General features: G+C 37.2%; 5 protein-coding genes, 1 long non-coding RNA gene and 1 other non-coding gene across 7 annotated transcripts in view; 4 read left to right on the top strand and 3 right to left on the bottom strand.

The window, feature by feature from the left end:
• Positions 1-1,791: 1,791 nt before the first annotated feature.
• LOC140942704 (ATP-binding cassette sub-family B member 10, mitochondrial-like) lies at positions 1,792-10,236 on the top strand. Its single transcript, XM_073391669.1, has 13 exons — positions 1,792-2,364; positions 2,973-3,179; positions 3,334-3,536; positions 4,211-4,345; positions 4,912-4,982; positions 5,177-5,252; positions 5,596-5,731; positions 6,444-6,539; positions 7,355-7,644; positions 8,139-8,319; positions 8,848-8,891; positions 9,303-9,337; positions 9,886-10,236. Exons 1-13 carry the CDS (start codon positions 1,983-1,985, stop codon positions 10,115-10,117), a joined length of 2,088 nt encoding a protein of 695 aa, XP_073247770.1. The 5' UTR covers positions 1,792-1,982; the 3' UTR covers positions 10,118-10,236.
• A 3,144-nt stretch (positions 10,237-13,380) lies between these two features.
• On the bottom strand, positions 13,381-14,313 carry LOC140942711 (uncharacterized). The gene is made up of 2 exons (XR_012166564.1): positions 14,094-14,313; positions 13,381-13,699 (listed from the first exon to the last, which is right to left on the bottom strand). It is a non-coding gene; the product is annotated as an uncharacterized lncRNA (long non-coding RNA).
• Positions 14,314-14,452: 139 nt separating this feature from the next.
• Positions 14,453-14,524, top strand: Trnaa-cgc (transfer RNA alanine (anticodon CGC)). Its single transcript has one exon. It is a non-coding gene; the product is annotated as a tRNA-Ala (tRNA).
• A 193-nt stretch (positions 14,525-14,717) lies between these two features.
• Positions 14,718-18,647, top strand: LOC140942706 (uncharacterized). Its single transcript, XM_073391675.1, has 4 exons — positions 14,718-15,025; positions 15,566-15,781; positions 17,048-17,254; positions 17,948-18,647. The coding sequence occupies exons 1-4, from the start codon at positions 14,777-14,779 to the stop codon at positions 18,137-18,139; spliced, it is 864 nt and encodes a 287-aa protein (XP_073247776.1). The 5' UTR covers positions 14,718-14,776; the 3' UTR covers positions 18,140-18,647.
• Positions 18,648-19,022: 375 nt separating this feature from the next.
• Positions 19,023-21,019, bottom strand: LOC140942709 (uncharacterized). The gene is made up of 3 exons (XM_073391677.1): positions 20,876-21,019; positions 20,339-20,573; positions 19,023-19,442 (listed from the first exon to the last, which is right to left on the bottom strand). Exons 1-3 carry the CDS (start codon positions 20,926-20,928, stop codon positions 19,176-19,178), a joined length of 555 nt encoding a protein of 184 aa, XP_073247778.1. The 5' UTR covers positions 20,929-21,019; the 3' UTR covers positions 19,023-19,175.
• A 21,456-nt stretch (positions 21,020-42,475) lies between these two features.
• Positions 42,476-49,805, bottom strand: LOC140942708 (cyclin-dependent kinase inhibitor 3-like). The gene is made up of 9 exons (XM_073391676.1): positions 49,759-49,805; positions 49,569-49,657; positions 48,566-48,624; positions 48,082-48,126; positions 47,831-47,894; positions 47,226-47,384; positions 46,072-46,103; positions 45,320-45,423; positions 42,476-42,936 (listed from the first exon to the last, which is right to left on the bottom strand). Exons 1-9 carry the CDS (start codon positions 49,768-49,770, stop codon positions 42,835-42,837), a joined length of 666 nt encoding a protein of 221 aa, XP_073247777.1. The 5' UTR covers positions 49,771-49,805; the 3' UTR covers positions 42,476-42,834.
• Positions 49,806-49,912: 107 nt separating this feature from the next.
• The window catches only part of LOC140942710 (enhancer of rudimentary homolog), a 5,558-nt gene continuing 937 nt past the window's right edge, over positions 49,913-54,533 (top strand). The window contains exons 1-3 of the mRNA XM_073391678.1: positions 49,913-50,000; positions 52,394-52,481; positions 53,776-53,896. Of these exons, the coding sequence (XP_073247779.1) occupies positions 49,998-50,000; positions 52,394-52,481; positions 53,776-53,896 (212 nt within the window). The 5' untranslated portion in view covers positions 49,913-49,997. The remainder of the gene's footprint in view (positions 50,001-52,393; positions 52,482-53,775; positions 53,897-54,533) is intronic.

Here is a 54,533-nt window from a genome sequence, read left to right as displayed (position 1 = left end):
CAGAGCCTTCCGTATAAAACTTTACTAAGTCCCCTTCGGTTTCCGTCTTTCCCTTTTTTACTTATATAGATTAGCTTGCTTTACTAAAACCAGGAAATGGATTTGATTTAAAACGTTGCCTCAGCTATTGACAAAATTATATCGATTACGGTGTGTTTGATCGATCGTATTTCGAAATACAAAACTAAAATGTATTGACATTGTAGAAAAAGGTATGTCGCCTTTATGAAATTAATACCATTTATTATTTATTAATTATTGTGCGGTTGAGTCATTCCTTGTTCGCTTAGCGAATGTGCTTGTATTACAGCCATCACCAAGAGCCCTTCTGCCAAGGCCTAAAGTTCCCATTTGTTTGTTTTTAATTTGTTTTTAGTAACTTAGAGGCAACTTGCACATGCGCGTTTATGCGTACTGGTAGCTACGGCCCGGCTTTATTAATTCCAGTTTTATTTTTGTAAACCTTTGTAGCTTCCTCTAAACACTTCATAAAACGTTTGGGGCCTGCAATATCCTTTTTCTGGCGGCTATCTCTTGTTTCACAGAGAGAAGGCCATATAATAATGTCAGTCTTAATAGAGTTCGTTTTCTCAGCCTAATACCCGTTTTCAGGATTTTCCCCTTCAATTTATGGCCCCCCAAAACTCGGGAATTAATTTACATTGCCGGCCAGTGAGAGGTAATTATGTACTTATTTCTTAATCAGAAAGCCAATTGCATGTACTTTGTTAACAACTTTTCTTCTCTTTATACCGTTAATCTGCTTTGAGACTCTCCACACTGTCTCCTTTTAGCTAATTGTCCTATCTCAAGCTGAGAATAAGCTTTACCAACCCGGTCAAAAAAACCGCCTCTTTGTCTACAGATAATTTACTCTGGAACAGCTGATAAGGCAAGGTTGGTTAAGCTCATGCCCCGTGATTATCAATAAATATATTTAAATTAAAAAACCTCCAACCAACCAACCTATGCCACTGATATTAATATTATAAAGGAAATAAAGGGAGATGTAAAGAATCAACCATAAGAGGACACAGAAAAAATCTGAGCCCCAGATGGGATTCGAACCCACGACCCTCCGTGTTCTAGATCGGATGCTCTAACCTCTGAGCTACTGAGGACTCGTTGGCGAGCAAGGGTCCTTCATGGGTGAGACATTTCTTGCTATTAATGTGACTGTGTGATACAGTTAAGCCTTAAGGACTGTGTGACTGCGAGACGGGTTCGCAAGTCCAACCCACAAAAATGACACTTGCTCGCCAACGAGTCCTCAGTACCTCAGAGGTTAGAGTATCCGATCTAGAACACGGAGGGTCGTGGGTTCGAATCCCATCTGGGGCTCAGATTTTTTCTGTGTCCTCTTATGGTTGATTCTTTACATCTCCCTTTATTTCCTTTATAGTATTGAATTAGAAAAAAAAAAGCTCATGCCCCGACTTTTGTCGTTAATGTTGTATTGTACATTTCCAAGAAATGATAGCTCATTCTCTCTTGACATTTCTTAGTCTTGATAACCAAGCCAGCCCCGTCAAATGGCAAAGCCAAAAAGTCAAAGTTGATTATGAATTCATAAAAGGAATGTACGCTCCAAACAGAGGTCCTCTGCCACGAAAGAGTAAGTTCTTTACATGACCCTTACATTTTTTGCATTTCTTAAGTTCTTTCTTTTTTTAGCCGTAATTTGCCCGTTTTTTTCTTTTGTACTACGATCGTATTAGGAGGAGATCTGGGAACTAGATAAGTCTAGCAGTGACTGTAAACACTGTATTCAGCGGGTTCTTTTCCCAGCGATCAGTACGGTATGTACGATCAAGTTGATGTTTTCCGCGAAGTTTATAAGTTTACGTTTATGGGCAAAATACTGATATTTATCAACCCAGGACATGTGGTGATGGAATATTCTTCGTTTTCGGGAGTTGCTAGCAGACGTTCAATTTTCTTGCAGAGTTCTCAACTTCCATTCCTCCGTCTAGTGAAATATCATGTATAGTTGTGCAATTGGTTGCTTTCGAAGACACGCTGTAAACAAATTCGTTGGACCGGATCAGGCAGTTCCTTGCATTAACCGGTTTATTGGGACACAAAATAGTCCGTACAGATGGTGTTTCCTAAGAAGAAATTCTCATTACGTAGCTCCCAAGAATCGAACATTTATCGGTTGGCAAAGGCAGCGAATATTTGGTCTTTATCTGCCTTCTAGAACTTCTCCCGTGCGTTCACGTTCCAGCACTAGTGGAAGTCTTACTAACAATGGAAAAGAGGAGAAGCAAGAGGAGAACGTAAACCCTGCAAAGAAACAACTAAAAAGTGACGATCTCTTTCGGATATTATCACTTGCCAAACCGGAGTATAAGAATCTTGCTGGTAAATTAAATCTCTTTAAAGTTAGTTTTATAATTAAGAGCAGTCAACCAGCGAGAGCTTGCGTGTCACTCTCTCATTTGACAGCTGATAGGCGATCAAATAAGCAATTGACTCTGAACTCCCTATCTCCGTAATAAGTATAGTAGATTAAGAAAGTTGATCTCTTACCTTGTTTGTACTTTCATTTTTAAGTGCTAGTTTGGATAATAATGCAATACATGAATAGGAACTATGAATTATTATAGTATGAATGAACAAAAAAATATATATAAACAAATAAAATGCATTGTCACATCTAGAGACCTCTTCCAACCTGTCCATCTGGGGTAGGTCAATGGGAACAATAATGGGTAACCCAATACTGGCATACAAATTCTCCTGATTGATCTCCAACCAAACATTTCTTGAGGAATTAATTTAGATAATTTGATAAATTCTCCTACCTTTATCTAATGATTATGTATTTGTATTTTAGGAGAAGATTGATTTTGATCATTCTTGGGATTCAAAGGGTTGCTTACTCAGAGTTTATGAACAAAGGTGGGGGGAAGTTTGATTGAGAAGGTCCATCACTGATGCCATTGATCATCTTTTTTTTTTTTTGCTAGGAGCCATTGGTCTTTTGTTCATCTCCTCAGCTGTTACCATGTCTGTACCATTTTGCATGGGAAAGATCATTGACATCATTTATACATCAAGTCAAAATCCTGCACAAATGGTCGATACACTGACATATGTCTGTAAAATCTTGTGTGGAGTTTTCCTTTTGGGAGGAACAGCTAACTTTGGAAGAGTGTACCTTATCCAAATTTCTGGTAAGAAACTCATTTAGTCTTTTCTCTGTCAGTCTTTTGACCCTTGTCAGTATAGTTTGTAGTCTCCTTTTCAGCCGTGTGACCCTAAAAACAGCTGCAACGTCGACTATAAAATAGTTGGTTGCCTTATGTAAAATTCTGTAAACTTCTCCAGGCCAAAAAATCATCAAGAGACTGCGTGAAAGACTGTTCAGTTCCATACTTAGACAAGAAACAGCCTTTTTTGATCAAACAAGGACAGGAGAGCTGATCAATCGTTTGTCAGCCGACACCATCTTGGTGGGAAAGGCTGTCACAGACAATGTATCAGATGGACTGAGAGCTGTTGCGCAGTCTCTGGCAGGAGTATCCATGATGGTGAGTTCAGTAAATCTTTGGTCAAAGCCATGATTTTTTTGTCATTTTGCATCAACTGAAGGGCAGCAGTCATAAAGAAGTATATGGGACTAGGGTCCTTACTAAAACTATGATGGGGACAGCAATGGGATCATCAAAAAATCAACAGGTTTAAAGAGCAAAATAACAACTCTGCATGTGCATCACACTTTTTTGTAAATTTCTTTGCTATCCCAGCTCAACAAATGATGGAAAAGACCAAATTTTAAATTTTAATTAAACTTGAGAACATGAATGGCAATGCAATAAATTCTATCATCTCTGTGTGAAATCAGGCATTGTCCCTGCTCTTCAGCTCCAACCTAAATTCCCCTTTAAGTAACAAGGACTTGGTACAAAAAAAGTTTGAAAGGATGCAAAGTCTATTTTTCAGCAGTATTTTCATGTCCCTAATAGTAACATAACAAGAGTTAATTTATTCGCCGCTTTAGAAACGAGAAAGGGAATAGAGCCAAAATGTGTCCCACAATTGTTTTTGGGATTGTTATTGTGGACACGCTGGTCAGCTGTTGGCCATTGTTTTTCCCCATCCCCAGTAGCAGTCCGAGAAGTCTTTGTAAACCTTAATTTGGACCAGTCTCCCATCTCGTTTCTAAAGTGGTGAATTAAGGGAGCATATTTTTTTCAACTTTTAGTTTTATGTCTGCCCCAAGCTGGCTAGCATTGTTCTTGGAATTGTACCTCCTGTTGCAATAGCCATTGTCATGTACGGTCGCTACCTTCGCAGTATCACCAAGAAAACACAGGACTCTTTGGCACAGTCAACACAAGTACTAGTTTGCACTAAATTGCATTTTATACATTAATAACAAGTATCATACAGAAAAATAATAATGAATTATAATAACAATAATTAATAATAATTAATTTTTAATAGTAATATGACCCCAACGCAGGAAGACAGGCAACATGAGATGATTGTATATTTGACCCCTGGCAACAGCAACAATTTGGAAGTGGCTCGTGGAGTAAATTGAAGTTCAGATTTTCCAATGCACAGTGTATCCCCTTTGATAGTTCTGAACTTCTGGTTATTCAAAGGTCTTGTACAATACTGCACTGCTTTTTTGTTGCTGTATGTTGATTGAAGAACAAAGCAATTGGTAATTCAGTATGTTGTTGGGGTAAAGAGTCTCCTGTTTGGTCAGCAATTTATTAATCTAATATCTTGGTGTGGTTCAATTTTGCCCTTGATTTCTATTATATTTAACGACTGAACCACAACACAAACATGTACAAAATTTGGAAAAGCCAACTGATGTATTTCAAATAATAAATAAAATAAATATTAATTCATTGTTTGTTGAAAATATTTTATGCTTATGTTAATTTGTAGGTTGCAGAGGAGAGAATCAGCAACATACGAACTGTAAGGGCATTTGGACAAGAATTGAAAGAGATCAAGATGTAATTAGTTTTTTGTCACAATTTAATTAATGTGAAGAACAACTTGTAGTTTCTTTGTGCCACGTCACTGGCGTGATCTCATTTAAAGTTAGTCCTTTTTGTTATTACTAATACAAATACATGGCAAAAATATTGAAAAGAATGAGGAGAGAAGCATGTTATATTTGATGTCATTAATTACTTTTTTGATTTAGGTATGCAGACAGTGTGCTTGATGTTTTTAATCTTGCTAAGAAGGAGGCTGTTGCAAGAGCAATATTCTTTGGATTTGTAAGTTGGTTATTTAGGATTAGCCAGTCCATCCCTTCTTCTCCTGCCTAGGGTTGTGCATAAGGAAATATCCATACAATAAAAACCAATTATTGTCACTGGAGTGTTAGTATGGTCCTGGGGATCAAAGGATGTTCAAGCAGCCATGGCCATCCCCAATTTGGTCCCCTAAGGGGGTTTAATTGATTTCTAATTTTCTGATTAACATGCCCATCCTGATTATACAGGATAGTCGCCCCCTCCCCCATGAGAAAAGAGGGTTGATGTAAAATTGATATGGTACTACCCCCAAAAAACATAGCTCGGTGTGGATGAAAAAGTGTGACATTTTGTTTGATTTTAGACAGGACTGTCTGGTAATGTTATAATGCTGGCAGTGTTGTACAGCGGCGGAATGATGATGACAGATGCACAAATCACTGTTGGTGATCTCACATCTTTTCTACTCTATGCCGGGTTTGTTGGTATATCCTTTGGAGGTAAATAATTATTACAAAACTTTTGAAGAGTTTCCTATTAGTCTAGGACATTAAATGTTTTGAACTAGACTTGGACTCCTAGATTCTTTTTATTTTGGCTTTCAGACATAGAGGATATCCTCTTTAATATTGCATTTTGTATTTTTTTTTCTCCGTTTTCTTTTGAGTAGAGTAGTTGATATTAGTGATGATAATTATGAGATAAATGGAAAAGGGCATGATACAGTGAAACTACAATTATTTCCTCTTTTGTGTATTCAGGATAAAGAGTAAATGTAAAAGGGAGGAAATGGGAATATTGTATGCTACATATTAATCCAACAGTGATTCAGTTCAGTTCGTGGTAAACGTTTGAGATGTGATCACTCAAAGAGACCTCTCCAGCAGTATTTTGCTCATAATAATATCTGTCTATCTGCTTTTTTTTTTCCTTGTTTAAATGTTTTAACTTTTACATTCAGTGGAACCTCTACAACCAAGGCCTAAAGGATTGGCATAATTTGTTATATATTGTACTATTTCTGGAACAAAGAATATCTTTGTTATACTTAGGAATAATTTATGTTGTAAAGATGTTCGTCATTTGGGGTTCCATTGTATTTAGCCTATTCACTCCTGTGAAATTTTTTCTAAAATGATGTAAATAAGTTCTGTTAGTATATGACGTAACACCTCACTAATATCGCTGTATATAATCTGCCCTTTCCTGCAGGCCTCAGCTCCTTTTCCTCAGAACTCATGAAAGGGATTGGCGCAAGTGGTAGACTGTGGCAGTTAATTGACAGGACTCCCACCATTCCTCTGTCAGGTGAACTAACTTCTGACCTTCTGCCTGTTTTAAAGGGCCTGTGTCACTGCAGCTTCATCTATTATTTTTTGTCTAGTTGGACCAATTACATTGAAACTTGAAAACAATGAAAATTTAAGCCAAAGAATTAGTTGTAAAATATATGATAAATCACAAGTTCACAACAAACAAGTTTAGTTGCCTACTGAACATCAGTCTGTTTTGAAGCATTTTCAACAGGAAAAGCTCACTATTTTAAACTAAAAAATTATAGCCTTTGTCTTCTCTCTCTGTTTTATACATCCTTCACTTTTTTGCACAAGATGGGATATGTACCTATAATCCTTTCTTAGTATTAAAGAATAACACCTTAGACGTTTCAGCTTATTGTCTTCAAGATCAAATGTACTAAAATCACCTACAAGCCTGTGTACAGCTGCCCCTGCCTAGAGAGAAGAGGGCAACTGTACGTAGGCTAAAAATCACCATTCTTTTAAGCAGCACAGTCCTGTATGTTTCCCCTTATTTATATTTTTATTCCTTCATCTATTAGGGGATTAGTCCTGTCAAATAAAATTTAATATTGTTTTGTGGTCCTGAGTACTCTTGGATTAATAACCAAGGCCCTAGCCTGCACCATAGATGAAACTAATCTCTGGTTACTAACCGGGCTTAAATTACGTCTGTGACGCAGGTTACCAAAGCCAAGTTTGAGCAGCAAACTTTACAGTCTGGTGAACCTGATGCTGTATTGTTCTTTCTCATTAGCATTAAATTCGTTTCATGTGAAGTTTAACATTTGACGTGGCCTAACAGCATTCCTATCATGTGTTTAGGAGGCTTACGACCAGACATTCATGACTTAAACAAGGGGATCCTGTTTAACAACGTCCATTTTTCTTACCCATCTCGGTCTGACATGCCAATCTTCCATGGACTCAACTTGGAGGTTCCTGCAGGATCGGTCACAGCAGTGGTTGGACCGAGTGGGTCTGGGAAGAGTACACTGGGATCATTACTTCTTCGCCTGTATGACCCGGATCAGGGTCAGGTGATCGTTGGAGGGCATGATGTAAAAACTCTCTCACCTGATTGGCTGAGAGGTGCTGTGGGAACAGTTCATCAGGTGAATGAATAGGCTATTTCCAATTTGCCTCAGTTTCAGAGGAGGCTAAGTGCTGTACACAGACATTGTTTTCTCCTTCAATTTGACAATCAGCGAGCGCGCAGGCGATGTGAGCAGGCAAAAACAAGCGCAGAACGAGAGAAAAAAAACTATCTAAATATCTATTTTCTTCTTCCTCAACCCCTACCCCCTTGAGCTAGCGGTTAGTAAATCCCCCGCTTCTTTACATTCTTACGCGCACTCAACGGTCCCTGATGAGAAAATAGAGCAATCGATATGAAAATTATTTTTTACTCTAATGCAAATGAAACCCATTTTCACAAGGAAGGTTTTGCACTTGAAAGTTTTGAAAGTGAGAGTTACTGGAACTCGGACATGGTCTATTCTCCTTTGGTTTCCAAAGTGGACAAAAAAATTTTTCATACGTTTACTTTTCAGACCGTTTCAAGGAGAAAACTTATCAAAATGTTTTAAAATTTTTCTTTTCCTTCAAGGAACCAATTCTGTTCTCATCTTCCGTTGCGGATAACATTGCATATGGTGCAGCCACAGGTCAACAAGTCAGCCAGGATGATATTGAGGACGCTGCTGTACAAGCCAATGCTTATAGCTTTATCAAGAGCTTCCCTAAAGGATTTGACACTGTTGTGGGAGAAAGAGGACAAATGCTATCAGGTTATATTCATAGAATAGGGTTGAATTCACCTCAAAGTGATTAAATCAATCAGTCATGCCCCTCCACTAACCCAACGTTTTGTTTTTTTTAGTAAGAAGTGAGGTGGTGTTAATATTGTGATGGGGGTAGGGTAGGGCAAGCTTTACACACTGTGCAAAATGGGAGGGGTGAGTCAGGGGGACTCTCTAAAAATATGCTTATGGTGACTGGTATTTTTGGTTGTTGGGGAGGGGGCAGGGGTGGAAAGCAACAACTAATGTCATGTAAAAGTACTTCTAAAGAAAGAGTTTTTATGTGATTGGTCAGACCATAGGATTCAAACAAAAATGAAAACCACAATGACATACTAAATAAATAGTACTACAGTTGTATGTAAACGAATGCCTAAAGAGCGTACACCATAGGTTAAGGTTTTCCATTCAAACTGGCAAACGGTAGAATTGCGCGTTATGTCCTATAATTAATCTTGCTTTGAAATTAAAGTAACGAATTTAAATCTACTTTTGCTTGTGTTTTATTCCCTGCAGGAGGTCAAAGACAGCGAATTGCAATTGCAAGAGCAATTCTGAAGGTTAGTGAAGCTGTTCTTATTTACTGGTCATATGTCAGTAATCTTTCAAACCCTGATAGACATACAGATTCTCCAGAGTGGTCTCAGTACATTTGCTTACAGAATTAGATGAGAGAATTTGTGTAAAGATCAATTCTCATAACTCTTCTCTTGATAATTTATTAATATTGTTAGGTATAAAAATTGATGTTCATCACTATTAAGAAATTTATGTAGGTTACTTGCAGGCTCTCGAGTACAGGGCAAAGACAAGGCGAGAAAACATAAGGAGGGAGGGGAGGGTGGAGTACCTGGATATATCAGAGCGTAATCAAACAAGTTCACTAAAAACTGTCTTTCTGTAATTATTTAGAACAGCATATTTTGTTTAGCAAATGTTTATGTTTTAAACTCAATCTCTTTTCCCCTTAGAATCCATCCATCCTTCTCCTTGATGAAGCAACAAGGTAATTGGGTCATGCTATTAAGAAGTAGATTTGTTACAGCTGATTTACCTAACTTATAGCTAGTGATTTAGGCAGTTAAAGGCGGTATGATTTTGAACGGCCAGGGCCAGGGCCTAGCAGCAACTGCGCCCTCACTGCGATGTTCTCGAGTTTATAACTGACAAGAGGCTTATTTTGGCCCGGTGCAAATGTCGCAGCCTTCACGTTCAACTTTTGGGTGGCAAGTGACTCAAATGGCGTACTTACGTCAAAGCAAAGAAATAAATTGTAAGTCAGAGATATGGGAAAAGATATTTGAAATTCATGCATTAGATACGTAGTTTTACGTTTTTGAACAGCCCTTCTTGAATATCCGCCTCTTCAGGGTCAGATAATGCGATGTTCCTTGCTACCGAACTTAATTGTTCAGTCAATCCGCACCACGGAAAATCTGCCAAACAAAGCTGATTCAAACAGCGCTTCTCTTTCGTACGTAATTCATTAGTTAGGTGCGGCGCGTGATGTGCTCAGTTTTAAACGAGGCTGAGTCAATGTTCATTTTGTTGTAGTGCTTTGGATGCCGAAAGTGAGCACCTTGTTCAGGAAGCTCTTGAAAGACTGATGAAGGGTCGAACGGTCATCACTATTGCTCATCGGCTCTCGACCATCAAAAATGCTGACAATATTGTGGTTTTAAACGATGGACAAATTGCCGAAGCTGGTTCTTATGCTCATTTGATGGGCAATCCGGATGGTTTGTTCAGGAAATTGGTTGAAAAGCAAACTATTGGACTTCAATAAAAACAGTATAGGTCTCTATCCATTAATCTAGTTTAGGATGCAGCTTAATGAGGTTACCCGCAATGCAGGCATTGAAAAAGGTAGGGAGAAAGGGAAAAAGAGAGGAGCGGGAAAAGCACTCCTTTTCCCATTTCCCTTTTAGAATTTCCCCCCCCCCCCCCCTTCCCCTCCCTTTTTTGCGCCTTCCACCCAGGCTATTTCGAAGGTGGCGCGGCCTAGGGGTAAGAGCACAGATACCCCAACTTCGGTATATGATTGTCGTAATTATAACCATGGTATTGACGATGTAAGTTAAGCTTAGTTTGACTGAAAATTTATTCATAGTATGTAGAATTACTTTACTCGTACAATTCGCGTAGCAAAGATAATCCGTAAACCATCCTAGACTTCCATGTGGAAAATGAAGTTGGCAAAAGCAAAGTAACGTGATACTATGCTTTTTTAAAACATGAGGCCTCTATCTAAGATTAGCATAATTCCTCTCTTAGATATCAGGGAGCTTAGGCAACGACGATGGCGACGCCAACGAGAATGGCAAAAAAAGCAATACAATCAAACCCTGCTTTACGGACACCACTAGCTTCCTCCTCAGGCGCTTCGTTTCTCGCAAGGTAGAGGCGAGCGACTGGTGATGAGCCGCAAGGGACCATGGGAACGGTACAGACGGCAGGCGAAGCCCGATGTCTCCTTCCCGCCTTCCTTTGCGCGCAAGAGAGAGACAGGGACAAGGGGCACCAGGTACGAGGCAGGGACACCACTATTACGGACAATTTGCCTTGTCCCTGAGCAAAGAAAGTCGTCCTTACATTTTCTCCAGATTCAGCCCGCTTAATACGGGCCCTTGGTGTCCGTATCAACGGAGTTTGACTGTAAAGGTGATGTTTCACGGGACGATTCGCAACGACGATTTTTAGCGCAACACAGCGTTGCAACATTGTTGCGACATTGTTTCGAATGGTTACAACATTGGTCCAGCATTGCAACGCTGTGTTGCGCTAAAAATCGTCGTCGCGAATCGTTCCGTGTAACATCACCATAAGTTTAGAAATCTGCACGTGCATCACGCTTTTTTGTACATTTCTTTGCCGTCACTGCATGACTAAAACGTGAAAATGCAAAATTTCACGTTTTATGGAGGACATGAACACAAGACGACTTTCTTTTTTCTTTTCCTGAACTTCGATACTGTCAACTCCAGAAAAAATTGCCAAGATTTGACGAACTGAACGAAATGGAATAAGCGCGATAAAGTTTGAAGCAGCGCGACTTCACTTTTTAAGTGACGTTTTCCTAGCCGTCGCCATCCGGGTTGTTGCTTATGATCCCTGTTATTTAACCACCAGTATTTGAGTTTTATGTTTGATTAGAGTGGTTTTCGTTTGAGTGTCGTAAAACCAAAACCAAAGTAATTACTCTGGCCAATCACATAGGACACAGACAATACATTGAACCAATCAAAACTCGAAGTAATTACATGTGGCTGACGCAAAGCGCGGGAAAATGCATGCGAGCGCGTCACAATTGGCTTTGGTTTTACTTCTGATTGGATGAAAAGGTGGCGCGAATCTTTTAAGCCAATCGCATCGTGTAGAAAGTGCAAAACCAATTACTTTTCGACACTCAAATGAAAACCGCTCTATTGGTGTATGACCGATCAAAATTTCGTTTCATAATCCCCCTTTGCCCTCCCTTCTCTCAATCTATAGCCACCTTTGCCGGATTAAAATGACATTGACTACAAAGGAGGGGTTAGTCAGACTGAGTACTGGGTTTGGAAAGGGTGGAATCCTGATCCCCTATTCCCGCTATTTTTTCACGATAATCCCGCATCCCGAACTTTTGTCATCTCCATCCCGAATGCCGTTCTCTTTCTCAGTGCTAAGGTTTTAGCAAGTCCCGCTTACCGAGTAGCGTTCAAATCCCGTATTCTATCGAGAAATTTAGCTTTTTTCCCGAATCCCCCACTACATTACGGTCAAATCCGGGTCCCGAGAAGACACTTCCAGGAGGAACAGAAAGCTATGGCGCTTTCGTATTCCCTGGGCTGCCCTTATGCCATTGGCGCTATTAAATATTTTTAGTGGCTCATTTGTTTTTGAATAATTATGATTTATCGTAGAAAACCATAAGGAAACTTGCATAATTATTTAAATTCTACCTCTTGTTTATTTAAACCCTGGTAGCCTTAGACTGCCTTCAGTGACGTCTATAATCATAGATGTGTATTTTTAATTGAAGTTTGTAGTTAGGATTTTTTTATTATTATTTTCATTTTTTATTTTAGAACAAAATTAAAAAAGAAAAAAGAAACTTAACGTTTCGATGACTTCAAGCCAATAGGGGTATTATCAAAAGTTAAGAATTCAAAGTTTACTGGGTTGTGGATGTATATGTTACAGGTCAAGTTTGATTTCAGGTTAATTTTTGTTTTTGACCTAAATTTATTTTGTATTTCGTTGTTTCTTAGCCCAGAATACAAAGAAACTTGCGAGTCAGTCTAGGTTAAAAATATGTTAAACCAGTGCATGTTGCGCGAAAATGGAAAAAGTGCCTTTCGGTCGGGTGCTGCTCGGCAATCATCCTCGACCTGAGATCCAGAGCTCTTCTATCCTGTCATGAAACCAATGATTATAGTTGTTTGAAGGCCTATTAGCGCTAATCCGAGGTTAAATTTTAATCCAGGTTTTTGTTGTTGTTGTGCGAAAGTATTTTCTAGGAAAATGTTCTCAGTCTCTTTTAGAGTTTCCAAACACCAACGTGGAGATAAAAATTTCTTTGTAAGCTTTCGTATCTGAATTCAAATTTCGCACTAACTCCTCTAACCCAACACCGCGGCAAAACGCAATGCGCATGACCACAAAATTTAACATCCGGTCAGCTTTTTATTTCCGGTCTAGTATATAAACCAATAGCGTAAGCATAACTTTGCCGTCGCGCCAAGTTTAAAAGCAAAAAGGGCGAAACAGACAAAAAAGGGGGCCAAAAAAATCACTTCATTCGAAAGCTTATATATTTTTCTATTCTCAAACTTTTGCACCACATGGTTATCTGTTTGCACCAACGGTGAAAATGATGTTTGAAGTTTGCAGGTCGCGAGCGCTCAACAAGACAAATTTGTTTTTACTGGCTTTCTTGCATGCTACTGGTTTGGCATAAGTTAATTTTGTAGAAGGCGACAACTAAGAAAAGAATAACAATACTTATGAAAGAAACCAAAATAAAGACGTCATCATTATCATAAAAAACACTAAAACCAGGAAATAAAATTTTAGTCCGTTCAATAATTTGTTTTATTATCAGAGAAAACAAGAACTCAAAACAAAAGATGGGCGGGATTTAATAACAACTTTGACTTTGATGACTGCAGTCACCGGGAAACTAAACATGCCTATAAATGACTTTCATTCAAGAAAATGCCTATTTAATTCTTTTACATGGTTGTTCTTTGGTTGAAGACTCCAATAATTTCATACTGTGCGGCTCGGCTGCATCTCATGCAAACACAAAACTTCTAGCTGCTAAATACATGGCATGAAAAGTTCGACTTCTAAAAGCCACTGAACCAGCTTTCGCTCTCTGATTCTGAGAATGGAAAAATAAATAAATAGAGTTGTCAACTTGCTGCCAACCGGCTCAACAGTATAATTAAGCTTATGTTTCATGGCAATCAACTCAGTAGAAGAGTTTCGTTTTAAAACACGGTAAAACCCACCGGTAAACAAAACTACAAAGCGATTGTGTGTTGTCGTTTTCCAAATAAAGTTTGAATCGGCTTTAACACATGTAGACTGAGAAAGTGAAGAACTGAAAATTAGAACTACAATACACAAGCTTGCAATGATAACGTTTTAATTTTATGTCTTAGTTTCAGCCAGGTTAAGTGAAAAATAACAGTCAAAAACTTTATTTTCGTGAATGAAAATCAGTTTACCTGACGCTCTAGCCAAAATTACACACTGAGTTATTATCATCTTACCTTTTCTGAATCTAATCGACTAATTGTTTCAGTGATCTGTGCCTGGTTATCCATAAAAGCAATTTCAATAACTACAAAATAGTCAAAAACACGAGCAGCATAAAGCAGAACAACTGAACCACAAGCTGCACACAGAATGAAGCGCGCGGGAGACTTTGACTGGAAAGTGTGACTGAAAAAAGAGACCGGAAATGCTCAACCTGGCGCATGCGTAGACGTTTTGCCGCGGTGTTCTCTAACCCTGGCTTTTGAACAACCCGGCCCAGTTCTTCTGTCAAATGTAATCTGATTAGGCCCCAGTCCCCATTAGCCTGCCCTAAACAATATAATGACAAATTCTTCTATTGAAGGGTGCGTTCGGGGATGTAGCTCAGTGGTAGAGCGCTCGCTTCGCATGCGAGAGGCCCGGGGTTCGACTCCCCGTATCTCCACTTTAATTTTTTTCCTTGCTTTATTTTGGTTTATTTGGTTTTTAAATTTTTATTTTCGTTTCGTTTTCTCCTCTCGACATTTGTATCAATCTCCGACCTTACTGCGCTATAAAAATTTTAAAGGTACTTTTCGATTCTTCATGCTTTACTTCCGGTCGGCGTAGTCCGCAGAACGCATCATACTGCAGTCGCTAGTTTGCACGTGCCCCTCCCGATCTATCGGCGTTTAGTGAACTGCAACCTGTTTCAATCATGGAGAAACATCTTTTGATTGCTTCTGCAGGTGCTATAACTGCATCGGCGTTGACGGTTATAGCATATCGTTACCTTTCTAAAAGACATGAAGCCAGTGAAAATGTGTACGAGACAGAAAAGTTGATCGGAGAGTACCTTATCTTTCATTATGGCACAGAAGATGAGCTGCTACCCTATGGATTTGGACCGAAAGATTCGCTTGAGTTTCCCTCGCGATGTGCGTTGGAATGTATAAAACATACTGAGGTGAGTCTTTGATCTTATATAATAACAATGATACGTTTTTATTCATAATGTTAAACTGTCATGTAATCAAACCTTATGTAATAAGCTTATAAAAACTTTCTTGCAAAAAGAGAGAATTATTCTATTCTCAGGATTTCTTTTGTATAAATATTGAAGCTACTAAAAGGCTACAGAGCGACAGACAAAAAAAAATCTTATGCCAGAATTTTGCAATTCACGATATTCGTATGGTCTCATAAATACTACATGTAAGGGAATTCAAAATCTTGACAGTCTTGGATTCTGGATTACACGCCATGGATTCCGGATTCCAAGTACTGAATTCCAGATACCACTCGTCAGTGGGATTCCGGATTCCTTGAACTGAATTCCAGATTCCAAATCTCAGGATTCTTGGTTCCACTAATAAAAATTTCCCCGAAAATTTCCTGATTCTGCAAGCAAAAAGTCATGGATTCCAAAATCTGGATAATTTCCCTTACGTGTGTTGAATGGTATGCTTGTGGCAACAGACTTTCTTGCCTTTTAAACTTTCAACAGGATGGTGTACCAAGCATAGCTCTGGATATTGGCTGTGCTGTTGGCCGGTCAACATTTGAACTTGCCAAGAAATTTAATCAAGTTATAGGTATTGATTTTTCCCATGGATTCATAAATGCCGCTAATAAGCTTAAAACTTATGGAAAGTTACCCTACACTGTGCAAACTGAAGGAAGTCTTGTCTCCCAACATGTAGCAGCAGTTGACCCGGATATTGTAAGTAGAGATGTATATAAGGCTTTAAATTATAAAAATAAAAAAAATAGTAATAATAGTAAATGTAAAGAAGATCATTGCGGTTAAGTGACATCGTTAACAGTGGATGTGATGATCTTCTTTACAGTCAATTATTTCTTCAATCCACGGTTCCAGAAATTATGAAATTTATAGATTCGTCACCTTAAATTGAAAGATAATAATAGTGAATAGTTAATAATTAATTATCCAAAAGTTATATGGCTTTTAGAAAAGAAAGAGTTAATGATATAAAATATAATATAAAAATGGCACCTTCACTGAAGACTGGTGAAATCAATCTGCAAACTGTGGTTTTCTTCCTTACTCAAATCCACTCAGAGATGTTTTAGAATAGTGGAATTATCTATCAGATTTTAGGTCATGTGTGTGCAAAAGAGAACATCTCGCTATTTTTTTCTCAAGTTGACCCTGAAAATTATCTCCTATAATTATTTACAAGAACAATCCCATAGAATTCACACAAAACATTTTTGGCTGTTCCTTTTTATAAATAAATTGAAATAATGTATTATTATTTTTGTCTGTTATATGTGCACATACAATATGATATAGCCACGTCAAGGGACTATAAAATCATGTGATAATTCGCAGTTTGCTTTGAAAAAGAGCTTTTTTTTTTCTTTCTCTAAGGGAAGGCTGTGCCACAGTGAAGGGTGTGGTTTTCTACCAGTGTAGGCTGGGAGTGGGTACGTAAAGGTTCCCAGTGGCACATAGTGGCACAGCCTTAAAATTTATGGAGCTCCTGCCCACCTTCCCCACTCCTGGCCATAAGTCAGAGAGGATATTCATTGGAGATGGATATTTGACAACTCTAGGGGCATATTTCTCCATACAGTCAAACATCATCAATACAGACACTGAGTGGGCCATAGAAAATGTCCATGTTAACTGGGTTAAATTTGGAGAAAATGAAGGGGCTTTCTTCCCCCAGGAATAAAGAAAACTGTTCATAATATTGAGATATCTGTATTTATTGGGTGTTCATAAAGCGGGGTTTGAATGTATTTTCTTGGAGGAGATAATTATAAAGATGATCTACTCATCAACTGTGGTTTGGTACATGTGGTTTTTTATGCTGCATTTTTACCAATCAACAGCTTGCATGGCTAATAATTATTTTGATCATTGCTATGGGGCACTGTTTCTTTAATCGCATACAGTGACTCCTTAAATACCAACTTGACACTTTTTAACCCTTTTTATCAAATTTGTTAACCATTTTAGGACAGAAGTCGTGTTTCCTTCTATCAAGGAGATGCTTGTAACTTGCCAACTGACTTAGGACAATTTGGCTGTGTTCTTGCTGCAAACTTAGTCTGCCGTCTTCCTAATCCATATCAGTTTCTTGAGAGGTTGCCATCTCTTGTAGCTCCTGGTGGTACTTTGGTCATTACATCACCCAATTCTTGGATGGAAGAGTTTACTCCAAAAGTAAGTTGAAAAAAACCTGAACAAAAAACTTCATTTTGATTGAAAAAATGAAAGCAATTTTTACCAATTCTGTGGTCATTACATAACTGGGTTACAATTAAGTTAATATTCTTTTCTTTATTTTACAGTCAAACTGGGAAAACCGTGAACACCGGAAATATTTCTGGAATGTTATTGTGGTGCAAGAAAAAAGCCAATAAGGCCTGAGAAAACTAAACTGCAAGCAAGAATGTTAATTAGTTTGTGGTTCTGTGGCTTGTTCACATGTCCTGATCTTTACTGTGATTGGTCGTAACACAATAAACAATCCTGAAATGTTTCAAGTGTTCACGGTTTTCCCAGTTGCATTGTAAAAGTGAGGCTACATGTATGTGACTGAAATGGAATTAGAAACTTTTATATGAAAATGAAAATTTGATTACATAGATAGATGGAGGATAATGAGTGGCTCCATAAAATATCAATACCTCTGCCACAGACCCAGATTTTTTGCATGCAACCCCTCCTCTCTGCTCCAATTTTCCAAAAGCAGCCTCGTGAAAAAAAACCCATCCCCTGTCCTAATTCCCAACTTTACACCCCCTGAAAATATTTTCATAAAGACCACTAAAATGCAAATGGTAAAGCTGATAAAACTTTCCAATCTTTTATAATTTTATAAATTTAAGCATTTTTTTTGTTAACTTTGTGCAGAATCTTTGGCTTGGGGGCTTCAAAGATGCTGAAGGGAAAAATGTGACTGGACTAGATACCCTTAAAAGGTGCCTTGGACCAGACTTTGAGCTGATAGAAGATAAACCCATGTCATTTTTCATAAGGGAAACAGCACGTAAAAACCAGTGGACTGTAGCCCATGCGTCCATATGGAAGAGAAGAAAACCTTGATTTGACTTAACAATGACATAACAAAAACAATGAAAGAACCTTATCAGGAACTAACATAAAAGAAAATTTATTTGTTTGCTTTTATTTATTGTGCATTGTTGAGGTCCTTCCTGCATGTAAGTCTCACAGATTGCGGTGCAATAATAAAGGAATGTCAGTTCAGAGAGTAATGTGTACTTGCTCTGCAATGTTGTGAGAAAGCCAACGGAACCACTAACCCAAAATAATCTTCGACATACTACCCTGAGTGCCTGACATCTGTTTCGAAAGTTATTCATGGCACCACGATACCATCCTAGGTAACTGTAATGCTTTTTATTAAACTTGCAGACTAAGATATGAACAATTTGCTGCACCTCCTTTGACATTTTTCACCAATAAATGTTGTATTCTATAACATCTCACTTTACACAGTTCACAAAGTATCTAAATTATTATCAAATTATTAGCTGGGGTCTGGGTGCTCAAACCAAAAACTCTTTGTCAGGGATAATTTTTCGAAAAAAAAAAGTACCATATTTTTATCAGCTATAAGCCGAGCGATTTTTACATGAGTATAGCCTATTTTGAATTGGGTAATTAACTAGTTCTTTCATTTCATTTTAGCAGATTTTAAAAGCTAAATGTTATTAAAATTTTTTATGAGTCTTATACGTTTTAAGAAGTGGGTCTCGGCTTATAGCTGAATGTTTTGTGTTTATGTTTGAAGACGATCGTCTTAAGTTTAAGAGTTAAAAGTTTCTAATGGTCTCAGCTTATAGTCGATAAAATACAGTATATTTAAAAGACTACTTTGAAAGCTGAAGACAGCAAGAGACATTAAAACTTGTCCTACAACCTGTTTAACAAATAGGTTGCTTTATTTCTATCCTAAACATACTCAATAATGCTGAAAACACACAATAAACTTATACCAGTAAACAATCAATATCAACATATTCTTATCAGATTAACTTTATCTTAAATGCACCGAAACATAACAATGTTGTTTTCTTGGAAAAGGTTTGGATCACAGCTGTAGTAGTCTCAGTAAGCTTCAATTTTCAGTCTCAATCTTGATGAAATCCTTTTCCTCAGGCTTCTCCAGCTTTTTGGCCTCAATACTGAGAATACCTTCTTTTGACAAACGAGACTTGAAGGAGTCTCTGTCAATATTCCTGGGCAGTGAGTATGAACGGACAAAATGGCGCGTGGAGTAACCATCATCACTCTTCACCTCTTGCTTGCCTTCCACCACTAACTCACCATTTTCCGAGCGGATGGTAATTTCCTCTGGCTTGAACTTTGACACATCAAAGGACACCTATTTGTTTGATGACAAAAAAATAATATAAGAATATTATGAAATCGTCATTGGAGTCGCATCCATTTCATTATGGCAGTCATCATCATCCCATTGTTGTCATTATTACCAATCCTGTATTTTATAGCAAACCTGTTGATTAAGCAGACAGCATCTCTTAAGCTGTCATCACTGCTCTCATACACCTTATTCCAAAAGGGTGAATACTTTATTATTCTTTTATATTATTATTTACGTTAATTAGCCCCCAATGCCTCAATTCCAGCTAGAAAATCTTTTGAACTCTCAAGATGCAATCGAGGCATTGAGGGCCAATTAACATAACTATAAAATAATAATAAAATTGTTGCCATTTTGGAATATGGTGTATTTGTTGCCCAGGTTTCTACCCTTGCCTTATCACCCCTGTCTGTGGAATGAACTCCCCTAATTTGCAGTTATTACCCGGGGGGGGGGGTACTCCCATACATTACCTATACGGGTATGTGCCGCCCAACGGGGTCGTGATTTTGAAGCTCCTGATTTAGAACGGGGTATCCATTTCAGAGGCATTTTCTAGAACGTGGTATAATATTTCGAACGCACGAAAGCTCCAGTTTTGTTAGCAACCATTTGAAATTATTCAAGGACAGATTGCTTTTAAAAATACGGTTCAATGCGTTAACAAGCAAACTGTTGTATTCTTCGCACCCTAGAACGGAGTGTAAAAAATTGGCCCATTTCTAGAACGGGGTATGAGTTTTAGGGCGAATTCTAGAACGGGGTATCAATTTTAGGGGAAATTTTTTTTAGAACGGGGTGCCAATTTGGAGTCTCGGGCGGCACATACCCACCCAAAAAATACCCAAGTGCCCCCCCCCCCCGGGAGTTATTATGACTAGTTATTATTAGCTTACTTTGAAGGTGTCATGATCTTCCTTGAGATCCTCCTGAGTCTTTTGCTCTGATTTTGTTGCTGGTTCTTTTTCATCCGTGCAGCTCTTCTTTTTTGGCCTTCCCCTCCCCGTCTCAACAAACTCTATGTAAGTGTAGCTTGTTCCAACTCGTGGCTTTGTATACCAAGGTGTATGCCATGATTCCCATAAGGATGGAAAGTAACGATCATAATTTGGCCAAAGGTATGAAGCATTCCTAGGTATTGGCATGTAATGGAAGTAAATAAATTTAACTTTCAGCTATTTTCCAGTATCTTTCCAAATATTAAATTTATAACTCTAAAATTTGACAGACTGATTTTGTGTATCGATGAAAGGCTGCCTATAAACAAGTTAAGCCCCGGCATAGATCATGTGCAGATAAAACTGGTAGTGCATTTGCCAACAGCATTCGCCATATGTTTAGTTTATTCGTTGTTTTCCCGGGAAAATAATTTGCTTCTTCTTTGCTACATGTAAGCGCGCTGTGTTAGCAATTAGAACTGGGCCATAACTTACCGAATGCGATGCACCGCCGGCAAAAGCATACGAATTCTTGGGAAAAAGGACATTTTGATGCTTTCAACCCCGTTGTCAAAGCTCTCGAATATAGAGTGACGTGCTTTCTTGAAGATTCAGCCTTCTTTTACACAAACTCAACTCGTGCAAGATGTAAACAAACTTCGCGGTACAGGGGCCCATTGCCATATATGGAGGTTTTACCGGAAGTTTCGTCAGAAAATCTGGAACCAGGAATGCGCGGTCATGCTGACGGGAGTTGATGAAACGATTGCACGATCTTCTGTTTTTCTGGAAAATTCTCATGACTTGGCAAAATTAATTTTGCATCGGTAAACTGGCTCCTGCCAAAACTGGACCACGTCGTAGGGTGGTGACAAAGCCGAAAATTTCCGCAGTAAATTTCCATTTCGATTGGTTATCATGGGGGAATCTTCCTAAGGGGTTACGTCTATTTTTTATTTTTTTTTCCAAAGTTAACTAAGAAATGTTTTTTGACGATGTTTTAGAGTGGTGAACAGACCGAAGAGACCTTTTTTTCGGGTTGTAACCTCATTAGATTTCCTCTAAGGGGTCTAAAACTTGAATAGCCAACGTTTAGTCGCACCCAACCCCTGACAAAAGAAAAACACAGAGAGGGAGCGTTTACCATTTTAGTTGAATTTGAATGCGGTCGTTCGCGTACGTTTAACAAATCGAAGGAGATGGAGTTTAGAAAAGAGCGGCTTCTTCTATTTTTCTCTTTTCTTTTTCGCGGTCTGTCTGGGCTCCTGTTCTGCCTCGATCTCACGCGAGTAGCTTAGCTGCCACGCACCAAGTGGTTTGTAGAAAAAAAAAATAACGGTAAACATGAAGAATGTTTGAGGCTAGCCACAACTCTACTGTTAATATTCATCAGGTAATTCAATTTCTTAATATGGAAACTCTAACGTAGCAGCCATTAGCGTTGCAAGGCTTACAGTTTCGATTTATACTCTCCTCGTCGCCAATGGCTTCATGTCGTCACCGAGTACAGTCCAGGCTTCTTGTGTTTCAGTAGTCACAGTAGTATTGCAGCATCATTTCTTCCTCTATTTTTCCTTTAGTTGTTGTGATTTACTCATATGAGTAATAGTTTTATTGACTTGTAAGATGTACATAAAATCGGAGCTGATTCATTCTTTATTAATTTTCGCTACTAGTGTCATACGTTTTTCGGTAGACACTACCATATTTGTAACCCACAAAGGGATGAAGCGGTACTGGTGTATCTTCTTGTCCTTCAGCTTAAAGTAATGATATACGTGTAACACAATAATCTTGGAGTTACTTATCCCCAATCCAGAGAAACAAAGGAAGGTTGAAAACATCTTAAAAACAGGTTAACAGCTCTTCCCTCCCCTGGTGCTGTGCCTTGTCGATGTGGCGGGGAGGCTTGTGTGCCCTTATGACCCCTAGGGCTATGACTGCGGGAGTTTGTGTTCCTGGCAGGTTCAACTATGCTGGATTGGTCAAAGGGAGAGAGGCCAGACTAAACAGCACCCTAGTCCTCCAGGCTAACAACCCCTCCTTGCAAAACACCACTTGCTACTGAAACCTCATGGGGAAAAAGAGGATGGAAAAACCTAGGTACAGCTTTGTCTACCACTTGGCATCTGAAAAGGATCAGTTAGGAAGTTGAATGTCTTCAGAAGAATAAGCTACAAGGGTAACATTATCAGCTAACAACAGATCAGTTTCATTATCATGGGACATATCACGTGCGTCCCTGATGCCTGCCAATTTTGCTGTGGTATTAACCTAGCAAGCAGAGGAACCCACCACCCAACTCCAGGAAAATAAAGGATACCCAATATGCCTACCTAGTCAGTACTCATACTGACTGTTCCTCTACACTTGTTGTGATCATTGATCCACAACTGCATCCCTGATGCTTTCCCCATACATTCCAGATACCAGTCTGGAAACGTGAAGAAGGTATGAGATTGGATTCCTTACAGTGGCTGGTTGCTTGTGTATGGCCAGATTCCAATAAAAGCTGAACTTGTGAAGGTGCAGTGGATTGTCTGATGAACTGTTTTGGCAGAAGCCAGTGCCACCTAATCTGCGTAACACAAGAGATCAGATATCATAGAACTGGCCAACCAAACCAGTAAGTATGGAAACCTGAAAACTCATACTAACAGTTCTTCCTTACTTGTAGTGTTCAACTACAAAACTGTTCCTGTTAATGATGTATGAAATAAATCATATATGAACTGCGGAAATGAAATGAAAATGAAGAAATGATCGTCACAGTGAACACAATAATAATTTATGCAATTGCGTAAAGAAGCCTGAAAAAAAATTCGGGACTTCAATGAGGTTTGAACCCGTGACCTTGCGATACCGATGCGATGCTCTACCAACTGAGCTATGAAGCCACTGACGTTGGGAGCAGGTCAATTGACCTTCAAACCCCCTTTGAAGTCCTGAATTTTTTTTTTTTTTTCAGGCTTCCTTACCCAATTGCATTGCGTTCACTGCAACGATCATTTCTACATTTTCAGAACTGTTCCTTTTGCCTGCTCTTTTTTGTGGTGTCAACATAACAATCAGAAGAATTCAAGCACCACCCAACTGCATTAAATCCAGGATACCCAACATACCTAATGAGTCAGTATTCATATTGACTGAACCGCTACACTTGTGATCATTGATCCACTTCTGCATCCCTGATGTCTGCCTCATACATTCCAGATACCAGACTGGAAACCTATGGAAGATACTACTTGTACATGAGATTGGATTCCTTACAGATGCTGGATGCTTGGGTATGGCCGGATTCCAATGAAAACTGAACTTGTGGAAGTTGTAGTGGTGTTTGGCCGATGAACTGTTTTGGCACAAGCCAGCATCACTTAATCTGCATAACTCAAGTGTTCAGATATCATAGAACCGGTCAACCAATAAACCAGCAAGTATGGAACCTAAAAACTCATGCTACCTGTTCTTCCGTTTTTGTAGTGTTTAACTACAAGTGCATCCCTGATGCCTGCCCTTTTTGCTGTGATGTCAACCTGGCAATTAGAGAAACCCACCACCCAACTCCAGGAAATTCAGGATACCCAACGTGCCTTCCCAGTCAGGGCTCATACTGACTATATGTGTGCCCCATACATTCCAGATACCAGACTGGAAACTTATGGAAGATACTACTTGTAGGAGTTTGGATTCCTTACGGTGGCTGGATGCTTGTGTATGGCCGGATTTCAATGAAAACTGAACTTGTGGAAGGTGTAGTCTGTGGTGTTTTGCTGATGAACTGTTTCAGCAGAGACCGGTATCACTTAAGCTGCATAACACAAGAGATCAGATATCATAAAACCGGTCAACCAATAAACCAACTTATGTGAGGAAACCTAAAAACTCGTGCAACTGTTCTTCCCTAATTGTAATGTTCAACTATAAGTGCATCTTTAATGTCTGCCCTTTTTTCTGTGATGTCAACCTGGCAATGGGAGAAACCCGCCACCTAACTCCAGGAAATCGAGGACACTCAACACTCTTACTCAGTCAGTACTCATACTTCAACTGTTCCTTTACAACTGTGTGATCATCATCAGTGGACTGGCAGGATTTGAAGTAACAAGAATTTCATTTTCACCTTGAATAATACATTTAATGTTGGAACACGTTGATTTAAATTTTTTTTTCATCTTTTCTATCTTTTTTTGAAGTTAATAGTAAGGTTGTTTTAAGATAACTGGTCTGCCACAAAGTAGATAGCTGAGCTGAAATGGAGAAGTCTGGCTGTTATCTAGTCCTCCAGAGTTTGAAAGTGCCATAGTTTGGTGGTAAGTAACTTTCTTTTTTTGTTTTATCGCCTGCTGGCCACTGAAACAGTTTACTAGACAACATCTTTTCATTTGACAATTTAAGAACTTACTTTTTTACAAAGCATGACGTTGTTACTATGACTATTTTATTTTTATCGATTGATTGACTTAAAGGACCTAGAGCAGAACTGGACTTAAGTGCTGTACAAATTATTATCATCATCATTATTGTTATTATTATTATTATTATTATTATTATTATTATTACTATTATTAATATGATGATGATGATGATGATGTATAATCTCAGTGTTCAACTGGTAGCCAGTCCTGGTACAAGTCCTGTGCACAACCTTAGTAGTCGAGAACCCGTTGGAGGATTCAAACTGTTCCTAATAGGGCAGTCTTTTGAATCTGAGCCACATCAAGATTCACCCCTATGCTTTCAAGATGGTCAACTAATCCTTTTGTCCTAAGAGCACTAATAACAATAGGCACAACTCTTGTTTTGACTTTCCATAGTTTTCTCAATTCTTTTGCCAGGTCTTGATATTTCTCAATCTTCTCTTTCTCCTTCAGTTTCACCGTAGCATCCCCTGGTACAGCTACATCAATAATTTGCTGGTCTGCCTTTAGGAGGAAAGTAGAGCTCAACTGGAGAAGAAATAAAATGGATAAAAAGATGGATTGCTGGTAAGACTTAATTTTTTTGTTCTTCTATTTTTCTCTCCTAGCTTTCAAAAGCTCATAGTTCAGCTACAATCGATGACAAAATGAGTTGAGACACTTCGCCCTAAATGGGCTTTTTGACGTTTTCCGGACTTCAAAAGGGGAAAAGATATTTTTTCCTCCCCCATCCCCTCCATGCAATGTTGTGCCACTGTTCGGGCTACCTTTAGAAAACAAGAAACATCCCAACTTTGAATGGAGGGGACAGGGGAGGGGTGTGGATTCTTATGTTCTCTGAAGTTACCGTATTTGAGAACAATGTCTCAACAATTTTGTCGCCGATTGTAGCTAATAACACAGGTATTAGTTATGTATTTTTAATTAACTTTATTTAAGACGGATTTTTTTATTCCTCATTTTTCAGCATGTTCTTCACTGATTCAGGTCGTAAATTGCCATGGTTTTTGGCATTATTCTTCCACCACACCCTTATCTGTGTCAGTTGATAAGTGAGACAAAGACAGAATCTCCTGCTGAGTCTGAAGTTACATAATTTTTAGTGGAAACTACCCTAGTCCTGCAGAGCTCCTCTTGAAGAAATATAATTATTTCTGTTGGTGCAAAGAGTTTAGTGACCCACTGTACATCTACAACCATGAAACTTGTCTCTTATCAGAATTCCTAAATAACAACAGTATCTATTTATTTCCTAGTAAAGCATATATAAAAGTGTGTAATCAACTTACGATGCCAATTTGCAGGTCAAGGACATTTTGCAGTATTCATTGAATCCAAAAAAAGGACTTAATGTTGTGATCCAGCACTCTTGGAAATAAATAACAATTATTCACCGAAGTGGAGGTGGCTAGTCCTGGATATTTACCGAACTGCGAAGCAGTGAGGTAAATATCCAGGACTAGCCACCGACACTGAGGTGAATAATTGTTTTAGTATATACTAAAACAGTGAGATAATTGAGCACAAAAATGACCATTTTTAACTCAAATACTGTTGCCAACGATTACAATTTTGGCGCGTAATGACCGGGCGGCCGCGGCCGTCGCTTTTTCTTGCCGACAATTAAACCTTTTGAAGGCATTTGTTTAGCTCTTGCGGGGAAATTTCTGCAAAAGGAGTTGTGAATTCTTTTTGAATTTAAAATCATTCTATAAAAAAAGATTATTAAATTTAGTTTTAAGCTTATTTATGAACAACTCAACTAAATAAAGTAAGCAAGACTTAAACTTAATTTGCATTTGTAAACAAAAAACTTTTTCACCGGTTTTATCGATAAATTCGTGTCAGAAAGACAAAGCTTTACCTGTTAAAACTTCCAATCCGAACTTCGTCACCTTCTTCGTGTATTTCGGAAACAGCTTGCTTGATTAGTTGTGAAATTTCTTTGTTTGTTTACGGCAGCAAACCGAGAAGGCATTTTACTCGCAACTTACGCGAGTTTGGCGTCGCTCGCTCGGAGGAACTGGAGGTGAATCAGTGAATAGTGCAGGATATTCACTGATTGAGTAGCCAATCAGAGCGCGCGAAAAACACTATCCACTGTTTTAGTATATACTAATTATTATTATCCCAAGTGTCCAGATACTTATCAATATTTCTATGTCATTTTCTTGGGGTCAAGGTATCTTGATTATTCCATGAGCAATTTCAGTAGGTAACTCATTGCTTCTTGGTCAAGCCCAGGATACCTTTGAAGTGGGGTACAGCTGGCCTGGGGTTTTCCTCCTAGAGGCAAATGGACGAATGGACAGGTTTTTAACCCAGCTGTTGCTCCCCAACCGCATTTCAGGTAACGGTTACCGAACTTTGACTGCCAAAAATAAGCGTTGAAACTGTTTGCATTTCGTTTTAAATTTAATCTTACTCACAAAGACAGCAATAAACTGAGAGTGAAAGTTGCTTTGTGTGTTTCTTTATTTTACCAGGGAAGCAAATAGATTTTATTACAGAGCCATAAACACTGTCTCCTGGAAGGGAGTCCTACCATTAAAGACAACTGAATCAGGCCAAAAATCATGTTGCATGATGTTCTCGACAAAAATGAAGCCTTTCTGGACTACTCTCTGGTAACCCATGATTTTGGTCAAAAATTTCAATTTTTTCTTTATGTAATATTATTATTTTTATTTGGATTCTTCCAAAAGGTGTAACCCATGATTTTGGCCAAAAAATTCAATATTTTTTTAATTTATTTTTTCCTTGAAATAAAGCCAGAATATGTACAAACTGCTGTTCTAGATAAAAAAGATGCCCTTCTTTTCTATAAAAATGTTCATTTTTCAAAGTCCCGAAAACTGGATATTTCCAAAGGGGTTAACCCCTTTTTTCTTTCTAGAATATCGTAAAACAAATTTTCCTGGCCTATTTTGCCTAAAATACAAACTTAAGCTGGAAAAATTGCCACTTTTTAACTAAACCATGGACTAACCTTGGAAAAATCCCAATTATTAGAAGTTTTAAAGTTGTTGTTTTTATAGGCTAGAAAGGACTTCTTTTCTTTCTAGAATATGGTGAAACACATTTTCCTGCCCTATTTTGCCTAAACTAAAAAAACGGAAAAATTGCCACTTTTTGACCAAACCCATGGACTAACCCCTTAAGAAAAATCCTGATTCTACGACTTTTTAACTTCTTGTTTTTATACTCTAGAAAGGTATTTTTTTCTTCCTAAAATACCTTAAAACACATTTTTCTGGCGTATTTTGCCTAAAATAAAAAAATTGAAAAATTGCCAATTTTTGACCAAAACCATGGACTAACCCCTTTAGAAAAATTCCTTTCCTCGACTTTTTAAACTTGTTGATTTTATTGTCCAGAAAGGCTTTTCTTCTTTCTAGTATATCTTGAAACACATTTTCCTGGCATATATTGCATCAAATAAAAAAATGGAAAAATTTGCAATTTTTGATCAAAACCATGGACTAACCCCTTTGGAAAATTCAAAATTTTTCGACTTTTTTCAACCTGTTGTTTTTATACTCTAGAAAGGCTTTTTTTCTTTCTAGAATATCTTAAAACACACTTTCCTGGCGTATTTTGCCAAAAATAAAACAATGGCAAAATTACCAATTTTTGACCAAAACAATGGACTAAACCCTTTAAGAAAATCCAAATGTTTTAACTTTTTTTATAGCCTAGAAAGGCGTTTTTCGTTCTAGAATATCATAAAAGACATTTTCCTACCCTATATTGCCTAAAAAAAAAATTTGAAAAAATGGCCATTTTTGGACCAAAACCATGGGTTAACCCCTTTGGAAAAATGTCAATTTTTCGAGTTTTTGAACTTCTCGTTTTTATAGCCTAGAAAGACGTTTTTTCGTTCTAGAATATCATAAAAGACATTTTCCTCACCTACAATGCTTAAAAAAAAAAGTTGGAAAAATGGCCATTTTTGGACCAAAACCATGGGTTAACTCCATTGGAAAAATGTCAATTTTTCGACTTTTTGAACTTCTTGTTTTTATAGCCTAGAAAGGCGTTTTTTCGTTCTACAATATTATAAAAGACATTTTCCTGGCCTATATTGCCTAAAAAAAAAAAACGTTGGAAAAATGGCCATTTTTGGACCAAAACCATGGGTTAACCCCTTTGGAAAAATGTCAATTTTTTGACTTGTTGAACTTCTTCTTTTTATAGCCTAGAAAGGGGTTTTTTCGTTCTACAATATTATAAAAGACATTTTCCTAGCCTATAATGCTTAAAAAAAAAACCCAGAAAAATGGCCATTTTAGGACCAAAACCATGGGTTAACAACCCCTTTGTAAAAATGTCAATTTTTCGACTTTTTGAACCTCTTCTTTTTATAGCCTAGAAAGGCGTTTTTTCGTTCTAGAATATCATAAAAGACATTTTCCTGGCCAATAATGCTTAAAAAAAAAAGTTGGAAAAATGGCCATATTTGGACCAAAACCATGGGTTAACCCCTTTGGAAAAATATCAATTTTTCGACCTTTTGAACTTCTTGCTTTTATAGCCTAGAAAGACGTTTTATCGTTCTAGAATATTATAAAAGACATTTTCCTGGCCTATACTGCCTAAAAAAAAAAGTTTGAAAGATGGCCATTTTTGGACCAAAACCATGGGTTAACTCCTTTAGAAAAATGGCAAATTTTTCGACTTTTTGAACTTCTTTTTTTATAGCCTAGAAAGGCGTTCTTTCTTCTAGAATATCATAAAAGACATTTTCCTGGCCTATATTGCCTAAAAAAAAAGTTGAAAAACTGGCCATTTTTGGACCGAAACAAAGGGTTAACCCCTTTCGAAAAATGTCAATTTTTCGACTTTTTGAACTTCTTGTTTTTATAGCCTAGAAAGGCGTTTTTTCGTTCTAGAATATCACAAAAGACATTCTCCTGGCCTATAATGCTTAAAAAAAAAAGTTGGAAAAATGGCCATTTTTGGACCAAAACCATGGGTTAACCCCTTTGGGAAATGTCAATTGTGCGACTTTTTGAACTTCTTCTTTTCATAGCCTAGAAACGCGTGTTTTTGGTTTAAGAATATTATAAAAGATATTTTCCTGGCCTATATTGCCTAAAAAGGAAAGTTGGAAAAATGGCCATTTTTGGACGAAAACCATAGGTTAACCCCTTTGGAAAAATGTCAATTTTTCGACTTGTTGAACTTCTTCTTTTTATAGCCTAGAAAGGCGTTTTTTCGTTCTAGAATATCATAAAAGACATTTTCCTGGCCTATAATGCTTTAAAAAAAAAGTTTAGAAAAATGGCCATTTTTGGACCAAAACCATGGGTTAACCTCTTTGGAAAAATGTCGATTTTTCGACTTTTTTAACTTCTTGCTTTTATAGCCTAGAAAGGCGTTTTTTCGCTCTAGAATATCATAAAAGACATATTCCTGGCCTATAATGCCTAAAAAAAAAAAGTTGCAAAAATAACCATTTTTGTACCAAAACCATCGGTTAACCCGTTTGGAAAAATGTGAATTTTTCGACTTTTTGAACTTCTTCTTTTTATAGCCTAGAAAGGCGTTTTTTTCGTTCTAGAATATCATAAAAGACATTTTCCTGGCCTATGATGCCTAAAAAAAATAAGTTGGAAAAATGCCCGTTTTTGGACCAAAATCATGAGTTAACCCCTTGGAAAAATGTCAATTTTTCGACTTTTTCAACTTCTTCTTTTTATAGCCTTGAAAGGCGTTTTTTCGCTCAAGAATTTCATAAAAGACATTTTCCTGACCCATATTTCCTAAAAGAAAAAAGTTGGACAAATGGCTGTTTTTGGACCAAAAACCATGGGTTAACCCCTTTGGATAAATGTCAGTTTTTCGACTTTTTTAACGTCTTCTTTTTATAGCCTAGGATGGCGTTATTTCGTTCTAGAATATCATAAAAGACATTTTCCTCGCCTATAATACCTAACAAAAAAGAGTTGGAAAAATGGCCATTTTTGGACCAAAACCATGGGTTAACCCGATTGGAAAAATGTCAATTTTTCGACTTTTTGAACTTCTTCTTTTTATAGCCTAGAAAGGCGTTTTTTCGTTCTAGAATATCATAAAAGACATTTTCCTGGGCTATAATGCAAAAAAAAAAAATTGGAAAAATAGCCATTTTTGGACCAAAACCAAAGCGTTTTTTCGTTCTAGAATATCATAAAAGACATTTTCCTGGCCTATAATGCAAAAAAAAAAACAATTGGAAAAATAGCCATTTTTGGACCAAAACCATGGGTTAACCCCTTTGGAGAAATGTCAATTTTTCGACTTTTTCAACTTCTTCTTTTTATAGCCTAGAAAGGCGTTTTTTCGTTCTAGAATATAATAAAAGACATTTTCCTGGCCTATGTTGCCTAAAAAAAAAAAGTTGGAAAAATGGCCATATTTGGACCAAAACCATGGGTTAACCCCTTTGGAAAAATGTCAATTTTTCGACTTTTTGAACTTCTTGCTTTTATAGCCTAGAAAGACGTTTTATCGTTCTAGAATATTATAAAAGACATTTTCCTGGCCTATACTGCCTAATAAAAAAAGTTTGAAAGATGGCCATTTTTTGGGTTAACCCCCTTTAGAAAAATGGCAAATTTTTCGACTTTTTGAACTTCTTTCTTTTATAGCCTAAAAGGCGTTCTTCCTTCTAGAATATCATAAAAGACATTTTCCTGGGCTATAATGCAAAAAAAAAAAATTGGAAAAATAGCCATTTTTGGACCAAAACCAAAGCGTTTTTTCGTTCTAGAATATCATAAAAGACATTTTCCTGGCCTATAATGCAAAAAAAAAAACAATTGGAAAAATAGCCATTTTTGGACCAAAACCATGGGTTAACCCCTTTGGAGAAATGTCAATTTTTCGACTTTTTCAACTTCTTCTTTTTATAGCCTAGAAAGGCGTTTTTTCGTTCTAGAATATAATAAAAGACATTTTCCTGGCCTATGTTGCCTAAAAAAAAAAAGTTGGAAAAATGGCCATATTTGGACCAAAACCATGGGTTAACCCCTTTGGAAAAATGTCAATTTTTCGACTTTTTGAACTTCTTGCTTTTATAGCCTAGAAAGACGTTTTATCGTTCTAGAATATTATAAAAGACATTTTCCTGGCCTATACTGCCTAATAAAAAAAGTTTGAAAGATGGCCATTTTTTGGGTTAACCCCTTTAGAAAAATGGCAAATTTTTCGACTTTTTGAACTTCTTTGTTTTATAGCCTAAAAGGCGTTCTTCCTTCTAGAATATCATAAAAGACATTTTCCTACCCTCTATTGCCTAAAAAAAAAATTTGGAAAAATGGCCATTTTTGGACCAAAACCATGGTTTACCGCTATAAAAAAATGTCAATTTTTTCGAATTTTTGAACTTCTTGCTTTTATAGCCTAGAAAGGGGTTTTTTTTGCTCTAGAATATCATTAAAGACATTTTCCTGACCCATATTCCCTAAAAGAAAAAAGTTGGAAAAATGGCCATTTTTGGACCAAAACCATGGGTTAACCCCTTTGGAAAAGTGTCAATTTTTCCACTTTTTGAACTTTTTCTTTTTATAGCCTAGAAAGGCGTTTTTTCGTTCTAGACTATCATAAAAGACATTATCCTGGCCTGTAATGATTAAAAAAAAAGTTGGAAAAATGGCAATTTTTGTACCAAAACCATGGGTTAACCCCTCTGGAAAAATGTCAATTTTTCGACTTTTTGAACTTCTCGTTTTTATAGCCTAGAAAGGCCTTTTTTTGTTCTAGAATATCATAAAAGACATTTTCCTGGGCTATATTGCCTAAAAAAAAAAGTTTGGAAAAATGGCCATTTTTGGACCAAAACCATGAGTTAACCCCTTTGGAGAAATGTCAATTTTTCGACTTTTTGAACTTCTTCTTTTCATAGCCTAGAAACGCGTGTTTTTGGTTTAAGAATATTATAAAAGATATTTTCCTGGCCTATATTGCCTAAAAAAAAAAGTTGGAAAAATGGCCATTTTTGGACGAAAACCATAGGTTTTTTGGAAAAATGTCAATTTTTCGACTTGTTGAACTTCTTCTTTTTATAGCCTAGAAAGGTGTTTTTTTCGTTCTAGAATATCATAAAAGACATTTTCCTGGCCTATAATGCTTTAAAAAAAAAGTTTAGAGAAATGGCCATTTTTGGACCAAAACCATGGGTTAACCCCTTTGGAAAAATGTCGATTTTTCGACTTTTTTAACTTCTTGCTTTTATATCTTAGAAAGGCCCTTTTTTCGCTCTAGAATATCATAAAAGACATTTTCCTGGCCTATAATGCCTAAAAAAAAAAAGTTGGAAAAATGGCCATTTTTGTACCAAAACCATGGGTTCACCCCTTTGGAAAAATGTCAATTTTTCGACTTTTTCAACTTCTTCTTTTTATAGCCTTGAAAGGCGTTTTTTCGCTCAAGAATTTCATAAAAGACATTTTCCTGACCCATATTTCCTAAAAGAAAAAAGTTGGACAAATGGCTGTTTTTGGACCAAAACCATGGGTTAACCCCTTTGGATAAATGTCAGTTTTTCGACTTTTTTAACGTCTTCTTTTTATAGCCTAGGATGGCGTTATTTCGTTCTAGAATATCATAAAAGACATTTTCCTGGCCTATAATGCTTAAAAAAAAAAGTTGGAAAAATGGCCATTTTTGGACCAAAACCATGGGTTAACCCCTTTGGAAAAATGTCGATTTTTCGACTTTTTTAACTTCTTGCTTTTATAGCCTAGACAGGCGTTTTTTCGCTCTAGAATATCATAAAAGACATATTCCTGGCCTATAATGCCTAAAAAAAAAAAGTTGGAAAAATGGCCATTTTTGTACCAAAACCATGGGTTCACCCCTTTGGAAAAATGTCAATTTTTCGACTTGTTGAACTTCTTCTTTTTATAGCCTAGAAAGGTGTTTTTTCGTTCTAGAATATCATAAAAGACATTTTCCTGACCTATAATGCTTTAAAAAAAAAGTTTAGAGAAATGGCCATTTTTGGACCAAAACCATGGGTTAACCGCTTTGGAAAAATGTCGATTTTTCGACTTTTTTAACTTCTTGCTTTTATATCTTAGAAAGGCCCTTTTTTCGCTCTAGAATATCATAAAAGACATTTTCCTGGCCTATAATGCCTAAAAAAAAAAAAAGTTGGAAAAAACGTTGGACCAAAATCATGAGTTAACCCCTTTGGAAAAATGTCAATTTTTCGAGTTTTTGAACTTCTTGCTTTTATAGCCTAGGAAGGCGTTTTTTCGTTCTAGAATATCATAAAAGACATTTTCCTGGCCTATATTGCCTAAAAAAAAAGTTTCGAGAAATGGCCAGTTTTGGACCAAAACCATGGGTTAACCCCTTTGGAAAAATGTCAATTTTTCGACTTTTTCAACTTCTTGTTTCTATAACCTAGAAAGGCTTTTTTTCGCTCTAGAATTTCATAAAAGACATTTTCCTGACCCATATTCCCTAAAAGAAAAAAGTTGGAAAAATGGCCATTTTTGGACCAAAACCATGGGTTAACCCCTTTGGAAAAATGTCGATTTTTCGACTTTTTTAACTTCTTGCTTTTATAGCCTAGACAGGCGTTTTTTCGCTCTAGAATATCATAAAAGACATATTCCTGGCCTATAATGCCTAAAAAAAAAAAGTTGGAAAAATGGCCATTTTTGTACCAAAACCATGGGTTCACCCCTTTGGAAAAATGTCAATTTTTCCACTTTTTCAACTTCTTCTTTTTATAGCCTAGAAAGGCGTTTTTTCGTTCTAGAATATCATAAAAGACATTTTCCTGGCCTATGTTGCCTAAACAAAATAAATGGAAAAATGGCCGTTTTTGGACCAAAACCATGGGTTAACCCCTTTGGAAAAATGTCAATTTTTCCACTTTTTGAACTTCTCGTTTTTATAGGCTAGAAAGGCCTTTTTTCGTTCTAGAATATTATAAAAGACATTTCCCTGGCCTATATTGCCTAAAAAAAAAACGTTTGGAAAAATGGCCATTTTTGACCCAAAATCATGAGTTAACCCCTTTCGAAAAATGTCAATTTTTCGACTTTTTGAACTTCTTGTTTTTATAGCCTAGAAAGGCGTTTTTTCGTTCTAGAATATCATAAAAGACATTTTCCTGGCCTATAATGCTTAAAAAAAAAAGTTGGAAAAATGGCCATTTTTGGACCAAGACCATGGGTTAACCCCTTTGGAAAAATGGCAAATTTTTCGACTCTTTGAACACCTTTTTTTTATCTCCTAGAAAGGTTTTTTTCGTTCTAGAATATCATAAAAGTCATTTTTCTCGCCTATAATACCTAAAAAAAAAGAGTTGGAAAAATGGCCATTTTTGGACCAAAACCATGGGTTTTGGAAAAATGTCATATTTTCGACTTTTTGAACACCTTTTTTTTTATAGTCTAGAAAGTTTTTTTATCGTTCTAGAATATCATAAAAGTCATTTTCCTCGCCTATAATACCTAAAAAAAAAAAGTTGGGAAAATGGCCATATTTGGACCAAAACCATGGTTTACCCCTTTGGAAAAATGCCAATTTTTTCGACTTTTTGAACTTCTTGCTTTTATAGCCTAGAAAGGGGTTTTTTTATCTCTAGAATATCATTAAAGACATTTTCCTGACCCATATTCCCTAAAAGAAAAAAGTTGGAAAAATGGCCATTTTTGGACCAAAACCATGGGTTAACCCCTTTGGAAAAATGTCAATTTTTCCACTTTTTGAACTTTTTCTTTTTATAGCCTAGAAAGGCGTTTTTTCGTTCTAGACTATCATAAAAGACATTATCCTGGCCTATAATGATTAAAAAAAAAGTTGGAAAAATGGCAATTTTTGTACCAAAACCATGGGTTAACCCCTCTGGAAAAATGTCAATTTTTCGACTTTTTGAACTTCTCGTTTTTATAGCCTACAAAGGCCTTTTTTTGTTCTAGAATATCATATAAGACATTTTCCTGGGCTATATTGCCTAAAAAAAAAAGTTTGGAAAAATGGCCATTTTTGGACCAAAACCATGAGTTAACCCCTTTGGAGAAATGTCAATTTTTCGACTTTTTGAACTTCTTCTTTTCATAGCCTAGAAACGCGTGTTTTTGGTTTAAGAATATTATAAAAGATATTTTCCTGGCCTATATTGCCCAAAAAAAAAAGTTGGAAAAATGGCCATTTTTGGACGAAAACCATGGGTTAACCCCTCTGGAAAAATGTCAATTTTTCGACTTTTTGAACTTCTCGTTTTTATAGCCTAGAAAGGTGTTTTTTCGTTCTAGAATATCATAAAAGACATTTTCCTGGCCTATAATGCTTTAAAAAAAAAGTTTAGAGAAATGGCCATTTTTGGACCAAAACCATGGGTTAACCCCTTTGGAAAAATGTCGATTTTTCGACCTTTTTAACTTCTTGCTTTTATATCTTAGAAAGGCCCTTTTTTCGCTCTAGAATATCATAAAAGACATTTTCCTGGCCTATAATGCCTAAAAAAAAAAAAAGTTGGAAAAAACGTTGGACCAAAATCATGAGTTAACCCCTTTGGAAAAATGTCAATTTTTCGAGTTTTTGAACTTCTTGCTTTTATAGCCTAGAAAGGCGTTTTTTCGTTCTAGAATATCATAAAAGACATTTTCCTGGCCTATATTGCCTAAAAAAAAAAGTTTCGAGAAATGGCCAGTTTTGGACCAAAACCATGGGTTAACCCCTTTGGAAAAATGTCAATTTTTCGACTTTTTCAACTTCTTGTTTCTATAGCCTAGAAAGGCTTTTTTTCGCTCTAGAATTTCATAAAAGACATTTTCCTGACCCATATTCCCTAAAAGAAAAAAGTTGGAAAAATGGCCATTTTTGGACCAAAACCATGGGTTAACCCCTTTGGAAAAATGTCAGTTTTTCGACGTTTAGAACATCTTCTTTTTATAGCCTAGAAAGGCGTTATTTCGTTCTAGAATATCATAAAATACATTTTCCTCGCCTTTAATACCTAACAAAAAAGAGTTGGAAAAATGGCCATTTTTGGACCAAAACCATGGGTAAACCCCTTTGGAAAAATGTCAATTTTTTGACTTTTTGAACTTCTTCTTTTTATAGCCTAGAAAGGCGTTTTTTTCGTTCTAGAATATCATAAAAGACATTTTCCTGGCCTATAATGCCTAAAAAAAAAAAGAGTTTGAAAAATTGCCATTTTTGGATAAAAACCATGGGTTAACCCCTTTGGAAACATGTCAATTTTTCGACTTTTTGACCTTCTTCTTTTTATAGCCTAGAAAGGCGTTTTTTCGTTTTAGAATATCATAAAAGACATTTTATTGGCCTAAAATTCTTAAAAAAAAAAGTTGGATAAATGGCCATGTTTGGACCAAAACCATGGGTTAACCCCTTTGGAAAAATGTCAATTTTTCGACGTTTTAAACTTCTTGTTTTTATAGCGTAGAAAGGCGTTTTCACGTTCTAGAATATCATAAGAGACATTTTCCTGGCCTATATTGCCTAACAAAAACCCTAAAAATTGCCATTTTTAAACCAAAACGATGGGCTAACCCGTTTGGAAAAACGCGTATTTTTCTAGTTTTTGATCTAGTTGTTTTTATAGCCTTGAAAGGCGTTTTTTCGTTCTAGAATTTGATAAAAGACATTTTCCTGGCCTATATTGCCTAAAAAAAAACGTTCAAAAATGTCAATTTTTCGACTTTTTGAACTCCTTGTTTTTATAGTCGAGAAAGGCTTTTTTTTTTCTAGAATATCATAAAAGACATTTTCCTTGCGTATATTCCTTAAAATAAGAAAATGGAAAAATTCGAAATTTTTGACAAAAACCATAGACTAACCCTTTTGTAAAAATCCCGGTTTTGCGACTTCTTGTTTTTATAGTCTTGAAAGGCATTTTATCTCTCTAGAATATCTTGAGACACATTTTCTTGGCGTATTTTGCGTAGAATAAAAAAAATTGAAAAAATTGCCAATTTTTGAACAAAACCATGGACTTACCTCTTTAGAAAAATTCCTTTCTTCGACTTTTTTAACGTGTTGATTTTAGTATCCAGAAAGGCTTTTTTCTTTCTATATATAGTATATCTTGAAGGCCCGTTTACACGTTAAAAGAGAAGGAACGGTCGGTTAGAAACAAGTGCCGGTTCCAGACGAAATCTCCTGTTTACACGTACATATTCTGTAATGTGCCCGACAGAAAAAGGCACGGTACGTGAGAGCCCCTTGGAACGGGTAGTAGACTGTTAACACGTTGTTTTCTTCGAGACCGGTAACGATAGAGCCCGCGATAATTAAATAAAACTGCTTCGATTAGTTGTTCATATGCTCTTATACATACAGTAGACTGTGCGTATCTCCGACAATCATGGATGCAGGTTTACAAGCACTTTTCTGGTTTCTTCTAAAGAAGAGAACACGAAATTCACGTTTGACATAGCCTGCGTAGCAAGCGTTTCCGTGCTGTTTCCGAGCAAGGACCGCTCTCGTTTCATTTCTCGCGCGGCCAAAACCGAGAATCTCGTTCCTCGGTCTTTCTTTGCTCCGAAACAGCACGGAAACGTTTGGCTCTCGTTTCATTTCTCGCGCGGCCAAAACCGAGAATCTCGTTCCTCGGTCTTTCTTTGCTCCGAAACAGCACGGAAACGCTTGCTACGCAGGCTACGTTTGACAGCGCGTGCGATTCGTCAAATTTCTTCTGAGAAAATGTACCGAATTAGGAGAAAAACAAGGCTTACGGTTCTCCTATTAACAGCCCTTGTATCGCACTTGACAGTCGAAAGGAGCTTCTGGCAAATTCCAAGAACAAGCGCTTGGTTTGATCTTAGATACAGCACTTACTCTGACGATCAGTGGTATGCTAGCTTTCGAGTGTCGAAGAATACTTTCCAGTTTCTTCTTCCAACACCCCTGTGACGTACGCTAAACAACTGACGTGGAGCACCACGGGCTCATAAAAAACGTAACAGAACGGTACCGAAAAAAGGGCGAGCGTTTACACGTTGAAAAGAAAACAAAAATGTGGGTAAGGAACCCTTTTTTATCGGTTCCGTTCCGAAAGGGGTCCATAGCCGCCTATGGACCTTTTTAGGAACGGAACGGATACAACTGGAACGGGTCAAGTACCGTTTACACGTCGAATTTTGAACGGGCCGTTCCAATTTTTTCGGTCGTGTAAACGGGCCTTGAAACTCATTTTCCTGGCGTATTTTGCCTCAAATAAAAAAATTGAAAAATTGGCAATTTTTGACCAAAACCATGGGCTACACCTTTGGAAAAATCCCAATTTTTTTACGTTTTTATCTTGTTGTTTTGATAGTCTAGGAACGAATTTTTTTCTTTCTAGAATATCTTCAAACTCATTTTCTTCGCGTATTTTGCCTAAATAAAAAATGGAAAAATTGCCGACTTTTTACCAAAACCTTGGACTAACCACTTTTAAAAAAGCCAATTTCTCGACTTTTTAAACTTTTTTTATAGTCTAAAACGGCTTTTTTTCGTTCTAGAATATCTTGAAACTCATTTTCCTGGCGTATTTTGCCTAAAATAAAAAAAATGGAATAATTGCCAACTTTTGACCAAAACCATGGACTAACCCCTTTAGAAAAATCCCTTTCTTCGAGTTCTTCAACTTGTTGATTTTATTGTCCAGAAAGGCTTTTTTTCTTTCTAGTATATCTTGAAACACATTTACCTGGCGTATTTTGCCTAAAAGAAAAAAAATGGAAAAATTGCCAATTTTTGACCAAAACCATGGTCTATCCCCTTTGGAAAAATCAGAATTTTTCGACTTTTTTCAACTTGTTGTTTTTATACTCTAGAAAGGCTTTTTTTCTCTCTAGAATAGAGAGACTAACCCCTTTAGAAAAATTCCTTTCTTCGACTTTTTCAACTTGTTGATTTTATCGTCTAGAAAGGCTTTTTTTCTTTCTAGAATATCCTGAAACACATTTTGCTGGCGTATATTGCTTAAAATAAAAAAATGGAAAAATTCGCAATTCTTCAAAAAAACCCAATTTTCGAATTTTTTAAGTTGTTGCAATTATAGTCTAGAAAGGCTTTTTTTCGTTCTAGAATATCTTGAAACACATTTTCCTGGCGTATTTTGCTTAAAAGTAGAAAATGGAAAAATTGCCAATTGACAGAAACGCTGTTCTAGATAAAAAAAAGATGCCTTTCTTTGTTATAAAAATGTTCTTTATTTAAATCCCAAACATTGCATTTTCCCAAAAGGGTTAACCCATGATTTTGGTCAAAAAATCCCATAATTTTTTATTTAAATTTTTGTTTGAAATAGAGCAGAATTTAGACAAAATGCTGTTCTGGATAAAAAAAAAGCCTGTCTTTACTAAAAAATATCGGATTTTTCCAAGGGGTTAACCCATCATTTTTGTGAAAGTCCCAAAAATTATCACAACAGCCGAGTCAACTTGAGCAAGCGTTTATGTGAGTTAAGTTGACCCCTTCATGCAACTTTGCTTTGACTGAGTGTTTATATACAGAAATGTTGGCCCATGTAGGAGGATGACTCCACCATCACAAAAAGGTGACTCAGCTAGGCAGGTCACCCTTCTAGGCAAGCCACGTTTTCAAAGGAATTTTATGAAAAGTTGACTGGCCCAGTGTTGTTTTGGTAGGGGGTATCAACATTTCTCCGAATAGATGAGGCCTTAAGAACTTAATAAATATCCTTTAGAATTGAAATAATGAGAAATGAATTGAATACTAGACCTTTCCCGCATTCCGCACCAGTGAGCAAACATAAAAAAATGAGGTCGAGGCTCGGGTTGACAATTTCATACAAATCACTGTATTATGTCCACCCGGGCCTCGACTCTTATGCCTTTGTTGACAGGAAAGTGGGAAAGGTCTCTTAGCTAAGGTATTTTTGACATCACAACCTTGTAACGTTTTATCCAGTTAAGTGTTACAATCCACATAAAAAGTGGCGCATTTGAATATATTTATATAGATATTTACACCTTATAAGTTTTGAAATTAAATTAATTAAATTAAATTAAAAAGTGCAACCCTTCAGGTTAATGCACTTGTAGTAGTGAAACTTCTAGAATGATGAGTATATGTGTTGGGACCCTAAATACTGCTTCCAGCCTTCCACTTTGGAAACTCTTTTGTTACCCAACTTTCATCTGCCTATGTTCTTTTCAAAAACTGTTAGCACCGGTTGAATTGTTCTTCTCTACGTAGGGGACTGGTCAGTATTTACTGCCGGGGTGGGGGGGGGGGGAGGATTTGGGGCTAAACAAGGTGAAATTTAGCCGATCCCTCCTTTGAATGTTACTTCCCTGGAGTGATCCCCCCTAATAACTTTTGATTACTTTCACGATCCCCCCCTGTCTTCATTTTTCAAGCAAATTTGAGTGATCACCCTCTGAATCCTTCCAAAGTTTTCAGCGATCCTCCCTTTTGGGTTCTCAGTTATGACTGATTCCCCCTTTTATTCTCCCAAAAATCTAGTGATCCCACCTAAAATCCTTCCCCCCACCAAGCGATAAATAAAGACTGGTCCCTAAAAGGCAAAAATGAATTTAAGCCACGCCCCCCTCCCCATCAAAAAAGGAAAAAAGATTATTGCATTTGTAGTGTTCTGAAACTTTCGTCACCAGTACCACCGTGAAATTATTGGGACGACCTCTGAATTTTCGGGTTCATTTAAATCAAACAATCACGGGTACTACGCTCATCAGTAATGCGGATGGAAGGAGGAAGAGTGCAGTTTTCCTTATGAAAATTTAAAATGAAAGAAAAGAAAAACGCAAAAAGGTTAAGCAGTCGAAATAGTTTTAGTGACACATATTTTATATACACATATTCACATATTTTATTAGGTCTATTTCTTATTGCAACAGCATTTCTGATGAACAAACTTATTATATACAAAAGCAGAACTAGTTAGAAAGGCTACACGAACGACACACCATATTAAAGTGCATTATTTAACAATTAATGAATGAGGCTGAGTATCTTGTGAATAAATATGGAGATCGAAGAGGGTGTTATCCAGCCGAGGCGGATAACACCCTCCGAGATCTCCATAATTCTTCATATGGTACGAAAGCCGAATTCAATAATCGTTTTATTATTCATTCAAAATAATTCCTAGTTTAAAAACATTGCTAAAACATGCTTACCTCCATCGATCCTTCGATAGTGCACGTTTAGGTTTGTCCAGCTCCACCAATATTCTCCAAATAGTAGATGTCGCGCGCGCCCTTTGTGTTGTCTTCTTGCGGTTCTTGCCATCTTTTTAGCTATTTTTTCGCTAGTTCTTACTCTTGAAGCGAGTGAAATGTCAACCATTTTTTGTTTTCACAACCTCTCGGTTAACAGAGCCTTAACCTGCACGAACAGTGCATTTTTGACGTCATTTCCTCGTTAAACACAAAATTCTTCCAAATTTGGTCATCAGAAACTGGTTATGGTGAATTATGCGTGTGCTTTTAGCCAATCAGAATCGGGGAAATATTTTGAATGAATAATAATATGTATGTAATAACGTTACAAGTACGACTTGCTCTATTAGGAATTTGATTGAGTTAACACTTAGTTTTAAAATTATAACATCAAACTTATTGTATGATAAAAATCACTACATACGGCGGTATTCCAAACGCTGAACGAGGCACTGGGGGTAGGTGGATGGGGGGGGGGGGGGGGGGGGATTGGGGTATCATCCCTTATAATTTTGTTCTTAATGACATACAGTTTTTATATTACTATAACTGAGGCAAAGAAATGCATTTGCATTCCTCGGAACTAAACGGTAAGTGGCATAGACATAGAAGGCAGACAATATCTATTGGCTTGTAAGCAAACTCTCCACTATGAAAACACAGGGAGAGTTTGACCGAGCCGAAACGTCCTCATGACTAGGCTGATATGTTACCCCATAATTTTTCTCTATTCCAGTGCCATATATACAATTACAATAATACTTATTTCAGTACCATAAAAAACACGGATTTCAACTCAACTATGATAAATTATTGCAGAAATTGTATGGTAACACAACATATCATGATTTTAATATAGAGTTTATAACTTCCAAGTTCATCTCGAAAGCGATCTTGGAGCTGCCACTTCTGTGGAGTTTCTTTGCTCATCTTGATAAGCTTTATACATATCGCGGAATTCATGGACAAAATTGTATTGCTGAAGGTAGGAAAGACAACATTAGAGACAGGGCTTCCCTCAATTCTTGGTTTGCAACCACGTGACAAGGCGGCCATGTTGGGGGTCAAAACAAAAGAATATTTCCTCGAAGAATTTACATGAAAATAGAGCTTAGTTCCCAGAGGAGAAAAATGCTTTTGTTCTTGACCACCAACATGGCCGCCGTGACGTCACGTGCAAACACGGGGCTAAAACTCCCTTGTAAAGCTAACCTCGTTCCCAGGGTCCTCTCTGTCCCTGTGGAGCGGGAGGGGTACTAGGAATGAGGTTGCTATAAGGGCAACAAACTGGCGTGACTTGTTTTTCGAAGAAAGCTTAAGCATGAGACACCTTTTGCCAAGACTGAGCTTTTTCACAAGCCCAGCAGCTTCTATAAAGCTCGATCTAACATTTGTGGAACTTTGTGGAGAGTAACACGAGCGAAATATCCAGTTTTGACTCTTAAAAGGACACTGGAATGTCAGCTTTCTGAGTAAAATAGTTTAGGGCTTTGAATTTTGCATTTAATATCCACACGCCACTGGTTGAGGAACCATGGAATTCTCCAGGGGTAAGTTATGAACATTGAGGTAGAGGGGAGGGGTAGAGCAAAAAAATATAGAATTCTTTGGGGGTGAAGCTTTAATTTTCATGAATTTCTCCAGGGGTAAACCCATATTCTTCAGGGGTAGTATGCACATTCTTCAGGGGTAGTACCCATATTCTTCAGGGGTAGGGGTAGTACCTATATTCTTCAGGGGTAGTACCTATATTCTCCAGGGGTAAACCCATGTTCTTCAGGGGTAGTATGCACATTCTTCAGGGGTAGTACCCATATTCTTCAGGGGTAGGGGTAGTACCTATATTCTTCAGGGGTAGTACCTATATTCTCCAGGGGTAAACCCATATTCTTCAGGGGTAGTATGCACATTCTTCAGGGGTAGGGGTAGTACCTATATTCTCCAGGGGTAAACCCATATTCTTCAGGGGTAGTATGCACATTCTTAAGGGGTAGCACCCATATTCTTCAGGGGTAGGGGTAGTACCTATATTCTTCAGGGGTAGTACCTATATTCTCCAGGGGTAAACCCATGTTCTTCAGGGGTAGTACCCATATTCTTTAGGGGTAGTACCTATATTCTTCAGGGGTAGTACCCATATTCTTCAGGGGTAGTACCCATATTCTTCAGGGGAAGTACCTATATTCTTCAGAGGTAAGCCCATATTCTTTAGGGGTAGAAATAACTTGCCAAAGTCGAACACTCTTTTAAAGTTAATATGAAAAATTTTATTGAAATATATATTAACTAAAAACTCAGTCACCGTCATTAAGGTGGCCTGAACCTATCACATTTTTAGCAGGAACGATTTAACCAATTTCTATGATTGTTGGCATCCTTAATAAACCATGGTCAAACTTTAAGAAAATGTTATTTATTTTCTTGTAGGTTTAAAAATGTTTGAGATATCGGCATTTATTATATAAACACCAATGAAATACCAGCTGAGCTTTTGTGCGAAAACATATGATATCTTCACAGGTGAAATAGCATATTCCTAGACTTTCACTCAACTAAACAGGGACTGCGATTGGTTGATTCTTGGTCACGTGGCTTTGACTAAAATCAAATGACATTTGTATCCCAGTCGTGATACATTAAGCAATGTCCCCAGCTCGGGATACATTACAGCACGTGATCAAAGTACGGTGGAAAGTGGCATGACAGAAGGAGGGAAAAACACTGCCAGTTTTCTTTTTTTGTAAATGAACACAACAACACAAACATGAAAGCATCAAGCTAAAAACGTTTAAAAAGCAACGATTTTTAAAGTTATTCCAGAGGAAAAACGGCAGTTAATGGAGAAAGAAAGATGCAGATAATATAAGGAAATTATACTTTAATTTGTAAATCATTAATTCATTCACGCGGGTTTTGAGAATTAAATTTGTGCCGTTATAACTACCGAGTCAACTGTTTTGATTCGCTCTGGTTATTCTTTTGTTGCTGTTGAAGTGAAAGTCTAGAAATATAACAAAACACTTAATGTCAGGTCCCTCGGGAAGTTTAAAACCTACAGTGAAGCACTACCTGCCCTCTAAAAAAGGTAAACGCGCACAGTGAGTAAACGAAGACCAAAGGAGGTTATTCTAGTTTCAGTAATAAGAAGAACTAAGATTGTTACCACTCCACTCCCCTGAACAGGACATCAGTAGATCACTGGGTTATCCTTGGCGATAAATTGCTTGATCACGGACTTAGATCAGTGAAACTTTCATTATAAAAAAATTGAATGGTTAAGTTTAATTTTTTGGCATGTTGGCTAATGATTATGGCGTTAATTAATACAGTAAGAGAAAACAAGTTTGCTTTAGCTATAATACCTTTACTGTTTGAAAGGCTCGCTGACCTCTTACTTGTCGCATCTTGGAGATGACATGATCGGGGGACATGAATTCATCCAGACTCAGCAACAAGACAGCTGCGGCTGAACAGGACAGAAACCAAAAAAAAACAGATTGTGAGGCCATTATATGAATGTGTGACGTGTGACACCTTAAAAGCAAAAGTTTATTTTACACAGTGTATTTTACAGGCAGAGGCACAAATAAATGAGGATGAGTGGTGTGTTTAAAAGTTTCAAATAAGTTTGAAAAATTTAAATTGGTTTAAAAATACTTGAACCACAACATATATATTCAGAGTGCAATTTACAATTATTTCTTTCTTGGCAAGTACATTTTCAAGACGGGTAAAATGAAAATCAAACTAAAAATTTTATCCCCCCTGTTTCTAATTCATCACGGCCACTGAAAAGAAGCACCGAAGACTCATTAGTTAGGGAAAATCTTCAAACCTAAGGAAAATATTTCACAAATTCTAGTCAGAAGAAGACCTTCTACAATTGTGTCTATTGTTTTAAACTCAAATTTTGACACCTTATTGTCGGTATTTGTGAATTACTTTAGGTCAATGCTAACCCTATATAATAAGTCTTTGCAGGCGGTTTCAGCAGCCATGACAAATTCGAATCTGGACTAATGGGTGGGTGGCTATTGAATGCCAATATTTTATAGGCACCCTCTCAAACATAGGCAGCCTCAATATAATGAACACATTAACTGTTGTCACTTACCTAAACAAGAAACTCCTAAACCAGAAACACAGCTAAGAATGAAAAATATAAAAATATTTTAAAACGGCAGATTAGCAATCAAGAAAGCATTCAAATGTCTGTATTTTTTAGTGTAGTTAAAGAGATCAAGAGTTCCTCAACAGGATATGTCCACTTTCTACACTGCTTGTATATGCCAAATTTGTTCTTACGTACACAGCACCTGCCTTTTTTAATGCCCTGCCAAATAAAGTACCTTGAAAAGCACTCAGTGTCTACTAATATGCCCGAGGACTGTCCTACCAGAAGGCCGTCAAACTGGTGAACATTGTCCCCACGATTGTAAATTTCATCACAGGGCTACGTAGTAAGTAAAATCCAACTAATGGTCTTTTATCAATGCTGAATCTGATTGGTTGAGCTACTACTAGGCTATATGTTATATTTTATAGCCCACTAGTAGTAAAAAGCACTGGCTTTGAAAACCAACACAATGGCTGTAAGTCTAGCTATAACTAGCTAAAGTATTTTTGTCTCGATATTTTTTACCAACTAGTTAGATTTTACCAAAACAATAATTATTATTATTAATTATTATTCCTCTCGCCCACATGGCCTCTGAGTCAATAACCTATTATTCGGCCTTCGGCCTCATGGGCTATTGACTCCAAGCCCACTTTCAACACCATTATAAAGGACCCTGAACATAGTCTGAACAGTTTAATACCATTCAGTGGGCCATCACATTATGCTTTAAGGTGCAACAGGAAGTACTTCCTTATAAGAGGCTAATGCGGCTGTGCCCTTGGATAGGGTCACATTTTCACAACTGGGTTGACTATAATGGGGTCGCACATTTTTGGATTTTTGGGGTAAGAAAGTTCAGATTTACATTTTCAGTTAGCAAATGTACCAGAATGTTTATACTGCAGGTGACAAGTACTGTTCTTCATTCAATTTAAAAAATATGTCAGTTCATTTTAGGATGCTAGTTAAAAGGCTGTATAACGTAGATACACAAACACAAAGTCAATAAGATGGGATCCTTAAAAATGGATAAGGTGGGGTCTATTGGCCACAGAATAGACTTAGAGGCCAGCAGCACATACCCAGCAAAAATAATTAACCTAAGTAACCCCTCCCCCCCCCCCCCCCGGCCATAGGTCATTACTTACTGTAAAAGTGTTTTGCGTCCAAAAGTGATACATTTCCTTAACTGCTCTATCAAAACCTCACAGTCGCTCATTGCTAAAACACTGCCACCCTCAGCAGGGAAGTGGTGAACTCCAAAGCCAGCCCAGTGGTACTCATCAATCAGATGAGGAACTCTACACCTGAAATAGTTTTATTGTAAAAGGTTAACTCATTCATCCCAAATAGTTAGTCTCCTTCGCAGCTCCTTGGGCAGGGGTCATGTACACTGTAATGTTCCCAGCTCCAATGGGAGGTACAGTGTGACTCTGACCCAAGTGGCTGTAAATGGACAGCCTACCCCAATTACAAACTGGCCAAAGAAAAACTTTAAAAATTGTGTTTTAATTTGTATAATTTTTCTGAGAGATAAAAATTTCAAATAATACTATGCAAAATTTAAAGAGTAAAATAACACCAAGGATTTCAATCACAGACTTAGAGTTTAAGATCTTGGCATACATGCATTGGCCTAAGAGTGAATACATATGGTGAATGTTACTAAGTTATTGCCTTGGAACTCATGTTCACAAGACATGTAAACTAAGGTAAGGGGACAAACGCATTTGTAAGATCATTAAAGACGAACCTGATCATCTCGGCAGAGGAACAGAACACAAACACATCTGTGATGTTGATTGCTTTAAGTTGTGCTAAAGGGGACAACAAACAAAAACAATTCAGTGACAATGCATATGGTTATCAAGGGTGCCGTTTTGGTCAACCTTCAGTCAGTTAGTTTGACTGGTTCTCTACATATATGGCAAATTAACTTCTAACTACAAAGATAATGTACATACATGACTGTACTATAGGCAGTGTAGCCTCAAATTTACAAACCTATATCCACAGTTAAATTCCTGTTTGTATCCTTATATTTACAGCCTAAAATGACCAGAAACAGATAATCGATCAGCATTAACAATTCAAGACGTAAAAGGCTCAGAGGTGCCTTATTTCGGGTATTGTGCAAATGATGGCAATTGACTGAACTTTAATCTAATTTCAAGAACTTAAAAGGGGTAGTCATTTACCCCTTGTCTGAATTTGACAACCATTTGTCTTATACATAATTTGAGAATTGAAGAAAGCCATGCCCTGGTACATATACAGCTGTAGTTTAACTTGAGCAACATTCAGTGACACTCATGACACGTACATCAGTAACTGTGGCCTCAGAAGGAAGAGGAACTGCTTAGTTTCAGAAAATGAGATCTTACAATGCACTATACTATTCTCAAGTCTCCCCTGTTGTCATTATCTGCATCCCAATTAAAATCCACCCAAATCGTTAAAAATTCTTCTCAAAATAAGAAAAAATTACCTGGCAATTCACTGATGCAAATAACTTCTGCACAAGAACCAGTGAATGAAAGGTCTACCCTAAAATCAAAGAAATCATCAGGCTAATATATACTTGCATGTCAGTTGGGTCATTTTACTAAAAATACCAGAATTCATTTTGGACTGGAGTCCTAGTCAGGACAAGTGTTCTGGTAGACGTAGTAAATTGATCCCATAATGAAAAACTTCTTCCCTACTGTTGACTTTTTCAGGTGTAAAGATGTACATTAGCCAGATAAATTGTTCAAATAGACCTCCCGTCGACCCCTTCAATAAGCATCCCTTTGAACATAGGTTTCACTCCTTCTGGCTAACACACAAATATAAGCTTGTCTTGGACTTTTTCCTATCCTTCTACCACTGTAGATGGTAAAGGACTAGATTTGCAAGAGTGGTTGAGTTTTGGAGAGGGTCAGGCACCATTAGCGGGGGGGGGGGGGGGAAGGTTGCTTACTTTTCACCACCACAGATAGGGGTATGAAAATTTGAGGGTATTATGTAAGTTTATGCATCAGTTCTGGGAAATATAAGAGAATGGGAGGCTAGGGGTACGCTTGACCTGGCTTGACGGTATGTTCCTTGTCTAGGGCAGGTTGAAAATTAATGCAGCTAAATGTACATGCACATCTGGTATTTTAAAGTTTCCTGGATCCCTGATTCCAGACCAAACATTCATGGAGTACTTAATTGACAAGTTATTGACGAACATTAATGTTTGCAAAGTTGATTGCATTGGCGAATTCACTGACGGTCATGTCATTGTTAAACCAGGGTGTCATATTAATTAGGGTGTCCGTTACTTAAAGTAAAGTAAGTAAATTTCAGTAAGCTTACAACAAAAATTAAGGTAGAGAAATCCAACCAGAGGCAGATTCATTCATGCTGATAACATCACAGTATGTACAAACTGACTTTAAGAGGCTTGAATAGAGCATTACAACCAATTATGATAATGACTGAATACCGTAATAAATTTCTTTTACCAATCTATTTGTAAAGGTGTGAGATTTTCAACAGCATCATTCTCCTCTTCGTCGGAACTGTCAAATTCGTGTCTTCGCACCGGTGAACGCTGCAACAGGAAATATTCACCTTATAGAAATATAAATCACTTCTTAAAGTCAAATCGTACCGAAACAAATTCTGAAAAAAGCCAAGTAATTTAAAACTTACCTGGAAAACCATGTTGAATTGTTCATGAGGAACACTCGATCTTTGTGTTGGAATTTCAAACAGAGGTCTGTTTTTCTAACATCACATTTGATTGGACAAATTACTAGAACCCAGTTTCTCCTGCGTGGATGAGTTTTCTTTCCATATATGGAAACCAAGTGCAAAGCGAAGCGCCGAGCAGAGAGTTCACGTGTCTGGAAAGAAGACTTTTTCGTCAATTTTACAAGTTTTCAGTGAAAATGGTGAGTGAAATATTTGGTAGACTCTATCATAGTTTTACGTAGAGTATGCTGCTTTGGTTTTGCAGCTACAGGCCCAAATGAAACTTGTATTGAGTCACGATTGCATTGAATCTTCGAGCAAGCTGCGATGGAATTGTTTTGTTTTGGGTGCTTTGTTCGATCACTTCCTAGAGGCGTAGTTATCAATAAGACTTTTAGTGATTATGTCCAAGGAGAGGATTCAAAGCACAATAATTTCGTCAGTATCATTGTGTAAGGTTTTAAAATCACTAAGATCAAAGAGAAAACGAAAGCGTACGTACTGGATTGACATAAACTCACCAAATAATTTGTCAGATTGTCTTAAGTAAACTAATACTAGAACCATGAAAATGAACGTCTAAATACTCATTCTTCTTTTGATATTCTTCATGAAATTGTCAGGGGAACAAGCAAAGAATAAATGACTACTTTAACCTGTTTTAAAATATTGCACATCGTTTAAATTGATCAAGCTGTGTGTTAAGCAAGGGAGTATATGTTTGACAAATCGACCACAATTTTCAATGGTTTACACTCTTATAAACCATAGAAATGATGTCATAAAGCGTTCAAAACTCAAGTGGAACCACGAGCCTCAGGCATGTGGTTACACTGCAAAGTTTTGAACATTTTATGGCGTCATTTCTATGGTCTATAAGAGTGTAGACCATAGAAAGTTGTGGTTGATTTGTTTTTTACAGTAACATTTATTTTTTTACGAAAAACCAAAAACAAAACAACTGGCACTGAGCAACATGTTATGTCATTTGCATGGTCTATACTCTCATAGACTATAGCTCTCGGCCAATCAGCGTGAGAGGATTCGCTCAGTTATTGTAAAATAGTTGATGGGCTTAAGTTGCTCAGGCCCGGTTCAGACGCTGCTCCACTCATGTGCCAAACCTAGCTAACTGAGGTATTAAGTACGGCAAAAGAGCGGCGTCTGAATTAGTTTGGTACAGCAGTTTTAAGTTGGTGTGGTAAAAACGTTAAGTTTGACAGGGTCTGTCGCATTATTCGACATTGGAGCGGCAGGTGATTCATACAGCGTTCTTCTCATGTGCCGAATCTGATGCATACATTATGATAATTTTTTCTTTCTCCGTACATGAAATAAAGATTAGGTTTGACACACGGTGCGCTGTCTGAATCAGATGTTGCGCCAATGTCGCTCCAAAGTCGAACCAAACTCAGTTAGGTTTGGAACATGAGTGGAGCGGCATCTGAACAGGGCCTTAGTTCACTTAAGGTGATTCCCTGGTTTTGCATTGCGCATCTCTTACTGCGCATAAAAAGATGGCCTCCGTAAAAAAGAGCATGTGAAGTAACATTATGGAAATGAAGTTGACCGAAGAGAAATGCTATTGCAATTTTTGCTTGTAGTTGTTTCTTGCCGAGGTGAGACTCAATGTGGTGGGAATGTGCATAACGTAAGCAGTACGCGTGTTGCTGAGTTCGACTTCCTCACGGAAAACCTCAATAGTGGATGTTTAATTTGTGTTTTATTCACTTTGATTTGCATTTAAACGCTTTCTTTATCACATTGTGAGCTAAATGTGATATCTCGATGTAAATTCTATAAAAACAGATTTTTTACTACTTTCTTCCCCCTTTCACATACATTCTATTATGAAACTCACCCCAGTCCTCTCTCAAAAGTCAAGGAAAATGCATTTGGCGCGCACTCTCTGCAGCTCTACCGCAAAAACGAGCACGGTGACCCCCATTTTTTATTTCATGATTTTAATAAGGACAGTGCTTCCTTTCAATGAGAAAAAAATTGGCACAAATCTATGTTCAGTTTTTTGGCAATTTTACTAAATTGTACGGATTGAGCTATCACGTGTCGAATAGCGCGTGTCCAATTTAATTCTACTTTGTAGCGTAAAGAAAAAACAAGGGCATTAAAAGGCATTTTTTATGGTACGTAAGGGGATAAACAATACATTAAAGTCAAATTCTGTGCGATACCACATGCATCATTGAAAAAATCTTTCCTTTTTGTCTAGTTTTGGGCTGCGCGCGGTTTTTGTCAAAGGGTCCAAAATAGCCGTATTTGTCAGCATTGTGACGTCAAAACGAGCACGGTGACCCCCACTTTTTATTACCTTTTCCTCATCTTCTTGACTTGTTACATCAGTGTACCAAGTTTCATTTACAATCTATGTTAGGTTCTTTTACTAGGGAATCACCTTAACAAGTCTCAGTAATCTTGTAGGTGAGTGGTTGTTTAATGGCTTGACCCTGGAGTTTTCTGTGCATGCCATGCACCTCATTGATAGTTATATGGCTGCCATCATCTTCTTAGTTGCATAGAGCTCCTATTTTATATTGTACTCTAACTGCTTTCTTTCAATTTTGTTTCCTCATAGAGTCACACAATCCTCCTCATACAGCCAACTTCAAAGCCAGAATCACGGACATACTCTGACTATGAAACAAAAGAAGAATGCATGGAAAGTAAGGACAACTATTTTGTATTTTGATCCCGGAGCTAAAACGACTTGTAAGGATTTTATATATGGCAGCTACATGTATTTGAAATCATGGCACATTGATGGAATCACTTACAGTCCAACCCTTATTAACGGACACCTTATAGCAGGGCTGTCAAAAAGTTTTCAAGTAGCAGGCTAGTAATGAATAGTAGGTGGCTTTGGAACTCGCACCAAAGGCACAAGTTCTTGAGGGTCAAGGCATCTAGGGACATTTTGAAATTAAGAGTCGCAGAAATGGCATTTCAAGCGATTTTCACGGCGGATGCTATGTTGTTTCATCAGAATACTCGCAACACTGGGAACAATGCCATTGAAATGTTGCAGGCATTCCATGACATTGCACAATTCAAACGTTTCACAGTCTGTTTAAATATGCGTTCAATGTTATTCAAAACTCGAACACGGATGCTTTACAATTTTATTTTATGGTGTTAATTTTTGGTAGCAGTTATGGTAGAAGGAGATGAAAGTAGCCGGCTAAAGATGGCTAACTAACCGGTGGTTTGGGTCAACTACCAGCCCTTATTGACAGCTCTTTAGAGCAAAAATTATACTCAGTCATGGTACAAACATGTGTCACAGACAGAATCTAATGGACCCCAGCAGACTTAGTGAATTACTTGTATACGTTTCAAATTTCCTTCAACCTGATTGGCAAATCAACAATGGCACTCTTAACCCTTTAACTCCCAACAGTGACCAACAGCAATTTTCTCCTAACAATGTCTATACATTGTCAAGAGATAAGGTTGTGAGAATGTAAAAAATGATCACGAAAGAGAAAATGCCTTGATGTTTTATTAAATTCTCTCAACAAATTCTTAAAGGAAATGTATGGAGATCAGTTTGGAGAATTTGTATGTGGATACTTGGGCTTAAAGGGTTAACAGGCCAATCATGATGCATGCTCGAATCCTGGTACACAGTTGGAACCCAGAACAAGGATTGTAGGACTGTTTCGCAGACAGATTCAGCCAAAAATTTAGTTGCATCTGTGCCGCAGGCTATTATGGTACATGTACCAGGGACATAAAAACACTTCATTTGTTATCATCCTAAAGCGGACACCCCTACTAAGTGAACATTTCCTGGTCCCAAGGGAGCTCCGTTAGCGAGGTCTGTTTTTTTTCTTGCACTGCCTCGGTAAAAGATGTTGGGGTAACAGTTTTGTATTCTTTGAATTATAGAGTGGAGGGAGAATAAAAACTAAAATTGTTTTAATAAATTAATAAAATTCTGTTTTTTGTTGATTTCAGGTGTATGCAAGATATTTGAAGAATACCTTAAAAGAAGCAATCCAAGCACTCCATCCATCACTTATGACATCAGTCAACTGTTCGACTACATCGACAGCCTGACAGACTTAACGTGTTTAGTGTACCATTCTGAACCATTTTTGTTCATAAATTTTAGATCACTTTTCATTTAAAATGCTCTTTAAACCCTGTAAATCCTAATATCAGAATGCATTAATCTTTCCTATGCATTTCTTTGGTTCAAAATTAGGGGAATCTAATAATCAACAGATAATTTTTTTCTTAGCAATCATTTCTCCTTTTTAAAAATTTCTTCTATGGCCTGAATGTCTGATGAGACAGTGTTAATTTTTTTAACTCTTTAAGCCTGAATAACCACACACAAATTCTCCAGACTGAACTCCATAGAGTTCCTTTAGAATTTGACAAAAGATCGAAACTTGTTCCCTTTGGTGATAATTTTATTAATTCCCATAATTTTTGTATTGATGTTGTTTGAAGAAAATAAGTTGATGATGGTCTTTGAAGCATTAAAGGCAGAAAATACATATATATCCTGGCACCCAAAGTCATAATTCCAGAAAAATCCCATATCTGAGTTAATTTTGTAAATTGTCTCTGTCCCTAAGCTGGCCATCATTAGGGGTCTGACATTTTTGTAGCCTCACATGATACTAAAGTACTCACTAAAGAGTTTCAATTTATCAGGGTCATCCCCTATTCGTTTTCTTTGCTTTTTGGACTATTATCAGGGTTGG

Source organism: Porites lutea, chromosome 7 (genome assembly GCF_958299795.1).
Source record: "Porites lutea chromosome 7, jaPorLute2.1, whole genome shotgun sequence".
NCBI classification, from domain to species: domain Eukaryota; kingdom Metazoa; phylum Cnidaria; class Anthozoa; order Scleractinia; family Poritidae; genus Porites; species Porites lutea.
This window is presented reverse-complemented; position numbering and strand designations above follow the sequence as displayed.

What these genes read in the sequence shown, in the direction of transcription:
- LOC140942709 (XM_073391677.1), bottom strand. Translation starts at nt 20,928, where the DNA reads ATGTCCTTTTTCCCAAGAATTCGTATGCTTTTGCCGGCGGTGCATCGC. An exon ending in CCGGCGGTGCATCGCATTCG is followed by an intron (nt 20,574 to 20,875) that starts GTAAGTTATGGC and finishes GCCAATACCTAG; the next exon opens with GAATGCTTCATACCTTTGGC. An exon ending in AAGATCATGACACCTTCAAA is followed by an intron (nt 19,443 to 20,338) that starts GTAAGCTAATAA and finishes TCAAACAAATAG; the next exon opens with GTGTCCTTTGATGTGTCAAA.
- LOC140942708 (XM_073391676.1), bottom strand. An exon ending in GGACGCAAAACACTTTTACA is followed by an intron (nt 46,104 to 47,225) that starts GTAAGTAATGAC and finishes TTTCATTCTTAG; the next exon opens with CTGTGTTTCTGGTTTAGGAG. An exon ending in TTTAGGAGTTTCTTGTTTAG is followed by an intron (nt 45,424 to 46,071) that starts GTAAGTGACAAC and finishes TGTCCTGTTCAG; the next exon opens with CCGCAGCTGTCTTGTTGCTG.
- LOC140942706 (XM_073391675.1), top strand. Translation starts at nt 14,777, where the DNA reads ATGGAGAAACATCTTTTGATTGCTTCTGCAGGTGCTATAACTGCATCG. An exon ending in CAGCAGTTGACCCGGATATT is followed by an intron (nt 15,782 to 17,047) that starts GTAAGTAGAGAT and finishes TAACCATTTTAG; the next exon opens with GACAGAAGTCGTGTTTCCTT. An exon ending in TGGAAGAGTTTACTCCAAAA is followed by an intron (nt 17,255 to 17,947) that starts GTAAGTTGAAAA and finishes AACTTTGTGCAG; the next exon opens with AATCTTTGGCTTGGGGGCTT.
- LOC140942704 (XM_073391669.1), top strand. Translation starts at nt 1,983, where the DNA reads ATGTATAGTTGTGCAATTGGTTGCTTTCGAAGACACGCTGTAAACAAA. An exon ending in GTACCTTATCCAAATTTCTG is followed by an intron (nt 3,180 to 3,333) that starts GTAAGAAACTCA and finishes AAACTTCTCCAG; the next exon opens with GCCAAAAAATCATCAAGAGA. An exon ending in GAGCAATATTCTTTGGATTT is followed by an intron (nt 5,253 to 5,595) that starts GTAAGTTGGTTA and finishes GTTTGATTTTAG; the next exon opens with ACAGGACTGTCTGGTAATGT.